General features: G+C 39.3%; 2 protein-coding genes across 2 annotated transcripts; one reads left to right on the forward strand and one right to left on the reverse strand.

The window, feature by feature from the left end:
• The first annotated feature begins 16,118 nt into the window (after positions 1-16,118).
• mc2r (melanocortin 2 receptor) lies at positions 16,119-18,823 on the forward strand. Its single transcript, XM_084943353.1, has 2 exons — positions 16,119-16,836; positions 18,100-18,823. Exons 1-2 carry the CDS (start codon positions 16,484-16,486, stop codon positions 18,653-18,655), a joined length of 909 nt encoding a protein of 302 aa, XP_084799479.1. The 5' UTR covers positions 16,119-16,483; the 3' UTR covers positions 18,656-18,823.
• A 276-nt stretch (positions 18,824-19,099) lies between these two features.
• LOC146377138 (melanocortin receptor 5-like) lies at positions 19,100-45,397 on the reverse strand. Its single transcript, XM_084943352.1, has 5 exons — positions 45,136-45,397; positions 32,689-32,915; positions 32,466-32,572; positions 27,781-27,969; positions 19,100-25,753 (listed from the first exon to the last, which is right to left on the reverse strand). Exons 2-5 carry the CDS (start codon positions 32,878-32,880, stop codon positions 25,183-25,185), a joined length of 1,059 nt encoding a protein of 352 aa, XP_084799478.1. The 5' UTR covers positions 32,881-32,915; positions 45,136-45,397; the 3' UTR covers positions 19,100-25,182.
• Positions 45,398-72,089: the final 26,692 nt, after the last annotated feature.

Genomic DNA, 72,089 nt, shown 5'->3' on the forward strand with positions numbered 1-72,089 from the left:
AAAGGCAGCCTGGTTGTGTGCACCTTGATTTATTTCAGATTTCCATAACTATGGTAGCTTAGTAGTGGTGTCCACTGATACTAGACCACTGATTTCACTAACATCTGCAGAGGTCTGGCTAAACACAGACTTAAACCAGTTTGTTCCAGTTAGCAGGCAAGCTAAGCTAAGGCAAGCCAGTTTTATCTGTAGACAGTATTTAAAACATGGAAATAGCAACTGTAACGTCACCCACTGGTCAGTTTTAAAGCCCTGAGCTAAACATTGGCACCATCACCATTTTGGTGAGTTAAGGTGGAAAATCGTGGAAAATCAAGGAATACAACACTCTCATTAGATAACAACTTCTAATGAATTGTCTCTTCAAATAAGAATTTTTGGTGTCATATGAAGCTTGGGCATTTCAAATCAAATTCAAATTTTATTTGTCACATACACAGTCATACACAGTATGATATGCAGTGAAATGCTTACACAACTGCTCGTGACCCAAAGAAAAAAAGAAAAGGCTATGAATAAGATAGGAAATAAATATGAAAATTAAAAAGGGTAAATTTAACTAGGAAGGAATAAATAAAATATATAAGTTAAAGTTGAAAATAAAATAACTGTACAACAAAATACACAATACACAGTATAGAAATATATAAGAATGTATGAAGAAATATAAATATATATATACAATAACAGTAGCAAAAAGTTTTTTGTACAAGTATTAAATGGAAATGAAGAAATATAATGTCCAGTGTTGTGCAATCCACATTTGTAAGTGTCTTGTGCAGTGCAAATATGCTTAAAGTGATTTAAGTGATGAAGTGAAAACAATGTCCAGAATGTTCAGTGTGTGTGTAAGAACCATATGTGTGAGTAGGTCAGTATAGGTAGTATAGGTCAGTACTGTGTGGTGGTGTGATTGAGAGACCATATCGCCTGCGGGAAGAAGCTCCTCCTCAGTCTCTCTGTGTTGGTCTTCAGGGAGCGGAATCGCTTTCCTGACCTCAACAGAGAGAACAGTCTGTTGTTGGGATGGCTGAGGTCCTTCACGATCTTCCTGGCCTTGGTCCAGCACCGCCTGCTGTAGATTGAGTGCAGGTCAGGGAGCTCGGAGCGGATGGTGCGCTCAGGTGATCGCACAACCCTCTGTAGAGCTCGTCTGTCCTGCATGGTGCTGTTCCCGAACCAGGTTAAGATGTTTCCCGTCAGGATGCTCTCTATGGTGCATGAGTAAAAGTTCCTGAGCACCTTGGAGGGCATTTCATTTATGGAGAGGTTTGTTCGATTACTGAATTTTTTTTTCCTCTGGCTTTTTCTTCTTCTTTTGGCGATTGCCACAGCAGATCATCTGCCTCCAACTCATCCTACCCCTGGTATCCTCCTCTGTCACATCAATCCTCCTTCACTTCATCCATGAACCTCCTCTGAGGCCTTGCTTTTCATCCTGCCTGGCAGCTTTTGTCCAGTATATCAGCTATCCTTTCTCTGTGCATGTCCATATGATTTCAGCCCTGCCTTTCTCAATTTGTTTCCAGGCTCAGTCAACCTGAGCTGTCCCTCTCATGTTATGACTAATTGACTCCTATTCTGGCGACTTTCAATTAAATTTATTTTAATGTTATATTTTAACCTCTTCCTCCTGTCTTCTTCTTCTTTTTTTTTTTTCAAAAACACTGAACTCAAATACATCACAATAGATCTCACTACCATCATGCAAATATTTCCTTTCACTCTTGCTACTATCCTTCATCGCAAATGATCCCTGACACTCATTTACACCAGTGTTGAGTTTAATGCATTCTAAGGTAATCTGTAATCACTGTAATCACATTACATTTTTCTGTTACGTGTTAATGTAACCTGTTAATGTAACCTGTTACTGTAACGTGTTACTGTACTAAATACAGCAATTGCATTACAGTTACATTTATGTTATTACTTTAGTTACAAAAGTTTTTCAGTTATCAGTGCAACAGGTGGATAGAAAGGCTGAAAAAAACCCGCACACTTTTTTCTTCCTTCACACTTGCTTCAATCAGCTGAGTTAAGTTTTTATGCAGGAAGATGAAAATGATGGAGCAGTCATAGCTTTAGGAGTGAAGATGTTGACATTAGTTTTATTTTTATTGCTCAAAAGCATGATGGTGAACGGCAAACTGCAACCAGAACAGAAACTATGTTCTGTTGCTAACACAACACCGGGTCTTTGGTAAATGGACTGGTTCTTATATAGCACTTTTCTACGTGCTATACAGCGCTTTATACAACTAATTCATTCACCCAATCACACCAGCACTTCCTCTAAGCTCTTAGTGCTCTAACTGACATTCATACACATTCACACTCCGACATATGCATCGGAGAGCAACATGGGGTTAGTATCTTGCCCATCTTGGATCTTGGATATTTGGCATGCAGACTGGAACAACCTAGGATTAAACCACCGACCTTCTGGTTAGTGAAATCCATGTCACAGCATTTTATGAGTGAAGTACACCATTCATCTTTGTTATTGAAATAAAATCAAAAGATTAAAACTGAGGCTATTTTTGTTTTGTCCCACGTTGAGAACAAAATGAACTGCCACTCAATTTCAGATTAACCTGCCCATCTGTGGTCTCCCACATAGTCCACTCAGACATGCAGTGAGCTGAGATATTCATGTAACAGCCTTTTCTCTTTTTTGCATTTAACATTGATATATCATACATACACTCAATTCTGTAGGTTATAATGAAAACTGTAGACTGTGCACATGCAGGAATTCAAGGTGAGGGAAGCGATGGAGCACCCTAACCAGGCCTCACGAATGAAGATCCTGAGGGTGACTCACCAAAGCCCACACTATGTCACCTTCTGATCCTGTCTGCCTCAGAGCTCACACTTTATGAGTGTCACTTTATATCTGGCATTATCTCTCTCTGTCTGGCTCCACTTTTTTCCCCGTTGCTCTATCTTTCAGCCTTTCTATAGAATCACCCAAATTCAATTCAATTTTATTTATATAGCGCCAAATCACAACAAAAGTCACCTCAAGGCGCTTCATAGATACAGAGAAAAACCCAACAATCATATGACCCCCTATGAGCAAGCACTTTGGCGACAGTGGGAAGGAAAAACTCCCTTTTAACAGGAAGAAACCTCCAGGAGAACCAGGCTCAGGGAGGGGCGGCTGTCTGCTGCGACCGGTTGGGGTGAGAGAAGAAAAACAGGATAAAGACATGCTGTGGAAGAGAGACAGAGGTTAATAACAGATATGATTCAATGCAGAGAGGTCTATTAATACATAGTGAGTGAGAAAGGTGACTGGAAAGGAAAAACTCAATGCATCATGGGAATCCCCGGCAGCCTACATCTATTGCATCATAACTAAGGGAGGATTCAGGGTCACCTGGTCCAGCCCTAACTATATGCTTTAGCAAAAAGGAAAGTTTTAAGCCTAATCTTAAAAGTAGAGATAGTGTCTGTCTCCCGAATCCAAACTGGAAGCTGGTTCCACAGAAGAGGGGCCTTAAAACTGAAGGCTCTCCCTCCCATTCTACTTTTAAATACTCTAGGAACAACAAGTAGGCCTGCAGTGCGAGAGCAAAGTGCTCTAATAGGGTGATACGGTACTACAAGGTCATTAAGATAAGATGGGGCCTGATTATTTAAGACCTTGTATGTGAGGAGCAGGATTTTCAATTCAATTCTGGATTTAACAGGAAGCCAATGAAGGGGACGGATTCTGGACTTGAGGTTTTGCTAGCACTGATGTACTGTAATGGTTTTCTCTAATTGTCAGAAGGTCAGCAATTTGTTATTAAAAAGACTCTGATAGGGGGCAAAGGCTTGGGTTTGATTACTTTTCAGAAGAAGAAATCCTTGCACTCCGTTCGATGACCCAATATGTCATGACTCATTGGCATTCATTATGGGAATTCTTAAAGCTTAAATGTTAGTCTTCCATCCAATATCAACACTTTTGCTTTATTGCAGATGCAAAACATTTTAATTATAGAGCAAAAATCACAGTATTACATAGAAGAGAAGGCCATTTCTCTGCTTGATAGTAGTAGTAATAGTCTTTAATTATAGCAGGCAAAGGCAGAGTGGAAAGTGTTTCTGGATTTGGATTCGGGAGACAGTTTCTGAAAAAAAGGTCATCCCCAAGGAAGGAGAATTCACAAGAGAAAACAAAAAAACACTGACTTCGGTTCTCTCACAGACAGTCATTGACTTGTCTGACACACTGATCTTATAAGGTTCTTAATTTGTAGGTGTCTGCACCCTCTATATACACTCAGTGGATGCTTTATCGAGTAGACTCGCTTTTGCCTTCTCAACTGCCTTAATTCTTTGCTGTACAGATTCAACAGGGTGCTGGAAATATTCCCCAGAGATTTTGGACCACATTGCATAAAGCATCATGCATCTATGCTGCACGTACATTATGTGAATCCCCCACTGGTGCGCTATCCTGGAAGCAAGAAATGACTACACTATGGTCATAAAGGGATACTTATTGTCGACAAGAAGTTACCCCTTAGAGGTTTATCAATGCTCAGTTGGCTCAAAGTGTGCCAAGAAAATATCTCTCATAGCAGCACACCACCAGAAGCCTGAACCACTGATACACGGCAGGATAAATCCATGCTTTCATGCTGTTTATTCCCAATTCTGATCCTACCATCTGATCGTTACAGCAGAAATCAAGACTCATCCTAAAATGCAAATTTTGTCAAACCTTTATTGTCCAACTTTGAATTAAGAATGAATAAAGAGCAGTACTTGCTGTGGTCTTCTGCTTTCCCCATCTACTTCAAGATTTAGCATGTTGTGCTCTTCTGCATACATTAGTTGTAATGAGTGATTATTTGAGTTATTGCTGCCTTATGTACATTGCATGTAGTTGGATGAGTGTACCTAACAAAGTGGGAAAGTGATTAACTGACCGAATTACAAGAAATTACAAAATAAACTGGAAAAATCTTGAAATAAACAAAATCTAGCAGTGTGATGATTTTGCATTTATCAGAACATAAACATTAGGTTAGAGTAGAATTACTTGAATTTTGATTCTGCTAACATTACTGCTACTACTGTTATTATAGTTTAGGTAGATTTATTACATTTGCCAGACTAATTTTGCTGCATAAAAAGTCGCCATCCTCACTAGATCCCTTTTAGTCATCTTAGTGACAACTGACGGTGGTGTGCTTGTTGTCTAGGCATGCAAATGATTGCAGCTGCAATGATAGTTTAAAAGTGTTGCCATTCTAACTGTTACGTCTAGGAAAGGAATGAACAAAAACTGAAATTTCAGTGAAACACTGATGCCATTTCTAATATATACTCTTCAACCTCAGATTGTTTGAATCCCACTTTTAGGCTACCAATAGAAAAATAAAGTATTTTTTTCCTGAGAGACAAAGAGAGAAGCGGAGGAGAGCGAGGGCAGTATACCAGCTGCCCTTATACTGCTCTCACAAATAGAGATGCTGACGCAAAAGAAAAACAAAATAACATGCAGCACAAGCAGAACAGCCTTGGTGAGGAAGCCTTTCAAGGGTGCAATAACAGTGGCCACTATCTATTGCACAACGTCCTCTTGAACACGGGTTCATTTGGTGGCTTTTATAAAGATGCTCTACAAAGGCGATGACAAAAAAAAAGATCATCTAAAAGGCTGGCAGTGGACTGAGAAACAAGTAAGGCTTTTATTTGATATTTCGCTTGATTGAAAGTTCTACATTTTACACTCTGACCAAGGACTCAGCAAGACTACTCAAGTTAAATCTTCATCTATGTCTTGTCTTCAGATGAAGAATAAAGAAGTGCATTACCTTAAGTGCATGCTCACTCAGCTGTAAGTAGCAGAAATAACTTTTTTCTGAGTTATTGGAACCTGCAAAATTCTTTGTTCAGGTTAATATATCTAAAGTGGCAGCAGACCTGAAAGAAGAAAACAAGCCTATCACAAATATATTTAGGTGAAAGACATTTTAGCCTAAAGTATAAGCAAAAAACCCCAGCTAATATCTGGACAACTGTGAAATGAAAGCACAGCAGGCAGAGGTGGATAGGGCTGGCATTATGTGGAGATATAACTAAAGCTCTACCCATTATCATTGTTGCTCCCACTTTGTGCCCTTCTGGCTGATTCATAGGGCTTTGATCATCTTTCAATGGAAAGCCTCTTTTGACGGTCGAATTTTCCATCATCACAACACACTTGAGCAACTGTTCTGATAGGAATTGTGATCATTTTTAGGGAAAAAAGCAGAAAATTCAACAAACCCCTTTTATACTTCAGCTCACTTATGAAAACTTTACAAAATCTGCAAAAAAACCGAACATCGCTATCCTGTCTGTGGCGTCACTGGTCTTTGTGCCATGCAAAGTATGCGCACGCCTTTTCCAGCTAATGACGCTAAATGATCCAATCAAACCAGCTGCAGTACCCTAAAGATGTCATTAAAGTCTTGCTGCTTTAGCTGTGGGGGTTTTGTGTAGCTTGATATGCAGAGTGGGAGGATAAATCATATAGTCAGGCCCTGTAAAGCTAACTGTTTGATCTTTGGCACAGGAAAAAAGATCCTGTGCAGAAACTAGGGATGTAGTGCATTGGAATAAATCCACAAATGTGTAAGACAGAAGAATGCTTGTGCAGATCTGTCTGTCACAAGCAAGAGGTCTGGGGCATTAGGAAGGGATGGAGACAAAAGATAATGAGTACCTTTGTTTTGATTGAGAGTTTTATGTCATGCTTGTGCCTAAACAGCAGCTTAATGCATTATAAAGCACGAAAACACAGATACCAGTCTTGAAGCCCAGCCTGGTAGGATCATAGTAGACTTGAGTTGATTCAATTGACTAAAATATAAAGTGTGAAAGTTTATTGTGTTTCTCCGGCAAGAGTTGCTCCACACGGTATATAAAGTATCTTATTTTCCTTGACGTCAAATGTGAAAAGTGTCCATATGTCTGCTCTTCTCTTCGTCCCAGGCATTTTCATGAAACATGGAACATAGGAGTGAGCTGTACCGTTTCCTGGGGGCAGATGAAATGTGCATTTTTAACCTTAATGCAAAAAGAGATCACTTCTAAACTTGTCCCACTTTTCTACACAATCATCTTGTTTTTATCCGTTGACAAAAGTGACAATGCATTTCATCGTAGTTTTTGTCCTTGTGCATTAGTTTTGTTTTTGTCAGAAAAAAGAAGGTTATTGATGAAGTATCGGTCACTGAAATTAATGCTGCTCTGTGCTGCTGGTGTACAAGACATATCCTGAAGGAAACCTGTCACAATGTGGTAACTGCTTTTTGTTTAAACAAATTAATAAGCAATATTTTACCCAATTTCTTTTCATATTTAACCAAACACAGTTTCTATATTCATAAAGTCTAATGATTTATATTGTAGGTCATAAAAATATAAACTCCATTATCTCAATTGTTTTTAGAATACTTGTCTGTATTTTGGGGTTGGATGTCTTCCATCCTCCTCCTCCTCATAATCAGGACAGGAGAATTGTCTGACCAATCAAGCACAAAAATAACATAGTTAGCAAACCATCTGATAGTGGTTGGTGCTGTGGGCGGGTGCTAAGTTCTGCTGGAAAAGTGAGCAGACGGAAACATGAAGTGGTCTAATTTGGTCTTGATTTTGGACTTAATAAAGGACAGTGGACCAGTCACCAGCAAATGATACAGCACCCCAAATCATCACAGACTGTAGAAATTTCACAGTGGACTTAAAACACATTGGGTTGTGCGCCTCTCCTCTTTTCCTCAAAACTCAAGGTCTTTACTTTCCAGATGAAATGCAAAGTTTACTTTCATCTGAAAAGAGGACTTTAAATCTCTGAGATACAATTATTTAGTCCATTTAGGAGACTGACGACAAGTTTGGTTTAGGAGTTGTTTGCTATAAGAAATACCAAATTGTATTCCCAATTCCTGAAGATATCTGTGCATGGTGCCTCTTAATGCATTCACACCAGCTCTTGAGTTAACTTTTGCTGCCAGTGGTCTCAGGATTGTGGTCACCCTTGCTTCTTGTCCATCTTTTCCTATCACACTTTTCCCTTCTAATTAACTTTCCATTAATGGACTTGGATACAGCACTCTGTGAAGAGCCAGCTTTTTCAGCAGTGACCTTCTGTGGCTTACACTCTTTGTGGCAGGTAAACTGTCAAAGTTACCAGTTACTGTGATTGCGTTTGCTGAACTTGCGTTTGTCAAACAAGAGATTATACAAACAAAATTGTACTTAGTTCACCCCAATGCATATCTCAAATAACACTAATGTTGCTGAATCAACCATGTATATTTTCCCTTGCCATTTTGAATAAGATGTCTCAGTACACAAAATCATTAAAGAAAGTATTTTCTAGTTTTGCACAGAAGACACCTATAGCTCAAACTTTACACCCATTAAAAACAACAAGTCCTTTGAATTAATCCACCATGTATAGCAGTGGCCTGACTTTAACCAACATCAAACACCTTTTATCAGACTCTGCTTAAACTCACAAAAGTTAACAGTATGATTTGTAATATTTGGATTTAGGATTTTTTGGGGGAACTATCCATCCAAACTCCCTGTTGCATCGACTTTATCACTGTCTTTAGACAGAAAAGGCTCATCTGAGGTAACGTGATGACATATTATTTAAAGCCCTAAATACTATATTCCACTGCTGCTAATAGATTCTCCTTTAACATCACTGTCAAGATGCACAAAGCCAGGTACATGTGTGAATTAATTGGTTTGCTGGTGAATCGGAGTGATCTGCACATAAATATGAACTCAGCATCACCCACTATCTCTAAGGTGATCAGGAAAGTCAAATGTTTATAATCTAAATCTAATTATTGCTGAACATTTCTTAAGCTCTCCTGTTATAACAGCACATAAATGCCAATGTTTTTAGAATGAGAAACTCAACAAAGGCATGGTGAATCCATGCTTACCAGTGATATTAATTTATGCTGAATCTATGAGAATCTGTGAGTATGTTAATGTTCCAAAGTTTTTCTTTAGCTGGTCCTCCTATCATACTGGGGATTTTATTTAGTCAAATCCATCCATCCACTCAGTCATTCTCATTTGCTTATACTTGTCAGGGTCGCGGGGGGGCTGAAGCCTATCCGAGCTACCATTGGGCAAGGGGCAGGGTAAACCCTGGAAGAGGTCACCAGTCTGTAGCAGGGCTTACACATAGAAACAGACAACCATTTACACTCACATTCACACCTATACGCAATTCAGAATTACCAATTAACCCCACTGAACAAGTAACTCTTGATTTTTCAGGTCAGAATACAGAGATAATATTTTTACATCAAGGCCATACTTCTGTACAAAGCTATTTGCCAATGTCAAGTGCCTTATACCAGAGGAATCATGAGCACCCTTTATTAATGCTTAACCCTCTCAAGGCAGGCGTTGCAGATTTGCAACAAGTAAAAGCTAACAACCTGATTACCCCACATACATATTTTATGAGGTTTTTTTTACTCAGAAGTACCACTGCAGGTATTCTTTTGTGCATTAGCAACAAACACATAATTTGAGCCTGAGAGGGTTAACTCCAGGCATGGCATAAATGACACAGGAAATCAGCAGGGAGATCTCTTCAGAGTGTTAAATCAATTTCATGTTGCCATTTAATCAATAACTGCCCCCTGCACATTGCCCTCCAAGGCTTGTCTGACCTTAAGTTTAATGGCATCTGAATATTGACCATGTGCCAAAGATACACATAGTTGTGCATCTGTGTCTTCTGAGCACATTTCATTGATTTAGACTTATTTCAGTGAGACTCACTTTAACCTTAACCATAACCATTACTTGCAATAACATTAGGATAACCTTCAAACAGATCTTTACCTTTAAATTTAATAATTAACCTTTTGTCCCACATGACTCTGTAACTCTGTAACCATTGACTCCTGTAACACTAATTCATAGTTCCAATTAACAGTTAGTAATAACTGGACATCACACTCAGACACACATACAAATATAAAACACTATGATATCATTCCTTAAACTATTTAGAGCAGCAGCTAAAGTAACATTAACTACTTTAAACAAATGCAAAATAAAACTGAGGTAACATCCTGTCTGAAGCATACAGGACACACTTTGACAAGTTGGCAGTTAAACATTGTTTTTTTTTTTTTCCGTTGTTGTTGTTTTTTTTTTTTTAAATTAAGATCCACTTAAGAACGCTTAACAAATAATCCATCGATGACAATTTGGCAACATGGCAGTCGGCCACATCTGCTGGCAGTTGACATAACAAGCATGGAGCTATGCCCACAGCGCGTCTCCAAAACCATTTTAAACTTATTTTAGCCACCTAACCTAAACTGTGAAATTCTAATAATAACAGGAGAAAAACAGAGTGCCTTTTTTAAATGGCGAGAACTAATCGGGAATGGGTGAGTCACCACTTTGGTCAAGGCTGAAACAGCTTGGACAAATATCTCTGTGCATCAGCCAGCTAAAGCTCAAACCAGTGACTCAGCCAATATGTGGAGCCCACAGTAATAATACTAAAGTGTTTTCTCATGAGAGTGAGAAAGCTCATACACTGATGAAGTGTAATACTAGGACTGTATATAACCGTGATTACTTTGATCAACCGGGAGACCGTGACTACCTGCCATGAATCATTTAAGTGACAAAAATGTTTTGTTGCACTGTCATGTAAACAGAACACGGCTTTCACATCCTTACATCTGTAGAAATCTTAGCTTGAAAATATTCACCTAGCTTCCTTATTCACCTAAATTCAGCATCTCTCTTAGAAGGAAAACAAAAGAATATTTAAAAAAATGCATCAAAGTTTAACACAAGATTCAATAATCGCTATAGATTCTTCTTTTCACTGCAATTATTGTGCCTGCATTTGAATAAAACGTGTAGCAAAGTACTGGACAGCTGTAAGATAACTTTGTTTTCCCTCTGTGGGATTTTGTACACAGCATGGATAGTATCATTGTTGCAAAATATGAAATAATCTTTCACCCAGTAGGACGATCATTTTCCTGGAGCCTTTGTTACTCACTGAGTCCAGTGAACAGATTTTGTTGACCAAATGGAATTTGCTTGTGTTCAGTGTGAGCTGGTTGGCTGTGGAGACTGTTCAGACTCACTTTTGTTGATGTTACAGACTCAACTCGCTTGTTACATTTCTTCTCGGTTAACATCACGTGTGGCAAATCTGATGATCTGCAAGGGACAAGAGCTTCATCTTCTGCTGTGCCAAGATGTTAGAATTTTGTTGTATATCTGTCTTTAAATATCGTGTTACTCATTAAAACAACAGTTTTGATGAGTAACACGAACAGTTGTGACTGGGGCATGCAGGCCTGTGATCAGGCACTGATTTAGGGAGCACTGGCAAAGCACACATTTTATGTATTGTGATCACGTTCACTGGAAGCCAAAATCATGACTGAGGCTGAATTTAATGAATTGTGCAGCCCTACTTAATAACATGTGGACTGTTCTGAAACTTTACTCAAAGACTGCTACAGACAGCAGGATTGCCTCTAGTAGGTTTTGTGGGCTTTTAGCATGTCCATCAAATACATTAAGTGTAAAAATCGATTGTCAAATGAAGCTTATGACACTGAATAAATATAAAGTAATGACAAAGTACTAATTTGCAATTATTAGAATCCTTATGCACGAAACAAAGACTATGAGCATGACAATTATCAGTGTTGCCATTGTGTTATTAGCTCTGATGCAGTCTCTAAGTAGACTTTTTAAGCAATGCAAGGGTTAGTTTTGAAGTTTGCTCAAGAGTGGAGCATAGAATGGGATGTTGATAGATGAATTGGTGTGCAGATGCTGTACTGGTCTGTTGTGGTGAACAGAGAGCTGCCTGTAAAAGCAAACCTCTCAATTTACCAGACCATCTATATTACGGGATTGTGACCGAAAGATTGAGGCATGCCTTGGTGTCCACACAGATGAGCTGGAGGAGGTGTTTAGGAAGAGGGTGGTCTGGGCTTCTCTCTTTACCCTGGTGCCACCACAAGCTAGAGCCAAACAAGTGGCAGAAAAATGCATGAATAGATGGAATTCACTAGTGGTGCAACGGATCAAAAATCTCACGGTTCGGATCGGATCACGGTTTTAAGTCACGGATCGGATCAATTTTCAGATCAGCAAAAAAAGAAAAAAGACAAAAATTGAACATTTACTTATTTACTTATTGAAGTATTTTTTGCCTGTTAAAAACATTCAACTCAAGACTCATTCCACGCAATTATTTTAAAAAAAGTTATGATACAATATAGGGCAGTGTAGGGCTTTGTATCTACCACTCAATTCAATTCAGTTCAATTTTATTTATAAAGCGCCAAATCACAACAACAGTCGCCTCAAGGCGCTTTATATTGTAAGGTAGACCCTACAATAATACATACCGCTCATTATATTGCACTCCGCTGTGATATAATGAGCTGTCACAGTCACGTAGCTTTCCGTTGCCCTGGAGGTCCACCCATTTGTAGTAGTTAGGGCAACAGAAGATGCCTGGGACAGTTCAGCCATAACTTAAATCTTTTCCTGCTCATACATGCTTGGAACGATCTTGCCACTAAAGTGGACGCGTGACGGGATATGTGGCTCAAGCACGTTCATCATAGTTTAAACCCCTTGTTTTGCACAACGGAATACGGCCTCCCGTCTGCAGCTAAACTCCCCAGAAGCTTCTGTAATAGCTTTAGCCCGGTCGGATTAGGCAGCAAAGGGCTGCTTAAATACCGCAAACTCCTCTGCTCCTCCACTTGGGCCGCTACCGCTGGCCATAACTATAGCTTGACAGACTGACCACGCGCACCATACACATACTTTTTTTTCTTCTTTTTCGAATCTTCGGATCACGCGCGTACCGAACCGTGGAGTGGGATCGGTTCGGATTACCGATTAACCGTGATCCGTTGCACCACTAGAATTCACCCAAATGAATGTCAGCAAATGCTCATTAACATTTACTAAAATGCTCCAAGCCAACTCTTGACACCATTTCAAAGCTTAGTTGGCTGGATGTTGTAAAAAAGAGTGTTAACCTAAAGCAGAAGTTTGCATACAGGTCAACAGCCAAGATGAAATAGTTTTGCATGGAAACATATGAGAACTTACATTTAGAATTTCAGTAGTATAATGGCTGAAGCAAGCAGTGAGAGCTTGTTATTTTTTCATTTACTTGGGGAAGTTTTCCAAGTGACTTCTCGCTTCTGGCATCAACTGCTGGCAGGACTGACTCACCGAGAAAATGGGTTTCCCTGGAGCAGGATTTAACTGGGAAGTACACCTAAGGCAAGTTTGGGGAGGACAAAAAGCTCCCGCTGAACATTCACTGCTCAGTATGAATACAGACCATGAAAGCATGACTTTACAATACTTTTCATAACACGTCCTACAGGGATACCTGCCTTGTGGCGTCCAAATGTTTGTAGTGACATTTGTTAGCCTGCACTTCCTAAAAAATTGGAAATGACTTGTAAGACAGGTCTGCTTTACCCAGCTGATCATGTGTTGCTGCAGCAGTAACAAATGACAGGTTCAGGCATTGAAGAATTGTGCAAAGCCACAGTCGATATTTCAGTGCCATGGACCCTTGGTTGGTCTCAGATAGATAGCTTTAGCTGATGTAGCTGATATTATAATAATAATTTGTGACTGACTATAAATCATATTAGCTTCATGACGGCACTGATTTGTGTTCATGGACATTCATTTTATTTTGTTTGCTACCAGACAGCCTGGGGGCAGTTGTAAAGTACTCATGAAAGTACATTCATCCTATCTTTATTGATACAAATTGTTTGTTTGTAGTGGGATTAACACTTGGCCAGTTTGGCCCCGATTGCTCAGTAGGAAGCAGCTCGACCTAGAACAAGCTAGGTGTTAAAGTCAAAGTTAAAAATGATGTCACAATGAGAATTCTGTCACCATTCCTCAGTATCTCCGATGCGCTGCATTACAACTTGAATTCTTTCTATTATAGAAAATCTTTCATTTAAGAATAAAATACATTGCTTAAAATGAGCTAAAAGTGACATGTTATTTATTATTACATTAGGACACATTGACCTGCAGCAAATGTTAGGCTTTTCCTCAATCAGTTGTTAATTTGAGAACGGGCTGTAATTTAAGAGTAGATATAATTTCTTTTCTTGGCTTGGCAGCAGGCCTAGTTAGCATGTTGACATGTAGCTCAAACAGTCAGCTGATTATGATACTGCTAGAAGCAGCTGGCATGTATTTAGAAAAATATAGTCATCTTCAAATGTGTGCACTAACAAAAACACTTGCTTCACTAGTATACACAGCACAGTTTACCATGTCAGACATTGACATATAAGGCAGGCTTATCCTTATATTATCAGAATATATACCATATAATTTGTTTTTCAAAGTTAAGCAAGTGTTTGTTACCTAAGCTTAATAAAATGATAACTGAAAGATAAAAATTAAAAGAAAGCGAATAGTGGCAAATGTGGCAATTTGGAAACATGACATGAGTTTGCCGTGGAAATGCCAATAGTCTCATTGAAAGGCTATTTAAAAACTATTATGCTTATATGGTAAAATAAACTAGAAAACATAAACAATCAAAGTTGCTTTAACTGGATTTAATGCGGCATCTTTGCGAGGACTGAAGCTGCTCTGAGAATGTCATAATAAAAAGGGATCAGAGGCTTTTGGATATAATTATTATAATAATCTTCAGACTGCAGCCTGACAGGAATTCTGAGTCACAGCCAAGATCACAGAGTGCTTTCTTTATATAAAAGGACAGTGTTCAATTACAAAGGTGGGACTAAATGCATTCAAATGCAATGGCAGAATACACAGACATCGGGCGAGCTGTGAGACTTTAAATTAAAGGTCACACAACTCGTCACAGACAAAGCACAAGATAAATGTTGTACGCTATATGATTCACACAGAATTGAACAGTCAAACAATGCATGTAGAATCTCTAACAGAAGAAGAATTTTAATAACATGCTTGTTTTTTACAGGTGAAAGCATCACGTAAACATCTGCACCAGACTCAAAGACAAGAAGACCACCAAACACAGCACTGCAATCCAACGTAAACCAGTTTGGCAATAATATCTGTAAGCTCTGAACAAACAGAATGAAAAAATCAATTGGCTGCCCCTCATGTGAACAGCAGAGAGGCTGATGTGGCCACAGCTGACTGAGGTGTACCGGAGCCAGCACTCCTCGATTTAAACCTGGACATATATGAGAAAGACACTTTGTTCCACGGGAGCTGCAGCGAGCTGCCTGTTTTCAGCGGCCCTGTGCGTGTTTTCTTAAACGTGACCTTTGCTCTTGCGATTACCCAGTGGAGGACAGCTGAAAACAACCCACGGCCTCCACCTGAGGTCAGACTAAACTCTTGCTGTAACACGTGGAGCAATTTTTGTTTCTTGGTCTTTTATATTTTTATTTTTTTGTTTCACTCAACAAAAATCAATTATATTTTAAGGTAACAATAGATGAACTTTTGTAATTATTTCCAAACTCAGAACCACTTTGCTTCTATCGTTTCTCATCTAGCATTAATGTTTCTTTACTGCAAACAAGCTGCATACTACTATTTTACTTTCTCACTAAAACATGATATATTGTCTAAGCTTAGCTTAAAAGGAAAACCTCAAATCTGACCTAACATGGTCATATTTCTTTAGTGAAAACTACTGCAACTAGTTATTATTCCAATTTTTAAAATGTATTTTTAATCTTTATAGCACTTCTACAAACCCAGTTACAAAGTCTTTCACCTCTTGGATAAATAGGTTATAGGTCAAAGGTTGTGACAGTCCTGATCCAATTAACCATAAACTAATGTTCATTCTTTGTAATAGTAACACAAAAGAAAGCCAGTTAAAAGCAACATTAATATTATGTCATTATGTAGCATGTGACATTATTATTTTATTTTTTATATATGTAAACCTGCTGCCTGTATTTTTGAAGCTTAGCTCCATTGTTTTGTTTGGCAGCTGTCCATAAATTTAGTCAGTAAGTCTCATACCATTAATTTGCGTTTTAAATTCAAATTTGTATCTATAAAAGACAATTGTTACTTTTTGTTGACTTTTTTTTTAGGTTTTCAGCAAATATTTTTGTCATGATTTCATGAAATTATTGATGACAAGAAAGTTGAAGGATATTGCAAAGTGTGTAAATCTAAATTTTGAGACCTTTATAGGACTCATTAAGTCACAGGTATCAGTTTAAACTTGATCTCTATGTTAAAAACAGGTCAGCAGGTAAAATGTTTTTGTAAATGTAAGAATGAAGGCAGTTTAAAATGTACTGCAAATATTCATATTTAAACCAATTCTTGAAACAATATTATTAAACTTAATAAACTTTCAATGCAAAATAGCCCCAAAGTAAACATCTGCCTTTAATCAGCATTTAATCCTGGACGACCACTGTCTTGACCAACAATGAACAGCTCTATATTGAACCAATCGCACTGTCCTGAGGTGGTGGTTCCCAACCCCGTCTTCTTCACCATCGGAGCAGTGAGCTTTGCTGAGAACTTCCTTGTTGTGGTAGCTGTCATACGGAACAGAAACCTCCACTCGCCAATGTACTGCTTCATCTGCAGCCTGGCAGCCTTCCACGCCATCGCCAGCCTGACCAAAACCTTGGAAAACCTCATGATTGTGTTTGCTGATGTGGGACACTTGAATAAGAAAGGCTCTTCTGAGACCACGCTGGACGATGTAATCGACTCCCTGCTGTGCATGTCTTTCTTGGGGTCCTTTTTCAGTATCCTGGCCATTGCCGTGGACCGGTATGTATGGAGCTCTTGGATATGGAAACATAAATATCTTATCTTAAAATGGTTTATTTTATAGTGTGGAGAACGGTTTTCATGGTGAGATGAAAATCTTCCACTCTAGGCTACTCATCCCCCAAAATCTCATTTTCTAAGGCATAACAATGCTTAGGGCTATTTGAAAACCCTTTTAAAGAAAGAACTGACTGTTACTTACAGGAACCCACAACCATGTTATATTTGCTATACAACGAATGATTTATTCTATTTGCTGCTAATCTAGATGTTCTAAATTGTTTCTGTATGGATCTGTGGCCCCGTAATGATTTATCCTCTGCTGATATTTACATAAGGAGAATTTAAAAAGCTTTCCACTGGGCTCTGACTCTTTGATGTACAGTTAAAGGCTTACTGCAGTGGCTTCCATCATGTCTACCCAAAAATCATGAATACTTTATTACTGCAATGATACCATTTCTCCACCTTTTAGGCAGCTATCCAAATTTTAAAATCAGTCATAGAAAAAGAGAATGCAACATATGCACATTTATTTATAGTTCTTTTATTTAAAAAAAGGGAACTCTGCTTACTTTCACTTATTTTTCAGTTATATCTACAGTCGAAATACTAAATGCTCATATGGAACACAGCCGTCTTCAGTAGTTTTCCAAGTAATCCTGTGAGCCAAAAGAAAGACTTGAATTTTTAAAATGCTTTTGGCTCTCTAAAAGAGAGCTGATATCCTTCATATATTCATCTCAGGATTTCACCTCTGGTTGTGAGAATAGAAGCGTCACTTGCCCCCCCCATTAAAACATTTTATTTATAAGAGGCAGCCAGTCACAAAAAGCTTAACTAGCAGTGGATTTAGGAGAGTATAATGAGCAAAATAAAATAATTTTGTCCACTTCTGGGCTGAACAACAAGCTAATGATAATGTTCATGACCATGTCCCTCATTTTTCGCACAATTGGTCACCCAATTAATGCTTATGCATTCAAATCTTAACTCTGTTTTGGGTTTCACCATCTCCTGAGAAAACAAAAAAACTTTTGACTCTTTACAAAGTGTGGATTAAATGCATTTAGGATTATTTTGTGGCACAAAGCTCCCTGCTAATGGTAATGCACAGCAGTATCATGTTAAGGCTCAGTTAATGTCTTAAATTTAGGCGACCGAGCTGAGTGAGGAAGCTGCAGTGAAGTTAAACGTAGTCACTCAATCCTTGACAGCCTGTGATAAGTTATGAGATAATGAAATGACTTGTTTCTCTTCCAGTTACATCACCATCTTCCATGCACTCCGATACCACAACATCATGACAATGCAGCGCACTGGGGCCATCTTGGGCATCATCTGGACTGTATGCGGGGGCTTGGGCGTGCTGATGATATTGTTCTTTGACTTCAAGCTCATCATGATCTGCTTCGTCATACTGTTTTTCATCTCCTTGGTGATTATCTGCTCCCTGTATGTCTACATGTTCATGCTGGCGCGCATCCATGCCAGAAAGATTGCAGCGTTACCGGTTGGTGGCAGGAACAATCATCACCAGCAGCGGTGGGGGAGCAACATGAGAGGGGCCCAGACCGTCACCATTCTGTTTGGGACGCTGGTGGTTTGCTGGTCGCCATTTTTTTTCCACCTCGTCATCATCATGGTGTGCCCCATGAACCCCTACTGCGAGTGTTACCGATCGCTGTTCCAGCTGCATGTGGCGCTGCTGACGAGCCACGCCCTCTTCGATCCGGCCATATACGCCTTCCGCATCGCCGAGCTCAGGCACACCTTGAGGAAGATGCTGCTTTGTTCTGATTGGAAGCTCTGCTCGTAGAGACACCTGATTGCTTATTTTATTTTAGTCTGTTTATCCAGTCAAATGTTAGCTTTTCATCAAAGTGTCCTTCGCTCAGTTGAATATTCAAATTTTAGAGTGAACTGTGAACTTTGTTGCCGCTAAGCAGCTGTTTCTCCAAAGGACATTCTTTAGAGACATTCTAACATCCTGTGTATTTGAATAGGCACTGTGGCACTGACTACTGTCCGTCGATCTCCTCTCTGTTTTGCTTGAATCCACTGTCTCCTCCTTTCTCCCAACACTTGGATGTTACCTACTTTCACACCAAGTGTCAATGCATTCCTGTTTGAAATGAACCTCCTGTGCTAACATCCCAACGCATCCATTTTAGAGAGCCTGTTACCAATGAACATGCATTTTTTTCTCAAACCTGAGTGACACGATGTCCACACAAATGTGAAAAATAAATTGACAACGCTCTCATTCTCATCTGCTTTTATTCAGACACAATAAAAATAAGTCATCTTAAGCCAACAAAACATCACTTATTTGAACTGAAGCTCACGTTTACATTTCTTCATGCCATCACCGAACATGAAACATGATCCCACAGCTGTTTGCATTGTGTCACTGCACATATACACAGAACTTAGCATGCAACTAGCAATCAAAACACAAGCTAAACCTTGATCCAGGAACATATAATGTTCAGTGTTGTTGCTGCTGCTTTTTGTGGGAACGAAAACAGAGCACTTCACAATAATCAGCAACAATGAATCATTCTGCAAAACTGCACAAATGCTACACTGGAAGTGGATGTACACTTAGCAAAATATTTGTTTTCTTTACTAATTAAACTTATGATGGAGAAAAAACAATGTACAGTTTTACATCAATATTCAAAGCACTTTTCATTGTGTTATACTTTTTTGATCTTACATTTTCAAAGTACTTGCAATAAACATTAAAGGAAATAACAGTAAGGCAATTACAAGACTGAACGAAGAAAAACATCCTTTTAGCGCTGTTGTTTTCTCTTAAAACAACTCTTATATTACTTTCCATCCACAAACCAAAATGCATCAGCCTGAAAACATCAACAATATAAACAACTTTCTGTTTTTGCAATAAATACTAATACGTAACAGCAAATAACTCATTTCTTTTAGTATCTACCGCACAGCAACATTCTGTATGAAAGAGCAGTTTCAGCAGATGGCTGCATTTCCGGTAAAAATCTGTCAAGCTTCTCAGTTTGGAGGTAGACACCACCAACACACGCTTACAGAAGGTATAGTGAAGCTATTTGTACATTCATTTTTACATTTCAAGCAGCTTTACATAGCTTTATACATACCCAGTAGGGTGGCATTGAGAAGTGATCACTGGGGGTCACAGTGACTCAACAGAGCAGTGACTTTACATTCAGATCATAGCAGAAACTGCTGTGCTACCGGGCGGATTTGAGACGTTTGCTTGTTAAGTGGCACTAATGCGGCACAGGGCGAACAGCAGCAGGCAGAAAACTGGCTGATAACAAGTGATGTCATTCAAAAGTTCAGCTTAGCAGGGCAGACAACTTCTCCCGTGTACAGATAACAAGCAAGGTGTTTGCAGTGAGGCCATTTACAAATAATGTGCAACTGGTGGGTCTGGGTGTAAACACATAATCCTCCAAATGAACACTGAGTCCATTAGGTGTATGAGAAGAAAAAGAATCAGATCAATATGCAATTCCTGTTTGTCGAAGAGTGCTCATATACCTCCTTTAGAACATGTGCATGCAATCTGAGCGGCATTAGTTCAAAATATGTTTTCCTCCTAAAATGACAAACTATTATAAAAAAACCTGAAGATGTGCTAAAACCTATAAGAATCAGAATTGGTCAGATAGTCACCGCTCTGTAACCACCTGAATTTTGGAGGTAGATAACCTCTCAAATCTGTCAGTATTCTTGCATTAGAGCAGTGCACTGGCCTTTTTGGGGCTTTCATGGTGTATTAGGCAACATTTTACCTCCATCACATTGCCATCATCGCACACTAGTATTATGAAATCACTTTTACAGCTGCAGGTGGTGCTTCTGTTGAGCCGTATGTGCCTTCTGCATCACTAGACGGAAGGTGCCCATTTGTTTTAAAAATGTCTTTATAAATCGACTATATTTATGTAGCTTTTATTTATTCTAAATATGAAAACAGTTGTTTTCTAATGGCACTGCTTTACATTCATTCGGTGGCACTTTTTAAGTCAACCCAAATGTTAGACCTGTACTACCACCAGAGATGGGCAGTAACGCGTTACTGTAATCCGATTACTTTTTTTCAAGTAACGAGTAAAGTAAGGGATTACTATTGCAAAAACGGTCATTAGATTACCGTTACTTTCCCGTAGGAACGCCGCGTTACTGCGTTACTAAAACCGTGATTTTTTTGAGAATGTCTCATGACAGTGACGTAAGCAAGTGCGACGTTCGTGAAAACAGCTGTGTACAGAGCAACAATGGATCATATATCGAGTGCGGGAGAGAGTATGAGCATGCAGCGTTTAAAGCGTGGAAGTACTAACCTTCCTTTAAGTTTGATTCCATAAAAAGTGACAAAAACATTAGTGTCCGTTGTGCGTGGGAAGAAAACTTCTTTTTACAGCGAAAAAAACCCCTAAACGTCCAAGCAAACACCGAGTGCGCTACGATGTAATGGGAAATTCACAGAGAAACTCGCGGATTCTTCTACTGACCGCTGCGGCACACCTGCACCAGGGTAAACCTCCGCCTACCCTACTCCTGCTTTACAGGTGAAAATAGAGCAAAAGGACCGCTGAGTCTTTGACTTTATTTATTTTCTGCTGTGTTTTACTTGCATCTATTTGAAAGAGTGAGTGTAAACACACAAAAAAAAATTATTTTATGTGCTGGAATGTGCAGAAAATAGGTTTAAATATTAAACAAATTTCTTCCAGTCAGAGAATGTTGCATATAATTAAATTTTTGCTTGATGCATAAAGTTAAAAGATTAAAACTAATAAAACAAGTTTTAAAAAGGGACTTTTCCATTTGATTACATTTTGTATGATGGATTATGTAGAAAAAGAATTGGGCTGAAAGATCTATCGCTTTATCACCTATTCAGGTTGTAAATTGTGTTTTTAAAAAGTCACTAAGTAACTAAGTAATTAATTACTTTTGAAAATAAGTAATCAGTAAAGTAACGGGATTACTTTTGGGGGGGAAGTAATTAGTTACTGATTACTTTTTTCAAGTAACTTGACCAACACTGACTACCACTGATCAGGGTTTTTACTATGAAATGAGTTAGGCATACTCAAGATATCTTATTGTTATCTGGTTTCACAAAGCCTCCCATCAGCAGTCATGTTAAGTGGCTATGCCAGTGGTCATCAGCTCAGTAAGTCAACCCAGAATCCCCCAATTCTAGATGTAAGAATTCCATATAAAAGGCGTGATGATATAGATCATTCTAGAGCTGCCTGTTTGTCTTCTATTACAACCTGTTTTCTTAAGAATGAAGAAATTAAAAACACAATACAGGCTAAAAGGACTAAATGATTAATACATTAATAAAGTAAATTACTTGTATTCTTACTAGTAAATGATTTGTGAGCAAGTAAAGAACAAAGTCAACAATTGAAAGGATTTACTGCTTTAATCAGTTTCTTTTGAAGATTTTGCCATGACACAAAAGGCTATAGATAAATTAAATTGCTTTGCAGTCACCAGGAAAAAAAGTTAGAAAGTTTTCCTCTCAAACCACATCCCGCTTTGTAGTTAAGGGCCTAAGCTATCTCTTGAATCTTAAAAGCAAATGATTCCCTTTCTTCCTTCAGTTTTTCCAGCTTGGCGTCAGAGGCAGACTAAAGATTTCTCAAGACAAAATTTCTAATCGACAAAATGACACTATTTGTCATTAAAGCCGTTCCATATAATGGTAGCTGGCTCATTTGACCATTATCCTCTCCAGCAACAGGTTCATTCAGGCAGAAAAATCCAGGAGTAAAAGAAGAATTACAGACATGCTAGTAAGAAAACCAATAAACTGGATGGTAGTCTTCCATGCTAAAGTCAGTTGTTTCTGTTAAATCAATACATAGGGCTACTTTGATGGCTGCATGGTCCTACAGGATCTAGTGAAAAAACATTTAGTTTTTGTTCATAAAGTCACAAAGTAAAAAAGAACTGCTAAGCTTTGAAAAATAGAAATTTACTTTCTGTGGTAAAAAGTAATCTATGTGATCTATGACGTATTTGTTTGACCTTGTCATTACTTACCTACAGTGCAACGTATTCAATATGTTTACGTTAAGGCTTGTTTTCTTCTTGTTCGACTATTTTCAATATAAATATATGGCTGCATCACCATTTTTCAAGCCTATAATCCTTAAAACCATGTGATGTTGATGGAAAAGCCCTTGATCACCTAAGCAGCCATCCAGGCTGTGCAGATCCATAAAAAGTTCATAAGACCATAAGAGGGTCTGATTTTAACCATAAGAGATCTTACATTTATCAATTATGCTGAAACTGGTGGGAAATGAGAGGATTTGACTTCCTTGAAATATAAAATAAGCTGCCAGTTTTCCGCTTCATTTCATAACCTTTGACCAATTTTCTGCAAACCTCCACTTTCCTCTGTTTAATACACCTAAATTATTTCTGCCTGTCTTTTATGTTTTTACATATGCTGACAGCCTTGTGCATCTTGCTATACTTTACTGTACTCTGGCATTACAATTCAATTTTATTTATAGAGCACCAATTCATAACAAAGGCCATCTCATGGCACTCAATATTGTAAGCTAAAGATCCTACAATGTTTGAAAGATACGCCAACAATCACACGGCCCTCTATGAGCAAGCAATTAATGACAATGGAAGAAAAAACTCCCATTTGACAGGAAGAACCCTCCAGCAGAACCAGGCTCATCTACCATGATTGATTGGGGGTGAGGAGAATGAGAAGCAAACAGAGCGAGACAGGACAAAAGCAAAACTATAGCAGAGAAAGCCAGAGTTTAATAATGGTTAATGATTAAATTCAGTAGTGGTGCACAAGAAGCGCTCTGTGCATCATAGGAACTTTGTAGTGTGGCTGCCTGTGAGGATCATTAATCTCCATTAAATACTCAACATTGATTTCTTGCAAGGGGTGAAACTATCCAGACTATCCAGGTGGCACCAAGGGGAACTGCCGTTTTTGCCATCTTAAAATTGTCTTTGTTTTTGCTCTAAGTTTGCCAAGGTCCAGTCTTTGTTAACAGGACATGTACACACCAAAGAAAATAAGTGAAACTGTAGATTCCAGTACCTAATAGACAAACAGAGTATAGGCAACTGCAGCTACAAATAAGAGCATTTTACAGGGTTAGTTCAGCCAACATGAAATCCTTTATCACATGAATGATGTCTGAGAGATCACTTTCACTTTAGTAATGTTTTAATTGATGTCTGTTTTTAGATTTAACTGGACAACCATTGCTGGCCCTGATGGAACACCCAGTGAATGACAGAGAGTCTTCTATGCAGAGGACGTGCTACTCTTTTTCTCTGACCCTCCTGAAATTCAAAATAATTATTTAGCATCTCAAACAGATTTGGTAGAGGACTCTGTGAAAGATGTGGAAAAGATTTTTGATTATTATATTCAAAATCTGAATAAATATAAGTGTTGTTTCACTTGTGCTTGTTTTATGTGTGACTCTGCATTCAATATTGGAAAATATTCAGTTCATAACTGACAGTGAACTAAAACATAATTCACTGCCCTGATATGCACATGCTGTTCTAGGTAGACTGTTACATTTTCACAATTTAAAGCTTAAGGGTCTTTAAAAAAACTAGATACTACTTACTAACCGAAGCACTACTCTCCATAACTGGGAAACAGACTTTGAACTAAACAAAACTCACTAACATATGGATGTGGATAATTCTTACCACACCTTCCCCAACTTTTGCTGACTTCATTGCCTTTGTTAATTTATGCATGTGAGGTTAATGTTCAAGGAAGTACATCCAGCCGTCTAAATTAACAAAGGGTACATTCGGGTACATTTGGCAGCAGTTCTGTAATTTAAAGCCAGTATATGAGCACTCTTGCAGCACTGAAAGAAAAATATCCTGTCTATCCATTTGGCACTGCATCAGACATATTCTGGGAACAGAGAATAAAAATCTTGCCTATTAAAAAACAAAGGCCAAAGAAAAAAAGATAAAAGAAATGTCAGGGAGAATGAAAAGCAGGCCACAAACAGTTTTGTGTGACGCACGTTACTATGAATCATGGGCTTGGACTTTAGATGATCCTAACTAAGCCTTAAAATAATACATCTAGTAAACTTTTTGTGTACATGGTGGACGCATTAGGAGATAACTCAATGTTCCAGTCTCCTTTCCAGCTTATACTTTTCAATAGTTGCTTGTGTGGCGGTACACTGTACTGTCTGAAAAGTGCAGTGAACCAGTCCTCGGGTAGTAGTATTTCTATTCCAGCGTCATATTCGGTCAGTTCATTTTACCCATCCTTTCACTGGTCTTTTCTATTTCTCAGTACTTACCAGTCAAAGCACAGATGTTCGTGCAGACGTTTCTCAGACTGTAACAGCAGATGATCTCCTTAAACGTCTTCCTCATCTCCTGACTCCTGAAGGCATAGATCAGCGGGTCAATCACTGAGTTACACATGATGAGGATGAGGTACATGTTGAAGTGGGACATGAAGCACACGCAGTAGAGATTCCGTGGGCAAGAGATCATCAGGATGAGGTGGAGAAAGAAGGGAGCCCAGCAGACGATAAAGATCCCCAGAAGGATCGTCAGTGTGATAGCCCCCTTCATGCTGGTGCGCTGATGGATGGAGTTGTAGCCGGGCAGGGCAGCAATGCGCTTCACGTGCGAGCGAGCGAGCATGAACATGTGACTATAGAGGGAGGCCATGATGAGCAGCATGGCAAAAAACATAGAGATCAGGCAGATGATCACAGGAGTGGAGTCTGAGTAGATAATGAAGACAATTCCGCAACCAGTGCAGAAGGTCCAGATTCCCCCGATGATACAGCCAGCTCTCCTCACCGTCATGATGTTGTGGTACCTCAGTGCATAGAAGATGGTGACGTACCTGTGGATAATAACATAGTATCCACCTCAGTAACCTCTAATTTTATATCAACATTTATTGCTCACTGATGAATTACAAAATCGTTTCAAGTCAGAAAACTTGACATTTAAACATAACGGGGACTGTGTGTGTGCTGAATACAATAACTCACAGAGAGGGAACCAGACTACAGGTCACATGAAGTGAGACATTTATTCTTGAGACATTCAATATTCAATAAGGATAATGTTAGGCAACCTTGGGTTGTTGATCACGCATAACGTACATTTATACATAAAAGGTGCAATTTTGTTATTTGGTGGCTCTGTTGTAACCTCTGGTATGAATGTAATTTATATGTCTTTGAGACAATCTCGTAAATATTAAATGTCACTGAGAAACCAAATGAATATCATATTGTCAAGTTTCCTGATTCTCGTACACCATGTATTTATACCTGATTCATATACTGAATCAGAGTCAGCCTAATATGGACCCGAGTCCACCTCTTTCAAACAGCCTCTGGGGATGGTACAGTATCATCCAGTATGATGATCTATGCAATGTTTGCAGTTTTATACATGCTCCAGTACATGAAGGAATAGCAAGCATGGAAAAGGGAACAAAAGGAATGCCAATATGTTAGAAAGAGTAAGATTTAACTCAGTTAAATGTATATGGATCAAATATCAACATGTCTGACAAACATTTAAAAAAGAACAGTTTTTCCAGTTATTCTACATTCATTATTAAGCAGACAATTGATTAAATGGTAATCAATGGTAACAAAGACACACTTTTAAAATAGTGATCACATGCTAAATGTAGCTGTGAATGGTTGTGTGCAATCAGGACGAACTAATAAAGAACAGGCACTGAATAGTTTGAAGGCCTTATTGCAATTCTTCCAATTATTGTCATTTGTTAGGTTCTAGAACTAAGAAGTTATAAAATTACTGTGTCAGAGAAAATTTTAGAGCGGCATACTGGTGCTCCGTAAACCTGCGTGGGTTCTTTGGCTTCCACCCATAGTCCAAAGACTTGCATGGTAGGTTAACCCACCGAATTAGGAGATTTGAGACAGACCTTTTTGAAATAGAATGGTCAAAATGAAAGCACAAGATCAAGAAATTACCAGTGTGCCATCGGTGCCTATGAAATATTCAACTCTTAATAATACAGCTTTGCTGTTAAATATTCAGGCTCCAAGTTGAGCTCAAGCTCAGATGAAATTAAAAGATCAATTTTTTTCAATGTGAAAAGACCATAAAAAGACACGAATGGTGAAGATGAAAAAAACCTGCACATTTCAAGGATTTAAAATCTACTTCACAAGCATACAAAAATGGAAAAGAATGAAAAGGGAAATCAGAGAAAGATGGACATTTTCTGAGTTTTCTATCTTATAGATAAGACAGATAATTTATTGCAAAGTAAAAAGTAAAAAAACTAAAATGTTCTGTCTGTCTTAACATTTGCACAGATGCAATAGAGGAAGCAGCGATCCCCATGATGAATAAACCAAATTTGTTATGTGTATCAGAGAAAGAAGGTGGAAATTAAGAAATAAAATGTCAATTTAAAACAAAAAATTAAACTGCATCAATGCTGGTTTACTCATCTGCTTAAAATTTAATTCATTCACACAGTGAGACAACAAAAACACTTTGATCTGTTCAGCACTGACAACTAAGATTTAGTGCAAGCAGTATTTTTCATTCATTGGAATTGTCAGAGGAACACATGACAGGAATTAACTGAAGGAGTGCCAAATAAGCACTGCCTCAATTTTCCTTAAAATTAATCATAAAATTACAGGGTCCTTTTTTGTTGTTATAAATTGTAACACGTCAGTTATGTTCAAGAACATTATTAGGAAACTGGGGGCAGTGGTGTTGGGCTGATGGATGAGGATTAATTGTGACTAGAGCCTTCAATTAAAACTTCAGTTCCCTTAAAAACATTTCAAAAGGAAACTATTAAGAAACAATAGCAAAAAAAAAAGACAAAAAAGATATATTTGTGCTTATACTCCCTTCCATCATTACCTGTCCACAGCAATGGCCAGCAGGCTACACATGGATGCAACGACAGAGATGCAGATCATGGAGTCCACCATGTTGTCCATCTGCCTGATAAAGTGATCCTCTACCACCAGCTGTCTGTTGTTGAGAAGATAAATGATGATGGTCTCCCAGGCGTTGGACACACTCACCAGCATGTCTGCTACTGCCAAACTGCAAAAAACCAAAATACTTTATATAACCTTTATTCCGCAAACAGATGTTCAAATAAATGTTTCTATATGCACTTCCTTCTGTGTATTCAGGAGCTGACAGAATAGCTGCATTCACCCTCCTGTTGTGTAAACACTTTCTTCTCACAGTCATACTGGGAAAACCAATTAATTGATTTAATGCCTGAGTACAGTCTTTCACATTCTCCGGAGGTGCAGTTGAGGCAATGCTTTGACAGTCACATGCACTCACAGCCTTTGCACAAGCAACAAAGCCAACAAAGATGGTGGAAAAATGGATCCTATCTCCCCAGTTAAAAGTGGTCACGAAAAAAAAACTGCACTGCAGGCAGACAGACAGATGCTTGATGCTGTTTCCAAACACTGTTACTAAATAATACTAATATTTTAAGAGCTTCTTAAAAATAAACAACACATCTATGCTATTTATGTATATTTATATGTAAAATTTGATGTTTTTCCACAGCAAAAATGGTTAAAACAGTGATATAACTGCTGGTGGCTGATGGTCAGAGTATATACATAGTGTACATAGTGTGAACAGAGGCAGGGGCGGATCTAGGCAAATTTTCTTTGGGTGGCATGGAAATCAAATGGGGTGGCAAAATCAAAGCAATTTATTTTTTACACATATGCATGTGTTACATTCTGTAATATGTATTATATACAGTTAAAATACATCAAAAGCAGTAAGCATACAGATGTTTCATATAAACGTAGTCTATAATTTTCTTTTCTTTAGCTCACAATAATTAAACATTTCAGTTACATAAAACATGTGAATTTTGATTTTATGTACTAGCCTGTATGATGAATAAGTATGTAGCCCAATAAGCATAAAATCAATAAAGCTACACAACATGAGGTGATTCATTTACAAACACAAGTCTAACTAAAGTTTCACAATCTTTTTTAATTAGAAATAATCAAATTGCTTAAATTTACACAAAATGCCACAAATGAACACATTTTTTCATAAATTTTTCATGTTTTATTTGGTTAACGCTCTGGAGTCCAGGGTATAATTGGCCATTTTGGACAATTTTTTATTTTATTGTTGTGTTTCAATTTATTTATTTATTTTTGCCTTGCCTTGTTCTTTTCAGCACAATCTCATCTGTCTGAATTTACAGTTATTTTTTCATTCACTGTACTAACACAATTGAACTGAAATCACACACAAACATATGAGCCAAGTAAGGAAAAGGTTCTTTCACTGTAAAAACCACAAACATGTTTACAGCTCTCTAGATACACCACTCAGAACCTGATTAGTCCCAATTTTAACTCTGAATTGTTTGCCCTGGACTAAATTTAGAGTCAGGAAAAGTCTAGTTTTAGTTGACACATTATTTGAGAGGTGTCGCAGAGCAAGGTTAACAATCTGGCTGTTGTTAGTTTTCTAGATTTTCCACAGCTTTCCACGTTTGGACTCCATGCCTTGACTTGACAAATGATTCGTATAATGAGTAAAAGCTTCTTGGCCAGAAGAGGTGATATTTAAAACATGCAGCTTAAGATGTTTTTCTATGCTTTGGTGCCATTTTGGTGTTCAAATGAGAATTTATGAAACTACAATAATATGTTCTCCAGGACATCTAGTTGAACCTTGTTGGCAAAGCAATTTGTTCAAGTGCCAAAGAAAATGACAGCTGAGTCTCACAGAAATATGCTAAATGAGCACAAGCTCTTAACACCACGTTGAGTGGAGGTGGCATGTTAAAATTACAGCCCACAGGAAGCAACAGGCTTCTCCTCTATTGTCTTGGTTACCAAGGCAGCATATTATATCACGATCAACATCGTGGACTGACTCACCAAATACTCACAACTTACCTATACAGAGAAGGAAAACAACACATTAAGTAGGAATGTATTTCTTTTTCCCCCCATGAATCAAATGGATTTTCAAATAAAAGATAACAATAGTGTTATCGTGCAGTAACTCGCTGTACCTCAGTGTTACGCCGTGGCAGTCATTCAGAACCACATGAATAGAAGCGCTATACAGCTCGCCAGAAATTCAAAGACTTAGTTGAATGTCTGCTGTGTCTCTGCACAGCTGAAACACATTTGCTTTTGTCTTAGTAAGAGGATTAAGTCTTTCAAATCAGAAGACAGACCCAAACAAAGTCACAAGAAATTGGTGCTGATGTGAAAACAGATATCCAAGTATTTTTCTGATTTATACAGTAGGGTCATTAAAAGTGTGACTTGATTTTGATGTGGCAGCTGCCCCAAATATGTCATGATTTTTGAGTCCACAGATCTCTATTGGTTGGAGACAAATTTAAAGAAAGAAGGTTAATCATAAGTTGTTTAAATCATCTGCTGTTACCTAATGATTAGTCTAAGCAGGGCACAAGATTATAAGATCAAAAAGCCTCTTTTGTAACTCCCTGCTACAAATGGTTTTATTTAACCATTTATAATCAGGATAAAAGATTTATGTCATTTTCAAGAGTTCACATGTTTCCTCTGGCAACACATACTGCATGACATTTTTCTAAATGGAAAGAATAATTAGATTTCACATTGGATTATATTGGAAATCTGCTTCTGCCAAGCTCAGGATGAGCAATTATCTTCAACTGTTCTTCACCTTTTATAAATAAACCAACTTTTCCACTTCAGGCAAAAGAAAAATATTTTTTGCGCGACTGAGCTTTTTAATCAGTTACATGAAGGAGAAGGTTTGGAAATTGAAACTCATTATTTCTTTGAATTCTGGCAAAAAATCCTGTTGTGTAATCACATAGAAGCATACTCTAGACTGTCACCTTGAAGTCACACTTCTACAAAACAAAAGTTAGCTCTACCTGAGCCTGTAAGCCATCTAAATTGCTTTTTATGGTTACTTGTTTTATTTTTCTTTCTTACTTGCTTGCTTGTTTGCTTGCTTGCTGGCATGCTTCCTTGTGTTCTCCTTGCTTTCCATTTAAAAGAGACCATTAGGATAGTTCGCTTGGCATCTCCTGCCAGGCAGTTCCACAGCTGAGGGGCCTAGTAGGCAAAGGCCCGGTAACCTTTCATGACCTTTCCAGAACCTTTATTCATGAACCTTTAACAGAGCACTGCCAGAGGACCTCAGGAGCCAGACTATTCTCAATAAAAACTACTGTTAGCCAGTGAAGGGCAACAGGGAGGGATTGGTATGTTGTGGTTGCTTCTCTTTCTGTGGTTTTAAAGCTAGGCAACATCAGCTGTAGCCTCTGGAGCAGAGTAAAGAGCATTACAATATTAAATTCTATAGGCAATAAAAGCATTGATGACCTTTTTAGAACAGAAACGAAGGAAACAATCTAATCCTGGATAGCTGTCTCGGTTGTACAAAGCAGGACTGAACTACTTTAATCATTTGCGTAACAAAAGATAAATCGGGACCTTTCTGAGCATAATTTCTGAACATAATTGATAACGGTTCATGTCTATTAATTACATCAACATAGGCTACTCCGAAAGTTATTGGTTCAGTGTCTGGCAGATACCTAAAATCCATCCACATAGGGGGTTATTCACATTGCATTGAAGCTGACAGTTGTTTGCTAGGGAATATTCCAGGATCGTTGTTGTGATTTCATTATTAGTCATTATTAATAGTACTGTTATTATTTTTCCACAGTATGTCTTTAGACCTATCTTCCTCAACCCCCAACTGGTGGCAACGGATGGCTGCCCCTGCATGGTTCTGTCAGAGATATACTGTATTCCTTCTCATCTGAGGTTTTCTGGGTGTTATTGTAGGGTCTTTACCTTATAAGTTGAAGTAACTTGTTATGATTTTACACTACATAAATAAAACTGAACTGAATTGAATTGACTGAACTGCTGAATTGCTTTCCTAAGTCATCCTCAAATGTATTTGCTATCAGGTCATAGGTCAGTCAGGATGGTCTAATGAAGCGTATCCTGCACTCTCACTGATAGTTGCTTCAATCACTTGCATCTAAGTTGAGAAATGTTTATCTCATTGTTTTGTTTGTTTGTTTGTTTTTGTTTGTTTTTGCTTTTTTGAAGTTGTTACATTTTATTGTCTTTCTGTGGTCTCTGGTCGCCGCATTCCTCCAAAATGCTTCCTGTGTGGATGCAGCGTTGTTATGGTCATTTGAGAAGGGCTTGAAAATAACAATGTGAACTCAAATGATATGGGCCTTGAGGGGAGGCATGCATTGTTATCCAATTATAATGGTTACATTAGGGTGTATTCTAATCCTAAATTTATCCATTTATACTAATATGTTGACAAGAGTGAACAAGGTTTCACTTGGGAGCTATATTGCATTTTGCCCCTGGGAATGGCTGTATTACACCAAAACAGAGAGTAAGCACTGAAGGATAGAAGCATATTTTAATAAACTGCTGCTTAACAAAATCTTTTACATCTGGTAAGCTCACTTTATTAAAACGGTTTTGGGTGGTCCTCGTACATTATTATGTTATTTTCCCCTTTATGTCTTAAGCCACTGAGGAGTTTACCTGCAGACAAAGAAGTACATGGGGGAATGTAGGTTCTTGTTCTTCACTATGGCTGTGATGACTAAAATGTTCTCCAGCAGTGAGATGATACCCAGGATCAGAAAGACCTTAGGAGAGGAGATCAAAATACAGACCAGTGAAGAGACAGTCGGGGTAGTGGTAGCCAAGAAGAAATCACAAGATAAATAAATGAATCCAAAGTGCTACACGCAGCCATACAGACCTCGATAGCGATGTGGACCTGCTCGCATGCTGCAGGTTTGGAGGTGCTAGCCTTCTCTGATAGTGGAGGGATCAGGGTGTAGTTTTGATGATAATAGGAGTAGCCCCAGGTAGAGTTACCCAGCAGCACCTCCTCTTGGTAGGAGGATTCATCAGACACATTCATCTCTGCTGTGGGTCGGGTCTGGATCATCGCAACTCTTACCTGGAGGCCATTTTTCAAGCAGGCTGAAAGAAGAAACAAGAAGAAGAACGTGAGACTGTGTCATGCTTCATGTAAGCTTTGTAATATTGAGATCATGCTTAATATTATGCCAGCTTCAATTACACATGCTGCACACAAACATGATTCACCCCAAGCACCTTGTTTATTTAACAACATACAAATAGTATTCGGTTCCTTGCAAATGTAACTCCTGTGTGTGGTCCTAGTTTGGCCTCCATTAACATCCTTTTCTAATGCTTGGTGCTGATCAGATAATAAAAAGTGGTTTTAGTACTGCCTGCTTCAGCAAAAAAAATGGTGCTAGGAAAGTTCCATAAAACCAACACAGCAACCACTCTGAGTAAGTGTTTACATTTTGTATTGCACTGCAAATAGAAGTACATTAAACACAAACTAAAACCAGATGACTGCTTTAGGCTTGACTTAGTTTTGATTTGGAGAACAGGAAGCAGCCTCACTTGTATAAAAAAAAAAGAAAGAAGAAACCCTCACTTAATTTGTGTAATCTGACATGTCGTTGCTTTACAGGTTATGTGGTGGACTGATTCTTGGCTGGGTCTTGTGTGTTAAACTGGTAAACTCACAAGATACAGCGAGTGCACAATAATGAGCTACTTTGCTAGCTACTGGTTTGCAGATTTTCCTGTCTTTGGGTAAAACTGGGCAAGCTAGTGGTTTCACTGTGTTCCTATCCTTTATGCTAAGGTAACCCATCCCTGCTAATAACGTCATACTTTATTTAATTTACAAACATTTTCACAAGACAAAATGAACACATTTAACACAGAGACAAGCAATGTGTAAAATATTGCAATCCTTTTCAAGCCAGTTTACAATAATGCCACGCTGAAAGCAGCAGATACATGTGAGTGTAGGTGAACGTAGTCATTGGCTGCTCTGAATTAAGTTGGATGTGTTATATGATAAGCTGGCTGCTGACATTTTGAAATCACCTAATTACAATGACGTAAAACAGCCACAATCACCAAAAGATGGCTTTTAAATTAGTTCCTGACTTTCATCAGTGAGCTAAAATTTAGTTACAACAAATTTCATTGGCATTTGTTTCGAACATTTCTCTTTCCTAATAAATTAAACTGGTGCAGTGACCTGACATCACACCTTCAAGTTAGAGGGCACATAAGAAAGCTTCACTGTTAAGAGTCACTAATATGACGAATCAGACGAAAAAAACCCAAAAACAAACTCTTAAATCCTTCATGCAGCTAAGTGATTCCTCTGTTTCTTAACACATGACCTCATAACTGGACCCTGCGGTTATGTCAAATGACGTGCTTTTGGTTACATAAATTTGCACACATTGTTAGTACGTCTAGATACCGAATGGGAACTGAGGAAAGCACCGATATCAAAATAAAACTGTTCAAGTGAAGTGAAGCGATAAACTAAATTCAGCATTACGTCCACTCTGTCTCATTTCAGCAGAATGCCATTATCTAAATCCTTTTCCAAAGTGGCGCAATGAGCTTAGCAGGTACAGCAATTAACCACTACTGCAGCGCTAAATGAAAAAGCTACACTGAGAATCATTGAGACATTTTAATTATATCCATGTACTTTATCTGCAGGAAAAAAAAAATTAATTATGTCAGCACAATTCAGTTTTTCCAGCACCAATTAACACAACAGTTATCTTAAGCAATTCAAATATAAGACACAGCCATTTAAAATCTAAAGTATAATTTATGCTCACACATTACATTTAACCTTTTGAAGTGCTTACATCACTTAAATCCACAACAACTAGAGCAACTTTAGATATATTGGCAGGTGAAGTCATTACCATCGATCATCTTGTTGTAATGCACTTCTTAGCTGGGTTCTCATGTGGATGTCACATTGACACACACTGGCCACGTGTCTGTAAAATTGTTACAGATAGAGCACCCTTCACCCAGAAGGCAGCAGACCTACCCAGCAGGAATATGGTGCTGTGCAGAAGTCCTGAGCCACCTCTCATTTCACATGCAAACGTATGTGGCGTTATATAAGGCAAAAACAGAGTTTGCACAATTGTGACAAGCATCAAAGTCAATATTTGGCATGACTTCCTCAATTCCCCAACATAAGGTGAACTCTTAGGCAAGCTTTCATGTTGTTTCTAGGATTTTTAGGATCCCCAACACCACTGGCTGAAACCCCAAACCATCACAGAGCCTCCACCATGTTTTAAAGATGTCTATAGACACTCACGCCTCTCTCTTGAAGTCCTCTCCTTCCTTACAGACAAAATTCCACTGAGACCCTTTCTGATGAGTCTTAGACAAACAGATCCTGTGTCAGATACAGTTTATCTACTGCAGATAGTCACTTTGTCCTTTTTCCTCCACATTTACAGTTTTCTCTGCTTTTGTTAAGTACACACTGTTGTTTTCCGATTTTTGGGAATCATATTGTTGGTGCAAAACTACTCTGGACTTGACTGGACTAAAAATAAGTGAAAAAGAAGCCAATGCTCAAAGAAAGACCTTCATAAAACCTGGAGAGCAATTGCTCAAATCCGCTTTAGAGAATTATGAGAAAGTCTATTCAGGGACAGAGGACCACAGAAAGATCAAGCTGTTGACCCTGGCCTGCAGTCTAATTGGGCTGCCAAAAGATGTGCTGGAATAATACTGATCCATGGACCTCCAATCTCCCTGTCATATGGATATGCTGCCAACAAGTGCTGCCAGAAACCACAAAGGTCCTGTGACCTGTACCCTTGTGGCTCAAAGCTGTTTGGCAACATAAAATGGATCTAAAAAATATGAGGCCGGTGGCTATATATTTGAATATTTTCTATGATGTGTATCTTCTCACACCAGTTTAATGATTTGGCACATATAAATACTTTTAAATATCTCTCACAACATTTACCAGATATATGGAAACTGATGACTCTTTAACCAGCTTTGACTATTTCTGTTTCTAATGCTCAAAGAAGGAAGATTAATTATTTCAGCTAGCAAAGGGGATGAAAGTGTTTTCTGAAAACTAGAAACTGATGCTTTGTAAAAAAAATAAATAAAAAAATCCTTAGCAAGCTCGTGAAAGAACCATTGTCTATTTGCTGGCTCTTATGAAAAACTGAAATTTTATTTCAAATATTTTTCTGTTTGAGACAGAGCTAGACATGAACACAGAGCACAGCAGAGAATTCAATCACATTTGTGCATGGATTACTAAACAGGCCTCAGGTACAGCCCCTGGGCACAGTGCCAGGCCTCAAAGGAGTCAGAGGGCTGCTTAAATACAGTGTCTTTAAAGACACTTTTTTAGGTACACCTTGCTTGTACCGGTTTGGAAGCCTTTTGCATATCAGAACTGTGTTAATTATGCATAAATTGAACAAGGATTATGCAGTTGCTGCACATCCTTGAAGAAAATCTCCCAATTCACAACATCCCAAAGGTGCTCTGTTGCATCTGGTGACTGTGGAGTTTGAGTAATGTGAACTCACTGTCATCTTCAAGAAAACAGTTTGAGGTGATTTAAGCTCTATGACATGCATTATCCTGCTGGAAACAGCCTTCAGAAGATGGGTACAACAGTCAGGTGGGCTGTGGCATTTAAACGATGCTTAGTGCGTACTGAGGGGCCCAAAGTATGCCAACAATCCCCCACGCAATTAACCCACCAGCAGCAGCCTGAACCACTGATATGAGACAGAATGGATCCATTCTTCAAGTTGTTTATGCCAGATTCTGATTCTAGCATCTAAATGTCACAGTAGAAATCGAGATTCATCAAACCAGGCAACATTTTTCCAATCTTCCGTTCCAATTTTGGTGGGCCCATATGAATTGTACCCTCAGTTTCCTGTTCTTAGCTAATAGGAGTGCTAACAGTCAGCTACGGGCACCAATATGCTTCCTGGTTTGGCATGTTGTCCGTTATGTGATGCTCTTCTTCATACCATGGTTGTAAGAAGTGCGTATTTGAGTTACTGTTTCTTTCCTGTCAGCTCAGTTTGTAAATTCCTTTTGAGAATTGCCATTCACTGTGAACCCTAGAGATGGATGTCCAGGAAAATCTCAGCAGGTACCTGCAACCATGGCACATTTAATTTCACAGTAAATCTTTATTCTGATGCTCATTTTGAACTTCAGCAGTTCATCTTGAAGATATATACAGTTGCTCCGATGTGGTTTTGGTTTTATGTTTGAATTAACAAACAGTTCAATACGTGTACCTAACAAAATAGCTGGTGAATCTTTTAATGGTAACCTGAAAAATAAGGCAAAGACAGAAGTGTCAAAATCTGCAGTTCCTTGATTGGCCATTGGAGGCGGGCTCTAAATCCAAATGTCTAAAAAGGATCACAGTGTTCCAGGTTTTATTTAAAAACACATTCATTCAAGGCTTAAAATTAGGCATGCTGCTGCTTTGACTCATGTTGGGAAAACGTGACCTGCTGGGCCTTACTTAGACTAACTCAAATCACTGAAATGAAGCGCTGCATCGTAATTGTGGTGCAGTGCTGATGACTTTTGTAGAATCTTAATGAATTATCTGATAAATGATATGGCTTGCTCTCAGTTATTTCATTAGTCTGTAACTTGCACCAGTTAGCAGTAATATATGAACTTTAACCAAACAGCTTAACAAGAAAGACACTGCAGACAAAGTCATGTACTCTGTACTTTCAGAATCCACATATAAACATGCTCCAGATAGAGGCAAGTTTTAGATCATTGTGCATAATTTCCTTCAGGATTATTAAAGCATTCTCATTCTGATTTTAGTTTGGACTCGCTATAGGACGAGGCATCACCTCCATCATACAGAAATGCAGGTGCAGGTGTTATGACTACGTGCAAGGCCTCAGTACAGTTTCATCACTCCCCTGCAGTGATATTTTTAGATCACTTCATTTTCACATGGCTTCAGTGAGGTTGCTTTTTTAAATTCTCTTTCATAAAAGCAGAAAACAAAACAAACAATCCTGTTTCCTGAATGTCTTCTCCTAGAAGTCACATCACATTAGCAGAGGCACAGGAGAGGCCTCTCAGTATTTCATGAAAACCACAAACTACTTGAAAGTCTAAGAGCGAACATTTTGGGGTTTGCTGATGAGTCAGTGGCACAGGCGAGAGTGACTCATTAATAAGAGAAGAAAAAAAGAGAGAAAAACAAAAAGCCCAGAGGAGCTTTCATTTAACACCCACAAAAAAATTATCTTATGAAAATGTGTGCAGGTTGCTGGCACCTGTGCAGCCTGCATTAGAGTGTTTAGATATTATGTTTCCTGCTTATCTGAAGTGGCTTGTATTGCAGTTTGAGGATGCAATGTTTGAGGCAGACAGCAACATGCAGATGTAAAGATGTAAGCCATTGTGCTGTGTAAACCACACTTTCAGCTATCATCAGTGCCCAATTCTGTACCTAAACACCCCGTGCTCTACTACAAGTTGATCCCCCACTGGCTCTCATTCATAATTTCTGGTGTTGACTCAAAATGTAGCTGTCATTTCTGTGAGCGTGTGTTCACACACTTACAATACCCACATTCGCCTTCAGCTCCTCCGATCGTGGGCTCTCTGTCTTTATCTCTGCCTCTTTGTTCTCCTCATTCGGGTTCTGTATTTCTCTCCTGGCCTATTTTGGTCCCAAACCAACACTCTGTGGTAATAGTGCCAGGGGGAGGTCGGTTATTGATTGATTGACAAAGAGTCCTTGGTGCCTTGATTGTGGCATCAAGAGAGACATCATGAAACGCCTTCGCTGACAGCTAATGATTGTCTGACTTCACAGCCTCACCAAGAATGCACACTATCATCAGTGTTTTGAGTTTTCAGTAATCAACTGATTGGGCAAAAAATTGCTTAATCATCTTTTCCAATGTAAAAGGATCATATAATCATGGAAAAACATACAAATTTCCCCATATACATGATAACCAGAGCAAAAATCCATAAATAACCGCAAATTAATGAATATTACAGCTAACAGATTTATTATTATTGTGAACTGAATGCCAAAAATGAAATACAAGAACAGCTACTAAATTATTTCAGTATTCATCTGGGAGATAACATCAAAATACAAAACAACCGCCTTCAAGTGGCAGCTTATGTACTTTCAGGTACCTAACGTTATCCTTTCAAAGAGCAAGACAACAACAATTATACGCACTGGCACAAATGTAATTAAATCTAATTGCATGCATGCGGTAATGACAGATGCACAAACACCTGCGAATCTCCACCGTTTGCAGAGGTTGCTGGCATTTCATCTTCCCCCAAGACACACGGAGAGGAAAGGCGTGAAAAATATGGTTGAAGCAAAATAAATAAATAAATGTTACCCTGACGTATATGAAGAAATGACCAGAAAGATTATAGCAGTTTGTGCAGCAAACAAAGTCATAAAAATCGGTGAGATCGACGAGTGCCATATGCACCTTAGCAACCAAGAGGATGGGGACACCATTTTCATCATTTGGCATATTCGTCAAAATGACTCCTCCATGCATGTAACCTTTAAAGATCCACCCATGCTGACTTTTAGAATAGAAAAAATTTAAGTGTCTGAGCATTCAAGGCAGCTAGATTCTTGTGAGCTTACCGTCACATCCATTTTTCCATATTTCAGTCACATTGGACCAATCAGTGTCCTCAAAGGAATGAATCAACAAGGTCACAGCCTGTTGGTTCATTCCTGTAGGTGTGATTTAGGTGACATAAGAAAGATGGTTGCACCTAAATCATTCACTTGGCTGTCAGTGTGTGTGTGTATTTATGTACATCTTGATATTTCCAGTTTTTCTAACAATTTTTTCAAAAGTCCTTTAAAATAAAAATAATTATTAGTTTCTTTTTATCGGCCAAGTATATTTGGCTGTGAGTACCTTTAGTACACACATTTTAGTGTGTGTACTAAATAACACAATAGTGCCACAATAGCTGCAGACTGTTCACAAAGCTCAGGGATCTGGGACTTAACAGCCATCTGTGTGCATGGGTGTTGGACTTCCTCACTGGCAGAACTCAGGTGGTGAGGGTGGGTAGATGCGTCTCTAACAGCATCACCGTCAACACAGGAGCACCTCAGGGATGTGTCCTCTCACCACTGCTCTACTCCCTCTACACTTCAGACTGTGTGGCCACCCATGGCTCCAACACCATTGTGAAGTTTGCTGACGACACAGTGGTGTTGGGTGCCATCTCCAACAACGATGAGGCGGCCTACATGGATGAAGTGAAGAATCTGGCATCATGGTGCCAGGACAACCACCTCCAGCTGAACGTCGACAAGACCAAGGAGCTGGTGGTGGACTTCAGAAGGGGTCAGCACAGAGACTACAAGCCCATTATCATCAATGGAGTTCCAGTGGAGAGGGTGCAGTCCTTCAAGTATCTTGGTGTCCACATCTCCTCAGACCTGACATGGTCTGCCCACATTCAGGTCCAGACCAAAAAGGCTAGGCAGCGCCTGTATCACCTACGACAACTGAGGAAGTTCAGGGTCTCTCCAAAGATCCTCAGGATTTTCTATACAGGCGCTGTGGAGAGCATCCTCACACAGAACATGACATCGTGGTTTGGGAACAGCTGTGTGAAGGACCAAAAAGCTCTCCAGAGAGTGATCCGTACAGCAGAACGCTGCTGCAGGATTGCTCTCCCCCCGCTTCAGGACACCTACACCAGGAGATGCCGGACTAGAGCAGCGCAGATACTGAAGGACCCGTCCCATCCTGGCAACAAACTGTTCCAACTTCTGCAATCTGGTAGAAGGTTCCGCATCATCCGGGCAAGGACAGAGAGACTCAAGAGGAGCTTCTATCCCCAAGCCATCCGGGCCCTAAACACACACACACCCGCCCTCTCACATCATCTATAATTGACTGAGACAGGACTCTCTTCCAGACACTCTATAAACCAAGGCACAATGTACATTCCAAATTCCTTTAATTTTAAATATGTTTATATTGTCTATTCTGTAAAATAGTCAGATGTCTATTCATATTAATGTACAGAATTCACCTGCTTGCTGCTACTACTGCACATTCACCCAATGTATATACTATATATATATATATATATATATATATATATATATAATGTTCTTCCTCTACCCCCCCCCCCATTTTTGCACATGTCGAGGAGCGTGTCAGGCTACATTTCACTGTGTGTTATACTTGTATAACTATGCATGTGACAAATAAAGAACCTTGAACCTTGAACCTAATGACAAAAGCACAAGGATTCAGCTTTCAGAGCTCCTCATCCTGTAACTGTTTTTCTGTTAGGCGCTCTGTATGTTCGTCTCAGCATCTGCGACGTAGTTCTTGTTTTTCCCTTTTCCAATTTCCAACAATTTGCCAGTTTTTCCTTTTAGAGGGAGTGTTTTGAAAGCTTTTGATTGATGATATTGTGTCAGAATTTTTGAGGTTAGTCTTGTCCAAGGTAAATGGTCAATCAGGTTCGGCTAATTGGGAGTCTCACTCGATACACTTCTGCTTAATGGAGAATTGCTTTTCATTGTTTTACTTTTTTTTATTCTGATTAATTCTGATAATAAGTAAACACCTAAACAAACTCCAGGCCAGCAAATTCATTTCGCACATCAGTATCTAAGCAGCAGTATTCCTATTATATTTCAGTGCTTGGCCTTACATGACACATCCCTGTTTGCTTGGTTTTTGTCCCCACTGTCAATGCTTTAAAAATGTACTTTATGATCAAGAAAGCAAATGTTTAAAGTGGCTTATTAGCTTGATAGCTCTAACATGACACAGGACAAGCAAAAGCTCAGTGATTTGATCTTGGGAGGAGACACAAATTCCTTTGAGGTTGTGTCAGGAAGGGCATCTGGCATAAAAATGTGCCTGTTCAAATATGTGGAGCTACCTGCTGTGGTGGCCCTGTGTGAATAAGGGAGCAGTCTGAAGAAAGATCATAAGTATGACTCATATGCCATAAAGCAGGAAACCACTGTCCATACCACACAAGCACAATTACAACATCACATAATGTTTTTTATAGATTTAGTTAATGAGCGTTTGGTGCACTTAAAGCTGTACAATGTGGATTTCATTTCATATGCATATATGCGCCGTGCAGGCTGAATTTTAACACACGCCTTGTTTTGTATTTGTCAGTGTTAATATAGAAACAATCAGTAGAGGCGCATGTTTTTCCTCCACACTGTTATTGCTGCTTTTGCTCAATGCCTGTCTGGCCTTGCTCAAAAACACAATTATGAGCATGTGAGTAATACAAATGAAGCTTCATGTTTCCTTTAAGTAAAAATATCAAGAATATGCAGCGTGTGCTTTTATTTTCTGTACCTTAATCATTATAAGGTACAGAGTCTTTTCCCTTATGGTATATACAACATGTATATGAACGTGTCAAATTTCAGGCTGTCTGATTGCTATGTTGACTGAAAGGACCGTCAGGCAGAACACGGGGCTCAGACAGCTCACGGTGAAACAGAGACCGAGATGCCGCCGGCGGAGCTCCTCTCGCTCTGATCCCCGACTGACCGAGCAAAACACTGACAATCTCAATCTGCATCTGATCTCATGATGTGACCGTGTCCAATCGCAGCGGGGTGGATGATAGCAAATTCACTATGGTCAGGAGCCTCTTCAAAGGTTTCCATGGCTACATTATCACAAACATACTGTTAGTTTCTTTTTCTTTTTTCCCTCTCAGACAAATCCCCCAAAATAACAGCACCATCACCATTCAAGTCATAACCTAGCCCTGCCTGCCTTGTAACTGCTTCAAGTCTTTTGCTAATTAACTACTTGTGAGCAGAAAAAGAAACACTTAAAAGATTATTTAAATTATGTGTCAAGATAGCTGACGAGAATATCTGTTATACCACATATTAATACTGTTATGACTTTGCATTGTGTCCTTGATACTACACTGTAGACTTTAGCAAAGACTCAACGTACATGAAACCTTTTTATCATGACTGATAGGATCACGCTCAGTCTTTTTGACAGGGGTGCGGCACGGTGAAATACAGAGACAGGCTGCTGAGGAAATTGCTGGGTTACCTCTTCCTCCAGCCTCCTTTTCTGGGCTCATTTCTGCCTTATTTTACATTTTCTTTTCCCAGTGCTTAAAAACCTGTCAGCATCGTGTAAACACTACTAATGGCCACGGCTGAAAAGGACAGTCACAGCATTAAATGAAAGGCATAAAATAATTATTTAATTCCATAAAGTACAGATGTTTCTGATCTTTAGAGAAATGTTTTTGAAAAATCCTTCAAGCACATGAAACTCTGGAAAATAAAAATTTATATTTACCTTTACATATTTACAGCCAATAATAATGGCCTATAAATTCTGTTCATTTGTATAATACAGTCCTCAGTTCTACTGAAAGAGGAACTTATCAGTAACATAATAGCTATATTTGTTGCTATATATTTAAATGAATATAGCAACAGAAGAAATCTGGCAGTGACTAAAAAAATAATTTCTACAGGTGACTGAAGCTGCACAGTAACTATATAGAGATATAGACTTTTATACCATTGGACTATCTTTGCTTACAGCTGGGAAATGTTTTACAGACTATTTGGTTATGGCTAATAATTCCTAACAAACTAACGCACTTTATCACATTAATGCATGAATCCCCTCTATTGGCAGACAGCAGACCTGAGACTTCTAACGAAACCTTGACGTGAACAGCCCATCACAATCTTTGATGGATAAGTAATTTAAATTAATTAAATTCTGTAAATCATCAAACTGAATCACTCAGCCCTGCCTGAAAACCGATTTCTATCTGTGTCTTCGTACAAGTGATAACCACGCGGCTATTTGCCAGCGTGTTCTGTCAAAGCCAGCGGAGGCTTTTGAGTCTCTAGTTACATGAGCTTCAATGCAGTTACTCGTCATAGACTCACAGATGCCAAAGAAACCCATGTAGAAGAGATGAACGGGGCATAATGCAAACCAAATAATAGTTGTGCACGGAGGCGTGTTTTTGTTCCCCCAGCAGGAGATGTATTTATCAGAAGCTGCAGCTGGGTCTGTCAATGAAAAGGCAGCTCGTCGTCTCACACAGAGAGACGCTCGCTGCTGCTTTGCCCCTGTGGTGACTAAGCTCAGTGAGAAAATCATATTTCTTCCAGACAGTTATTACAGTGACAATTAGACCAAAGAAATCAGGACATCTCTTTCAAAATGAAGGTGGAAATCTGTCATGTTTTCTTAATTTTAATGAATGAGTGTTGCTTTTTTCTGCTCTAATTAAGTGACACACGAGGCTGACATAACACACACATAAACTGCCAGCAGCTGGGCAGCAGCATGCTGAAATGAAACTTCCTTACAGCTTTTCCTGGCAGCGAGTTATGTGACACTGTGATCAATGCATGGATGCAGGAACTTAAGCGTTGCAGCAATTGAACATCTGGCAGTGTGCCATTGGACTAAGCAGCATCTGGCTTTGTGTTTCCATAGGAAGTAGCTCCAGCAGCGTAAAGAGAGACCTTATCTGACTCAGGCTCTAAACACTGGTGTAAAATCAATGCTGCACATTTCATTTCCTGCACAAATCATAACAAAAGCAAAAGAAATCGATGCATATTACCACCCAGCTTCAGTTCCCACAGACAAAGTTAATGCAGGATAAAATTCCTGCCAGCTTCTTTCATGACTGAGTGCAGGTGTCGCTGCACAGCTTTGAGGCAGAAGCTTATGTGACAACTTTGCTGTACAGTGTGTTTACTGGGCTGCAGAGTTTAAAATCAGCAAAGTGTGTACTAGGGGGCTGCAGACTTGCTGATGACGTACAAGTTTAGAATATAATGCAGTGCGATTTATGGATTTGGATGAAGCTGCTGGTAGTTGAATCAAGTCTGACAATAAAGAAATAAACAAATAAATCTTGTCCAAATATGACATTTATCATGCTGCTGCAACATCTACACTGATTTTCAGTAGATTCACTTCACTTTGTAACACAGATTTCACACAAATATCATACAGATATCTGAGAGGATAATAATAATAATAATAATAATAATAATAATAATAATAATAATAATAATAATAATAATAATAATAATAATAATAAAGTAGTGACAGTGATAAAATCATAGGTTCTGGTCATCCCGTAATATCATCTAATTATGTATCTGCGTTGGCTTTGATAAAAGAGATAATTAAAACACAGGATGCCTTTTGAGCTGTGCTGGAAATACATAAAGAGTGGGGCAGACAGAGATTCAAAAATGACTCACCTCTAGCGGTATCTGTGATTCAAATCTTTTCCACAAGTGCCTCAGATGGACTGGATGGTGCCTCTGTGGAGCATCAGATCGGTGGGTTTACGCAACGTGAGAGTGGAGATGCTGAGCTGTGAGAGAGAGAGAGAGGGAGCGGGCGAGAGAGAAAGAGAGAAGGAGAAGAAGAGAGAGAGAGGGGAAGGAAGAGAGAGCGAGGGAGAGAGAGGAGGGATAAGGAACTCCCTCTTTAGCTCTGACAGTGTTGACACGACACGCAGCCACTTTCAGCGATTTCCAGCCTGCTCTCGCTCACAGCGGGCTGGTGGCAGCAGCAGCCAGCAGCACTGAGCTTCCCACATGCTGATGAAGATTGTGTATGTGAGAAGCTCCATCTTTCAGCGCTTACTGTAGATGTGACTTGATGTAGACCAGCAGTGCTGTGATAATGAAATGAAGTTGATATTTCAATGCAACTTCTGAATGATTTTTAGTGCTGTTGTTGGGTTACACTTCAAGTCAATGCAAGTGCATACTGTATCCTTCTGGGAGGGGGTTTAGAGTCCAAATCAGTGCACATACACCTCCTCTCTCCTGTAGGAACAGACCTGCACTGCAGCTATGTTACTGAAGCAAAAGAAGCAAACAAAATACTAAATGCATGTTGCTGTGGGCTTTTATTTTTGGACGTTTGATCAGTGTTATTCTGCGATTTGTCTAACTTGAGGTTCAATCTCTTAATCTACTACACATATTGTACAGCTTGTTTTATACTTTAGGATTTTCCATTTTCTGTTATTTTACTGCGTTTCCACTTTAGATTGCAAAAATAGCTGAGAGAAGTGTTGCTACCCATGGAAATGCTTCAAGACATGAAGGCAGCGATAATTACATGGGTTTATATAGAGACGTGATTTGATTGGTACCTCCTACAGAAGCTTTCTTGTTTGAAAACAAAGAAACTGATCTTCTTTTGAAACAGTACCTACAGATGGAAGCAAGCAGACCATATTTATTCATATGGGACTTTTCAAAAACAAGATCAACAAACTTTTTCAAAAGCCAGTACACAATGTACAAAACTAAAAACCAATACAGAATGTACACATTAAGAAAAGTAACAAAAGAAATAACATGGAGGAATTTTTTTTTGCAGTAAAAATATGCATTAAAGGACCTGAGATGGTCAGTCCAGTGGGGTACCTTTAGGACCACTGAGCTCGCCTGCAGCCCTAACCACAACTCTGATATGGATAAGTGGTTAAGGAATTGGATGTCTGTGGAATGTATTCAAACTTCTCATGTGATGCCATGCACACATTGCTTGAAACTGCGGTCATGCCGTTTTAGGCACAGTGACTGGGGGTTGTCATCCATCCTGACACAAAATACAGATAAGCATCCAAAGTTTAGTAGACTTTCAGATCTTGTTCTTGTTTTTAATTTGAAGGGTTGTTGATAACAAAATGAAAGAGATCATGTGGCAAGAATTCAGGGTTCATAGTTCTGAGTATCAGGCCTTGACAGGCTTGGGACTGCATTTCATCCGGTGGCGTTGTAGATCCTGTTAAAAATCGATGGAATTATGAACACAGAAAAGTACCATCAGACTTTGATCCACCATGTACATCTGCAAATCTTCTGATCCAATGTCAATAATTAATGGCTGTGTTTTCTCCTTTATTGATATGCTGTTAGTGATTACAATGAAATGGTTAGAGCTTAACTGATATTGAAGTTCAATCAAGAAATTAAATGTTGTGCTTTAAGTCATGACGATCAATATTTAGAACACAGCTATTAATACAGTGAGGAATCCCTCCAACAGAAAAAGGTTTTACTCTTCATTTCTAATTTCTAATCCAGAATAAATATGAAAACAAACTATGAGTTTATACTATGACTAAATCTGTACTGGTACACTTTATCGTCCTTAATCATCCTTCTCACACACACACACACACACACACACACACACACACACACACACACACACACACACACACACACACACACACACACACACACCTCATTCACCCAATCACAAACACATTCATACAGCCTTTTTATCCATGCCTAAAATGGCTTTTTGCTTGCAATCATAAGGAAATGTTGCCGATGTGCTGGTTTTCAGTCAGGCTTGATAACATAGTTTAAGTGTACAGGATTCTCTAGAGTCGTGTTCTGAATGTGCAAAAGGTTTCAGAGACAGGCAGAAGTCTTGTTTGTAGTCAATTATTTTGTTTTATGGCCATTATTTGTACAGTGTTCTCAAATAAATATTAAAAATTACTGTAGAGAAAAATCAATATCATTATCAACAAACACATTCTTTGTGTAAGTTCAAGGTGTATATAAATTAAAATAAGTGAAAGAACAGGTGAAACATGCACATTTAAAGAATTTATTTCCCCCAAAAAAGACACAGAATAGATTGATATTAGACAGAACTGTCAACTCATTTCCTTTCAAACCTGGCCTCAGGCAAATGCAAAACAGAACAGTAAATCAAGCCAATACGTGCAGCAGGGATTACAGCAGGGAATAGCAAGAGTAGCTACTCAAGAGCAATACAGATTACCTGAGAGCCTGGCTGCATTAAAGTGCAGTACTGCATTAAAGTGCAGTACTTATTAACCCCAAATAGTGCAGTACCCCAAAAACCCATCTCCATAGAGACTGTGTCAGCTTCCAAAAAGACAAAAAACAAACTAAAAACCAGCAACAAACAACTTAAACATAAACAATTACAAAGAAAGAACAATACAGTATCCACATCTGAACCAAAGAGTAAAACAGTGAAATGTGGATTATTAAATATTAGGTCTCTCTCCTCCAAGTCTCTGTTAGTACATGACTTAATAATTGATCAACAAATTGATTTACTCTGCCTTACAGAAACCTGGTTGCAGCAGGATGATTATGTTAGTTTAAATGAATCAACACCCCCGAGTCATTCTAACTACCAGAAACCTCGAAGCACAGGCCGAGGGGGCGGTGTGGCAGCAATTTTTCACACCAGCCTATTAATTAATGAAAGACCAAGACAGACTTTTAATTCATTTGAAAGCCTGATGCTTAACATTGTCCACCCCAGCTGTGAAACTCAGAAACCAGTCTTACTTGTTACCATCTATCGTCCACCTGGGCCTTACACAGAGTTTCTGTCTGATTTCTCAGACTTTATATCTAATTTAGTTCTGAGCTCAAATAAAATAATTATTGTGGGTGATTTTAACATCCATGTAGATGCTAAAAATGACAGCCTCAACATGGCATTTAGTCTGTTATTAGACTCAATTGGCTTCTCTCAAAATGTAAAAGAACCCACCCACCACTTTAATCACACTCTAGATCTTGTTTTAACATATGGCATAGAAACTGAACATTTAACAGTGTTTCCTGAAAACCCTCTCCTGTCTGATCATTTCCTGATAACATTTACATTTACAATAATTGATTACACAGCGGTGGAGAGTAGATTTTATCAAAGTAGATGTCTTTCTGAAAGCGCTGTAACTAAGTTTAAGAATATAATCCACCCACTGTTATCATCTTCAATGCCCTGTACCAACACAGAGCAGAGCAGCTATCTGAACGCTACCCCAACAGAGGTTGATTATCTTGTTAATAATTTCACCTCCTCACTACGTACGACTCTGGATACTGTAGCTCCAGTGAAAACTAAGGTCTCTAATCAGAAGTACCTGACTCCGTGGTATAATTCTCAAACACGTACCCTAAAGCAGATGACTCGTAATCTGGAAATGGCGTGTCACAAATTTAGAGGATCATCATTTAGCCTGGAGAAATAGTTTGCTGCTTTATAAGAAAGCCCTCCGCAAAGCCAGAACATCTTACTATTCATCACTGATTGAAGAAAATAAGAACAACCCCAGGTTTCTCTTCAGCACTGTAGCCAGGCTGACAAAGAGTCAGAGCTCTGTTGAGCCAACCATCCCTTTAACGTTAACTAGTAATGACTTTGTGAACTTCTTCACAAATAAAATTTTTATCATTAGAGAAAAAAATTACCAGTAATCATCCCACAGATGTAATATTATCTAGAGCTACTCTTAGTACCATTGATGTTAAGTTAGACTCTTTTTCTCCAATTGATCTTTCTGAGTTAACTTCAATAATTACTTCCTCCAAACCATCAACGTGTCTTTTAGACCCCATTCCTACAAAACTGCTCAAAGAAGTCCTGCCATTAATTAATTCTTCGATCTTAAATATGATCAACCTATCTCTAATAATCGGCTATGTACCACAGGCCTTCAAGCTGGCTGTGGTTAAACCTTTACTCAAAAAGCCATCTCTAGACCCAGCAGTCTTAGTTAATTATAGGCCAATCTCCAACCTTCCTTTCATATCCAAAATCCTTGAAAGAGTAGTTGTCAAACAGCTAACAGATCATCTGCAGAGGAATGGTTTATTTGAAGAGTTTCAGTCAGGTTTCAGAGCTCATCACAGCACAGAAACAGCTTTAGTGAAGGTTACAAATGATCTTCTTATGGCCTCTGACAGTGGACTCATCTCTGTGCTTGTCCTGCTAGACCTCAGTGCAGCGTTCGATACTGTTGACCATAATATCCTATTAGAGCGATTAGAACATGCTGCAGGTATTACAGGTACTGCACTGCAGTGGTTTGTATCATATCTATCTAATAGACTCCAATTTGTGCATGTAAATGGAGAGTCCTCTTCACACACTGAGGTTAATTATGGAGTTCCACAGGGTTCAGTGCTAGGACCAATTCTGTTTACATTATACATGCTTCCCTTAGGCAGCATCATTAGAAGACATAGCATACATTTTCACTGCTATGCAGATGACACCCAGCTCTATCTGTCCATGAAGCCAGATAACACACACCAATTAGTTAAACTGCAGGAATGTCTTAAAGACATAAAGACCTGGATGGCCGCTAACTTTCTGCTTCTTAATTCAGATAAAACTGAGGTTATTGTACTCGGCCCTGAAAATCTTAGAAATATGGTATCTAACCAGATTCTTCCTCTGGATGGCATTACCTTGGCCTCCAGTAACGCTGTGAGGAACCTTGGAGTCATTTTTGACCAGGACATGTCCTTCAAAGCACATATTAAACAAATATGTAAGACTGCTTTCTTCCATTTGCGCAACATCTCTAAAATTAGAAATATCCTGTCTCAGAGTGACGCTGAAAAACTAGTTCATGCATTTATTACTTCCAGGCTGGACTACTGTAATTCATTATTATCAGGATGTCCAAAAAACTCACTGAAAAGCCTTCAGCTAATCCAAAATGCTGCAGCAAGAGTACTGACAGGGACTAGAAGGAGAGAGCATATTTCTCCTGTTTTGGCTTCCCTTCATTGGCTTCCTGTTAAGTCCAGAATTGAATTCAAAATCCTGCTCCTCACATACAAGGTCTTAAATAATCAGGCCCCATCTTATCTTAATGACCTTGTAGTACCATATCACCCTATTAGAGCACTTCGCTCTCGCTCTGCAGGCCTACTTGTTGTTCCTAGAGTATTTAAAAGTAGAATGGGAGGCAGAGCCTTCAGTTTTCAGGCCCCTCTTCTGTGGAACCAGCTTCCAGTTTGGATTCGGGAGACAGAAACTATCTCTACTTTTAAGATTAGGCTTAAAACTTTCCTTTTTGCTAAAGCATATAGTTAGGGCTGGACCAGGTGACCCTGAATCCTCCCTTAGTTATGCTGCAATAGACGTAGGCTGCCGGGGGATTCCCATGATGCATTGAGTTTTTCCTTTCCAGTCACCTTTCTCACTCACTATGTATTAATAGACCTCTCTGCATTGAATCATATCTGTTATTAACCTCTGTCTCTCTTCCACAGCATGTCTTTTATCCTGTCTTCCTTCTCTCACCCCAACCGGTCGCAGCAGATGGCCGCCCCTCCCTGAGCCTGGTTCTGCCGGAGGTTTCTTCCTGTTAAAAGGGAGTTTTTCCTTCCCACTGTCGCCAAAGTGCTTGCTCATAGGGGGTCATATGATTGTTGGGTTTTTCTCTGTATCTATGAAGCGCCTTGAGGCGACTTTTGTTGTGATTTGGCGCTATATAAATAGAATTGAATTGAATTGAATTGAATTGAATTGAATTGAATTGAATTAATTAGTTATTTTATTTTTGTGTTAGAAAACAAGTTCACCATGAACTGATGTAGATCAGATACAAAAAGCAACAAAAATATCACAGAATACAGGATAATTGAAATGTCAATGAAGCGGCTTTTTACTGGGAAAATACACCAAAATACGAAACCTCATCCCGTGGTTTAGTTTTTTGTACATGGTAATCAGGAAGAGGAAACAGACTGTCCTTGGCAATACCAATGTGGAGAAATAAAAGTGTAATGCAATAAATAAAATCTCTGTTCTTTTTTGTCCCTTTGATGGTGAAACAATAACAGTCCTTTACACACTGTACTGCATAAAAAATAAACAGCAGCCCGCTGAGTCATTCGACATCCCAATTAAAGTATATGGTTTTGTAGAACAGACATCACCTTTATCGGCTTGCATTGGTGACTAAATCTAAAATTCTGCCAATTTAAATAATGATTGATTGTATTTGTTTTTTGGGTTATTTTTTCCCTCCTTGCACATGTCCCAGCATGCATGCAGGTAAATATGAGTACAAAGAAGCAAGCATGTCGATTCGAGGTCTATTCCAGGAAGTTCACATTTTTTTCTGTACATGATTATTTAACTTTGTTCACTTGTATTTACATTTCTATTTATTTTATTTTGCTTTTTTGCATGTTGTTTTTATCCGATTGTTCCTTATCAGATCCATTCCTGCATGTGATGGGGACATTAGCATTGCCTTATGAATGACCTGCATGACACTGCTCAAATATTATAGAGCTAAAAATATGCTTTATCATGTGGCTGAATGCAGTTTCTTTGAACGCTGTATTCTGTAAATCAAGAAATATATTACAGACGTTTACAAAGCAGTGCAAACAGCCTCAGGTCTTCTGCCAGAGTATGGGGCTTTTTTTCCCTTCAACAAAAAGTCCCTTGAAGATGTATAACTCTGACCAAAAATACCAAGAAAAAGTCTCACTGAAGGATTATATGATGCAGAGACACATTTAGTGTTGTAAAAGCATGTGCTACATGATTTCTTTGACTGACTGAGCTTTTTCTTTGAAAACTATTTTAGTAAGTGCAGCAGATTGGCTGCTCTTACTGATTAGACATTGTGCTTTCTGGTAATTAATGTTATTGAACTCCAGTCAAATTTTGTTTAACTTGTTCGAACGCCACAAGTTACAACTCTAATGCACCTATAGCAATAATGGATGACTGATCCGTCTTCTTCCCCCAATGTGTTGGCACTGAATCCTCTCCACTTCAACCAAATTCTATTCAATTTGGATTAGCAGCTAATAGAAAACACCCTGACTGCAGTAATTATGGCATTTTCCATAAGACATTCTATAATTGATACATGTATATTTGTGCATACATGTACCACTCTGCTAAATCCATTAAATTGAAGATGTATTCGAGGGGGTTTCTAAGGTGGCTTCATTAACCATGTTTTAGCATTTCAATACTAATTTGGTCAAGGAGATATGCATGCAAAGCCTACCACTGAGCTGTTTACTTTTTAAACTATTAAGCTCCAAAGAAGCACTATAGGGCAATTTAATTATCTAACAGTGCAGAAGAGAGATGTTAATTTTTTCACTCTGTCTTTTCAAGTGGTGAGTCATCAAACTTTTTCTTCTCTTTGGATTTTGTTTCACAGCAACAAAGCAAATGTCAGCACTTCTACCTTTTTCAGCATGAAAAACATCAAAACTGTGTTAATACTTGAAACGTGCTGGTGGACGGTCTTTAACACTGGCATGTCAGAAGCATCCTTTATGTAAACAACTTCCTCATCATCCACAATTAACCAGAGCTCCTTAAACATGACGGCTTTCATCAAACCATTCAGCATGTTGGGTTTAATCCATGAATACTTAGATACAAAAGCCTTTACCTTATGAAATACTGTGGATTCTACACTATTTAAGTACAACTTTTTATTTAAATAAAAGAAGGTCACAAGCAAGCCAGAGAACCCCAGAGATTTACTCACTATCTCACCGAGCCTTTCCTGTGTGATCCTTCTAATCTACTTGCACTTCAACGTTTGAAATGGTAAAATTATTATTTTGATTTTTTTCTGACTTTTTTTTGCTTCTTACAAAGTGGACTCCATACTACTTGAAGGATACAGGAAACGCTGGTCAAACTGTTCAACTCCACCACCCGGGGTCGTTCTGAGTGGAGTTTGCATGTTCTCCCCATGTGTGCACGGGTTCTCTTCAGGTACTGCAGCTCCCCAATCTGAAGACATGCAGTTAGTGGGGTTAGGTTAATTGGTGACTAAATTGCCCATAGGAGTGAATGCGAGTGAAAATGATTGTGTCTCTTTGTGTTAGTCCTGCAACCCTGGCGACCTGTCCTGGGTGTCTTGCCCTATGATAGCTGGGATAGACTCCAGCCATCCTGCGACCCCGATAAGCACGAGTGGAAGAGAATAGATGTATGGATTTCTTATTGCTTTGTCTGAAATGCTAATGTAACACATAGGGGGCTAAAGCAGTCGCACCAGAATGTCCTGCTAAACAGAAAGATTCTTTAAAATACAAGGGGGAGCAAGCGAGTCAGATGAGCAGAGATGAAGCAGGTCTGATCATAAACAGTTTATTACTAGGCCAGGGAGCACAAATAAAAAAACCCTTAAAATGTACGTAATAAAATGTTGTCAATCTACTAAAACTAAATAAAAAAAATTCTAAAACCCGTAAAACTACCATTTTCTACATTCACTAAAAAACCCCTGCTATAATTATGCCACATGTTCATTATGGGTCCATCAGCAAGCCAGGAATTCCTTCCTTAGAGCAGAGTCCAGGCCAGCCTCGTCTTCAGCAGACAAGGAAGAGCCTCCCATCTTCTTGTCCTTCCACTGGCACATCACATCCCAGCCCAGCTTGCGTTCTGCACCCGAACCCATCATGCGACCACCGCCACAGCTCCCCTTGCGTCGGTGTCCTGTAAAATAACAAATAGGGGCCAGAACAATGGTCCCAGAAGCGGCCCTGGCTCATGGCCATGGCGACCCTCTCCCAACCCAGCTGCACCCAGTAAACAACAGTAGAGAGGTAAACCGCTGCCCTGCTGCCAATCACACGCGTTGTCTCTTACTGTTGCCGTTCCATGAGGTCAGGACTGGGTCGCCGTGTCACGCTGGCCATCTAGCATTAACTTTCCAGTCTGGGGCTTCTCTCCTTCAGTGCGCAGCTAGCCTGCTTTTAAAAGGTCTTTACGCAGCTGATAGGCCACCTCTGGACACACCCATGCCTCAGCAGGTGGTCCCTATCAGCTAATTTGTCCCATGTGTAGCCAGTCCACAGTGGATTAAAAACTATGTCACATAAAACACTAAAAACCATGCAATAGAAACAGAATAAAACCATGCAAATAAAACGACACTCATAAATAAACACTAAAAATCAGAATAAAAACAATATACAAGATAAATACAAATTTCCACTGTGTGACACTAAGACAGTTTGAAATCTTGATCGTGTTTTGGATTTGGGTCCAGGTTTTGAAAATCACATCACTGCAGGAACTTATCACCTTAAAAACGTATTGAAAATTGAAACATCCCTATATTAAACCGGAGCTGAGGAACTAGTTAATCCTTTCATCTTAATCTTTATCAACTTAGACTACAGCAACGTCCTATTAGCAGTACTGTCAAAATATGGTGCTGGAGTCAGAGTCTATGTCCAAGAAATCTAACATTTCACACCACTACTCAGGTTACTTCATAGGCCCATTTTTAGTATGTTATAAATCACTTAATGGTTTGGGCCCAGAGTACATCTCCCTCTCACTGGTTTATTGATTTTGTGATGTGCATTGATTTTATGTTTGCCCATGTTTTTATCTTTATATCTGTTTCTTCTTTTAATTTAGCAACACTGAGTTTATGTTGAGCAGTGTTGAGTGACACTGAACGTTAAAATAAGAAATGTTCCATTTACTTTACTTCCTTTTTTCTGGGCTGTGTTCCACTTTAGTTCACTTTATTCTGGTGGTAAAAGCGTCTATGGCGAAAACAAAGACAAATGCCTGGAATCAATCCTCTGCCACATTCTCACTGTGCTTTAGCTGATTTACTGGGCTTTGTAGTGCCGCTGCCTTTCTTCAGCTCCAGTACTCAGATGAAAGCATTGCATTTGTTGAAACAATGGCTGTTCGGAGCATGCTGAGCACAGAATTAACAGCAGATTACGAGTTATCTTTTCAAGACTAATTTGACATGTCCCTTCTTTTCCACATTTTTCTTCAGAACCTCTCTGAGAAGCAAAAGTTGTATGTAAGTTGAAGGAGGATTTTTCGATGTTTAAACAATATGTTTAGCAAATCGATTTTACTGACATTTCCTTTTTTGTACCAATGATCTGAAGAGACTGACATTACTGTTATGTGTACAAGGTAAGCTGAGTTTGGAAACATGACAACAACCCATAAATTAACAGCCTGCAACCTGATCCCAGGTGCCAGTAGGAGAAATATTTGGAAACTTTGCACATAAAACATATAAGTCAAAGAATTCAGGGGAAATAGAGAAGTACAAAGAATATTGATGTATAGGCTTGGGCTTGAAGAAGAATAAATTAAAGTAATGAATAATTAATTTTCTTCACAATGCTTGTTTCCTGAAAGCTTCCTCTGTAAAGGCATCAATTAGGAGCTAAAGCTTCATTTGTCAGACTACAGTGGAACGTAATAAAAAGAAAGCTGCTTTCATTAACTCCACAGCTCATCACATTCTCCACTCCCAGCTCGCCGCTCCTGTGGCCATGAACATTTTAAAAGTGAGCACCACGACTGGTTGGAGTGAGGGAAGGAAGACAGGATAAAAGACATGTAATGATTCAATGCAGAGAGGTTTATGAACACATAGAAATACTCAGTGCATCATGGGAATCCCCCGGCATCCCACACCTATTGCAGTGTAACTACGGGAGGATTCAGGGTCCCCTAATCCAGCCCTAACTATATGCTTTAGCAAGAAGGAAGGTTTGAAGCCTAATCTTAAAAGTAGAGATAGTGTCTGTCTCCTGAATCCAAAGCGGGGCCTGAAAACTGAAGGCTCTCCCTCCCATTCTACTTTTAAATACTCTAGGAACAACAAGTAGGCCTGCAGTGTGAGTGCAAAGTTCTCTAATAGGGTGATATGGTACTACAAGGTCATTAAGATAAGATGGGGCCTGATTATTTAAGACCTTGTATGTGAGGAGCAGGATTTTGAATTCAATTCTGGACTTAACAGGAAGCCAATGAAGGGAAGCCAAAAAAGGAGAAATATGCTCTCTCTTTCTAGTCCCTGTCAGGACTCTTGCTGCAGCATTTTGGATTAATTGATGGCTTTTCAGGGTTGTTTTAGGACTTCCTGATAATAATGAATTACAGTAGTCCAGCCTGGAAGTAATAAATGCATGAACTAGTTTTTCAGCGTCACTCTGAGACCGGATATTTCTAATTTTAGAGATGTTGCGCAAATGGAAGAAAGCAGTCTTACATATTTGTTTAATATGTGCGTTGAAGGACATATCCTGGTCAAAAATGACTCCAAGGTTCCTCACAGCGTTACTGGAGGCCAAGGTAATGCCATCCAGAGTAAGAATCTGGTTAGATACCATATTTCTAAGATTTTCAGGGCCAAGTACAATAACCTCAGTTTTATCTGAATTAAGAAGCAGAAAGTTAGCGGCCATCCAGGTCTTTATGTCTTTAAGACATTCCTGCAGTTTAACTAATTGGTGTGTGTTACCTGGCTTCATGGATAGATAGAGCTGGGTGTCATCTGCATAGCAGTGAAAATGTATGCTATGCCTTCTGATGATACTGCCAAAGGAAAGCAAGTATGATGTAAACATTACTGGTCCTAGCACTGAACTCTGTGGAACTCCATAATTAACCTTAGTGTGTGAAGAGGACTCTCCACCCATATGGAAAAGATGTATATAAATCTTATAAAGTTTGTATCTGTCTTGTGTGAAACTTGTATGAAAAGCATACAAGAGTGAAAACAGATATAAGATCCCTAGAAAAATTATATAAATGAAACTTGTATGTTTTGGATACTTACTAAAACAATATATGAAAGTGGCCACTTTCATGAGTAAATCATATAAGCCTTATATGATTCACTATATGAAGTAGGCCACATCTGATGCAAGTCTTTTATAAGTTTTTTCTATTTCTTTTCCATATGGGCATTTACATGAACAAACTGGCGTCTATTAGATAGATATGATCCAATCACTGCAGTGCAGTACCTGTAATACCTACAGCATGTTCTAATCGCTCTAATAGGATATTATGGTCAACAGTATCAAATGCTGCACTAAGGTCTAGCAGGACAAGCACAGAGATGAGTCCACTGTCAGAGGCCATAAGAAGATCATTTGTAACCTTCACTAAAGCAGTTTCTGTGCTGTGATGAGCTCTGAAACCTGACTGAAACTCTTCAAATAAGCCATTCCTCTGCAGATGATCTGTTAGCTGTTTGACAACTACTCTTTCAAGGATTTTGGAAATGAAAGGAAGGTTGGAGATTGGCCTATAATTAGCTAAGACTGCTGGGTCTAAGATGTTTTTTGAGTAAAGGTTTAACTACAGCCAGCTTGAAGGCCTGTGGTACATAGCCGATTATTAGAGATAGGTTGATCATATTTAAGATCGAAGAATTAATTAATGGCAGGACTTCTTTGAGCAGTTTTGTAGGAATGGGGTCTAAAAGACACGTTGATGGTTTGGAGGAAGTAATTATTGAAGTTAACTCAGAAAGATCAATTGGAGAAAAAGAGTCTAAATTAATATCAATGGTACTAAAGGTAGCTGTAGATAATGTTACATCTGTGAGATGATTATGAGTGAATTTCTTTCAAATTGCTAAAGGCATTGAAGATGACAACAGTGGGTGAATTATATTCTTAAGGTTATTTACAGCACTTCCAGGAAGACATCTACTGTGATAAAGTCTACTCCCCAAAACTGTGTAATCCATTATTGTAAATGTAAATGTTATCAGGAAATGATCAGACAGGAGAGGGTTTTCAGGAAACATTGTTAAATGTTCAGTTTCTATGCCATATGTTAAAACAAGATCTAGAGTGTGATTAAAGTGGTGGGTGGGTTCTTTTACATTTTGAATGAAGCCAATTGAGTCTAATAACAGATTAAATGCAGTGCTGAGGCTGTCATTTTAACATCCATTTACGTGGATGTTAAAATCACCCACAATAATTATGAGAACTAAATCAGATAAAAAGTCTGAGAAATCAGAGAGAAACTCTGTGTAAGGCCCAGGTGGACGATAGATGATAGCAAATAGGACTGGTTTTCGAGTTTTACAGCTGGGGTGGACAAGGCTAAGCATCAGGCTTTCAGATGAATTAAAAGTCTGTCTTGGTCTTTCATTAATTAACAGGCTGGTGTGAAAAATGTCTGCCACCCCCCCCCCTTGGCCTGTGCTTTGAGGTTATTATCGAAGATAAGAATTAAAGTGCTCTTTGATATTTGGGAACTTTTTCTAAATGGAAAAAAACAGTTTCAGACCTGGTACAGCAGGTACAGGTCAGCATCGGCGTAACTTTGTGCTGAACATTGGTGGGGTCAAGATCTCTGTCTAAATAAATAAATTGGGTAAATTCCCAGATGATTAAACATGCAACTATTTTGCTGGTAATACCTGAAATGAGTAAAAAAAAAAAAATCAACGGCTTATTTATCATGATCATTCATAATTTTATGGGGGGGGTTATATTGGTTGGGTCTGATTATTGGGGGGTCATAACCCCCCTAACTCCCCTGGAAACTACACCCCTGCAACTCAGTGACTGATATTTGTCAAGTTTTTCTTTTTGTGGTAGCATGAGACAGTCCCCTAAACCCAGGTTGTACAGGTTGTACTCCAGGATGGCGTATTCATATGTACAAGAAGGTTTTTTTGTGTGTTGCACCACAATTACAAGAATGTGGTAGAGGTACCAAGAGCAGTGCTGTTGCACGAGGGGAGCAGGACAGGGATGTAGAAGGGCATCAACTCAGCCACAAGATCAGTATCTTTTGTGTGAGTAGAAAAGGATCATACACTGCAAGAGTCCCTCCAGCAGGCAACTCGTGTGCATATTTCTGACCAAACTGTCAGAAACAGACTCTGTGAGGGTTGCATAAGTTCGCAGCACCCCTCAGTGGGACCTGAGGTCACACTGTGCAAATCGATTGGCATTCTCCAGAAAACATGAGAACTAACAGCTCCACCACTGGTGCCCCATTCTTGTCACAGACGAAAGCAAGTTGGGACAAATTTTTGTAATCAGGGGAAGTCTGACAGCAAGGCACTTCTCCCCTTTTGAACCTTTGCAGGGATTTATCTTGAAATGGCATCTGCTGAATCAGATATATTTTTAAAAAATTAAGTAAAAAAATTGGGGAAGTGAGACTTGCAAGCTGCTGTCCAATATGTACACTGGTAATACGCCTTATTTTTGTGTAGCCCTTGATGATGGGCTACTTTTTGGGTAACTTTTTAGGATTTTCATTCTCATTGAAAACAGCTATGACAGTAATCATTTTTGAACATCCTCAACATGTTTATGGTGCAAACTCTTGGCACTAAAAAGTCATAAAATCAATATTATTTGCAGGCAGCTAAAAAAAGTAACTGCATCACTTCTTTAGCTTCAGCCCAGTCTCTTCTTAAAATCATGAGTTTGAAGAGTATGTTTAATAGCTTATTAATGAGCTTTTATTCACCTACACGTCTGTTAAATATATACAGTCTGATTGCTCATAAAGATTTAGTGCGAAACTGGAGTAAAGTCAGTGTGGTATACTGGTACTGAGCTTGAGTTTGTAGTACTCGCCTTGCAGACACAGTGAGTACTGCTCACTGCTCTGACTCTGACTGGTCCTTTTTTCCTCCTTCAGAATTAGATATTATTGTTATAACTACAACAATTTTACAATCCTCCAGCATCCACGGTGCTTATCTCAACGTAAACATTTATACTGGTTGCTCTTGTAAGGTCCATTTGTTCTCCTTCACCTGGTTCAAACTATAAATGTCTAATTTTCCTCATCAAAAATGATTATTATAATTATTGCATAAATGATTCCCTTGTTACTTCCTATAGGATGAAAGTCTTCACATTCTTTCCAAAACTTCCACAATCTCTGTCCAAGAGTCATCAGTGGCCTCTCAAAGAAGAGATTTGACAGTTAGCTATTATGGACATTGCCCTTCCTACACTACTTGTCTCAGTATTAAATTGATATACAAAATCTGATTGGTTGCAGAAGAAATATGTGTGGTGAAGTTTGAATGTGAGGAGCTCAAAATTACTTCTGCTGCGGTTTTCAATAATTAGTTGTAAGGACAGAAACATGGCACTGAGCAAAACAAGCCTCTGTAAAAAAAAAACAAAAAAACAATAATGTTTGTGTGAAAAGGCTTGTTTAGTCCTCCTGAAATAATTGAAGCCAGACATAATGAGTATCACAGCTAATGTGTACTGCAGGTGTTATTCTTTCGGTGTCAGCCCGACTACGCTAAAGGTTAAGCTGTTACAATTTAGGAAGGGGGCTCATGCTGATGTTTCAGTGATTTATTGCAACAATAACAGGCAGTTTAATTTTGTAGTGTTTCTCTGCTAATGTGAAAACAGTCTAACTTCATCTGCGATCTCAGTAAGCACATTCTTAATCAATGTATGGCTTCCATCCCTAGTTTCCCCGTATTCAACTTAATATTGAATTCAATAAATTATGGCCCACATTGCAGGATGAGAGAGCAAGGTGCAGGGGATTTTGTAAAAGATGCCTTTCTGGTGATTGACAGGTATGCATTATATAAATGTGCAGTGTCCCTCGGTTTCTCAGTCTTATTTACCTCTTGCTCATGACATGTAGTTTCAAAACACCCAGATGGTGATGGCAAACGTCCCCAGCTAAAGCCTTTAAAACTAACTAATGGGTGATGTCACAGGAGCCACATCAGAAACTATCTTGGAATTCCTCCTCTTTTCCTCCTGCCTGACAGCTTCTTCTTCAGCCCCCTTTGTCCAAACCATCTCAGCCATGTCTCTTTAACTTTGTCTCCAAACTGCTGAAGCTGAGCTGTCCCTCTGATGAACTTCTTAATGATCCACAGCCGTCAAATCTTCACCTATGAATTCAGTATTTCTCTTTTAAATATTAAATATTAAAAACGTAAATTTAAAAAATTGCTCCAAAACCAAACACAGAGCACTACTCCCACTTTTGTATTGCACTACATTCCTGTTGCTTAAACTTCATAAATTAACTTTATTCATTGTGCCTGCATAATACATTGGATAAAAGCAAGTAGCCCACAGCTCTGAATTTTCTCTCTTTTTTCCCCTGTTATGTTTTGCATAACAGGGCATTTTGAAAAAAAAATATTTGCATCCAGTATCATCTGTGCAGTAGGTTGACTTTTGGTGACACCTTTGTTATTCACTGTGTTTTCTGGACACACATCTTTGACCAAACAGAATGCGATCGTGTTTGGTCAGATAGATGGATAAACAGACTTTACAGGCTCACTTTTCTGGATGTCTGAGTTAATGTTGGAGGATTCACACATCACAGTTTTTCTTAAACCTCGTGCTTTATTGATACTGAAGTTTGCTCTTGATTAACATCACTTACACTAAATCTGAAGCAAACAACAGATGATCTGCTTCAAGGGACAAGCTCTGCACCTTCTGTGTCAAAATTTTGAATTTAGTTGTGATCTGTCTTTTAATGTAGTATTTCTCATCCAGACTAATCCCGGAAACGTCAAGCTGTGATTCAGCTGTGATTGGCACTTGCGCGCCCGTGGCTGATTTGCGTTTTAAGTGATGGAGCATTCATTTGAAATATCATTCAATCATGCTCATTTAATTGGAGGACACAAGGATCGTGATCAAGATTACAATTTGATTAATTGTGCATTTCTGTGCCATTTCTTTCAATTTCTTTAGTTGAATTTGTGGAAAAATGCCAAGAATAACAAAGTTAAACAAGCATAAAAGTATATTTTCAACAACAAATCGATTCCCAAAGAGCAATTACCTGAAAACTTGGCATATTTTGGCATCGTGTGATGTGTCTTCAAAAATATTTTAGGAAACTGGACATGTGGTGGACAAAAGATGTCACATGTTTAAGCAGAACTGTAATAAAGATCAGTAGCAACCAGGTGTTATGCAAAAATTTCTGAATTATTGGTTAAATCATTGTCAGCATGCACAGAGGAGGACAGGAGAGATGTACAACAGTGAGCCATCTGTAAAACATGGTGGAGGCTTTGTCATGGTTTGGCACTGAATTTCACTCAGTGGTGTTGGGGATGTTGTTAAAATGAATGGAATTATAAACATATGAAAGTACTGTCAGATTTTCATCCACCATTCAATACCATTTGGAAAGCATTTGATTGGTAAACGGCTTCATTTTTCACCGTGACAATGATCTCAAACACATGTGAAAGCAGTGAAAGCATACCTACTGTCAGTCAATAATTGGCCTCCTAAGAGCCTGGACCTCAACTTTAGTGATACAATGGGATCATTTGATATTGAATTAAACAATATCAACATTCAAAGAAGAGCTTTGGATCTCCTTTAAGAATTAAATTCAAAATCTTGCTCCTAACATACAAGGTCTTGAATAATCAGGGCCCATCTTATCTTAATGACCTTGTAGTACCATATCACCCCATTAGAGCACTTTGCTCTCACACTGCAGGCCTACTTGTTGTTCCTAGAGTATTTAAAAGTAGAATGGGAGGCGGAGCCTTCAGTTTTCAGGCTCCTCTTCTAAAGAAACAGCTTCCAGTTTGGATTCAGGAGACAGACACTATCTCTACTTTTACAATTAGGCTTCAAACTTTCCGTTTTGCTGGGTTGGGCTGGATCAGGTGACCCTGAATCCTCCCTTAGTTACACTGCAATAGGTGTGAGCTGCTTGGGGATTCCCATGATGCATTGAGTATTTCTTCTTCAGTCACCTTTCTCACTCACTATGTGTCAATAGACTCTGCACTGAATCATATCTGTTATTAATCTCTGTCTCTCTTCCACAGCATGTCTTCTGTCCTTTCTTCCTTCTCTCTCCCCAACCGGTCGCAGCAGACGGCCACCCCTCCCTGAGCCTGGTTCTGCCAGAGGTTTCTTCCTGTTAAAAGGGAGTTTTTCCTTCCACTGTCGCCAAAGTGCTTGCTCATAGGGGATCATATGATTGTTGGGTTTTTCACTGTATGTATTATAGTAGGGTGTACCTTACAATATAAAGTGCCTTGAGGTGACTGTTGTTGTGATTTAGCACTGTATAAATAAAATTGAATTGAATGGCATAGCAGGCTGGAGAACTTCTCCTGAAGAGTATGTGAAGAAATGACAAGAGTGGTGCCTAAGAGAGTTCTCTTTGTGTCTCTCTCTGTGTTGAAGAATAAATGTGGTCATAGCAAATATTGCTTTGAAGCTTATATAAATTCATTTCTCTTTAAAATCCTTTCCCAATTTCCTAGCAAACTATAAACAGATAAAGGGTGATTGAAGACTTGTGCACATACTGTATATAGAGAGAAATGCAAACGACAGATAAATCAGAAAACGGGGCATGCAATGGGGGCAGCATGGGGTGTCAGTATGCCCCATCAAGACATTTTTCTAACCAAAGATGTTGGTGGTTCACTGAGAGTATTTTGGCTAAACGTGAATGACTTCATCATGGGTTACTGACTTTCAAGATTGTTAGAACTGTGCAAATTCTGTCTGTCTTTTTTTTTCATAATAAAACTTAATTTATTTTTACTAATTATGACTGAAGTCTTGGTCATTTACCCACAGTTTTAAAAAAATCACTTACTAAAAAGAAGAGATTAAATCAAATAACAAAGTATATATTGATTATTAATACATTCATTAATATCTGTCATTAAGGTTCATCAGGTTTGTAAAGTGCTCCTGCACATTTCTATTCCTTCTTCTGGTTAACTCCCAGCCCACTCCTCTACCCTCCTGTTGTGCAGTCTAATCACCTGATGTACAAAAGCCTTTCTGTGGAGAAGCCCTGAGACAGCAGTGAATGTACTGAATGTACTCCTCCTCTGTGTGTATGAAGGCAGAGTGCAGAGGATGGGTGGTATTGTCCATAATTGACCTAAATCTGGACAGTGTTGTCTGCACTGCCTCCACAGGGTCCAGCCTGTCTTTTGGGTTTTTTATTCAGCTGGTGTATGTTCCTCTTGTTAATACTGCTCCCCCAGCAGACAGAAAAATAAAGAAGCATGGTAGAAACCATCAACTGATAAAGCATTTGTAGCAGCTTTGTGTAGATGTTAAAAAATAACATCCTCCACTCAAAGTAAAGCCTGGGCTGTTTCCTTCCTGTAGACAAGGTTAGTCTTAAGAGTTAAGTCCTGTTTATTGTCAAACAGGAGTCCTAGCTACTTATAGGACGTGACTGTTTTAAAAGCCAGCAGCTACACGCTAGTGATGTGCGGATCGATCCTGAAATATTGATTCTTCCGATACCAATCATTTATGTTCTAGAATCGATTCTTACATTAAAATATCGATATTTTAGTAATTTAGAGTAAATTTGTAGTTTATCATTAACAGGAACACAGTGGAAAGAAACTATATCATTCGGATTGTCTACATTCAAAGGAACTACTTCCTCTTCCGCCTTTCATAGTCATGTGCGAAATACGGCTGTATAAATGTCTCGCAGCCGCTGGCGCGCGCACTCACAACAATGGCTGAGCTTAGTTGGAGTCATGTGCGGACTTATTTTACCTCCACAAACAGTTGAGACGTGGTTTGCGATACATGTGGCAAAAAAGTGCTCCAAGAGTGAGGTGTTGTGGCCATACTAGGGAGACATTCAAAAGGGCTGTTGGGGGGGGGTGATAAATAAATTTTACAGTGTTTATTTATCGGATAAAATACGTTAAATGTCACCATTATTATTGGCCGGCCCGGCCCAGCTGGGGTGTCCAAATTCAGAGGCTGCTTCCACCTGAGGCCTCGGCCTTCGCGGTCTAAAGAAAGCCAGGTAGTACGTCACGAGCTCCCTCGGTGGAGCAAGTCTGCTCCTTGCTATCTAAAATATAACCGGGCACTGACGTAAACACTCGACTGTCTCACACTTCTGTTTAATCAGTTTTCTGTTTGACGTTTATTCAGCTGTGTGAAAACCCCAGAGGAACCCTCCCGAGGGATTAATAAAGTTAAATTTAATTTAATCTAATCTAATAACTTTAATCTCAGCCAAACCGATTTACTCACGAACAAATAAAACACTGAAAAAGCCAAACAATAACATTTTTAAGTTATCAAAGTGACTTATATATCATAACCTGAATAGCGAAAGACCATGGGGGTTTGAAGACGATGTGTCGATCGGCTCAGATATTTGAAGTTTACACAGCTACATTCTCACCTGAAAATATGTTAAAAGTTTTTTTGCGACCCAGAAAGAGAAATAAGAGTAATATTAAAACTAAGTATCTGCCGCCATTGTTGAAAACTGGAATTGGCTGGGCCGCGCTATGAATTCTTCCATATGGGTTTTCAATTTTGTTGTCCGAGTGGAAAATCGGGAGAAATTCGGGAGAATGGTGGCTCTGGGAGATTTTCGGGAGGGGCACTGAAATTTCGGATTCTCCCAGAAAAATCGGGAGGGTTGGCATGTATGATTGTGGCAACATCACTAACCTTGTCAAACACCTCAGAGTAAATCATATCACAGAATATGACGAGCATATGTTGAGGCGAACTGAAGAGGAGGAGAGGGACAGGTGCTGCTAGGGCGAGACAGACGTCTCTCACAGAGTCCTTTAGTGCTGCAGGCAGGCAAGGTGTTCAAATAGCGCACAACTTCGGCATATCCTCAACCTCAAATGAATGACATTCTGGTTTATGCTGACACACAGGCCCAGCACAACAAGAGACTGGTCGCAGTCCTTGAATGGCTCACAAAAGCAGGGGTGACATTGAAAAGTAAGAAATGTGAGTTTGCAAAGACCTCAATCAAGTTCCTCAGACAGATCATTGGCACTACAGGAGTCAAAGCAGACCCAGAAAAAGTGAAAGCGGTCAGCAACATGGAGGCACCCACCGATGTGGGTGGAGTGAGACGATTCCTGGGAATGGTTAATCATCTAGGCAAGTACCTTCCCCACTTAGCAGAGAAAACACAGCCATTGAGAGAACTACTCAGTACCAAAAACATGTGGTGTTGGAGTGAGGCTCAACAGCGTTTGACAACATTAAGTCAGAACTGAGTAAACCACCAAACCTGGCACTCTACAGCCCCAAAGCACAAACAACAGTATCAGCTGATGCATCCTCCTATGGAGTGGGAGCGGTGCTACTTCAGAAACAAGAGGATGACACAACCAAGCCAGTGGCCTTCGCTTCAAGAGCATTAACCCCCACAGAACAAAGGTATGCTCAAATAGAGAAGGAAGCGTTAGCCATAACCTGGGCATGCGAGCGATTCTCTGATTTTCTTGAGGCATTGAGTTTCATGTTGAGACAGATCACAAGCAGTTAGTACCACTTTTAGGCTCCAAGAACTTAGAAGAACTGCCACCACGAGTACAAAGACTGAGAATGAGATTAATGCGGTACTCTTTCAACATCTCACATGTCCCAGGCAAACACATCACAACTGCAGACGTGCTGTCCAGAGCACCAGAAAGGATGGCTTGTGACGAGACATTAAGAGACGAAATAGACCTGTATGCACATCAGGTGATTTCAGGCCTTCCTGCAACAGAGGAAAGACTACAACAAATAAGAGAGCAGCAAGACAAAGACGAAACACTAAAACAAATCAAACTCTACTGCAAGAACGGCTGGCCGGACAAACTCAAAATACCAGATCCATGTTTCCCATACCACCAGCATGCAGGGGACCTGACTGTTGAAAATGAACTTCTCCTGAAAGATATGCGTATAGTTATTCCAAAGATATTACAAAAAGATGTTTTGACACGACTGCACACAGGTCACCAGGGCATTGTGAAGTCCAGGGAACGAGCCAAGCAGTCGGTATGGTGGCCAGGACTGAGCTCTCAACTACAACAGCTGGTAGCAGAATGTGAGACATGTGCAAAGGTGAGACAGCAACGCAGAGAAACACTCATGCCAACTGAGTTTCCTACACGGCCGTGGGAGTTAGTTGGTGCTGATCTTTTTGAGTGAAGTAACAGCCAGTATTTGGTTGCAGTGGACTATTTCGCACGATACATAGAAATAGCTAAGCTGTTCTGTACCACATCAGCAGCAGTGATTGACCATTTAAAGTCCATATTCGCACGCCATTGCATACCAACAGAGTTAAGGTCAGATAGTGGCCCACAATTCTCCTCAGAACACTTCCAAAAGTTTGCTTCAGAGTGGGGCTTTGCCCACACCACTTGCAGCCCGAGATTCCCTCAGAGCAATGGTGAGGCTGAAAGAGCAGTGAGAACAGTAAAGAGCTTTCTACAGAAAGAAGGAGACCCATATCTCCCTCTCATGGCATATCGCACCAATTCAATTCAATTCAATTCAATTTTATTTATATAGCGCCAAATCACAACAAAAGTCGCCTCAAGGCGCTTCATAGATACAGAGAAAAACCCAACAATCATATGACCCCCTATGAGCAAGCACTTTGGCGACAGTGGGAAGGAAAAACTCCCTTTTAACAGGAAGAAACCTCCGGCAGAACCAGGCTCAGGGAGGGGCGGCCATCTGCTGCGACCGGTTGGGGTGAGAGAAGGAAGACAGGATAAAAGACATGCTGTGGAAGAGAGACAGAGGTTAATAACAGATATGATTCAATGCAGAGAGGTCTATTAATACATAGTGAGTGAGAAAGGTGACTGGAAAGGAAAAACTCAATGCATCATGGGAATCCCCCGGCAGCCTACGTCTATTGCAGCATAACTAAGGGAGGATTCAGGGTCACCTGGTCCAGCCCTAACTATATGCTTTAGCAAAAAGGAAAGTTTTAAGCCTAATCTTAAAAGTAGAGATAGTTTCTGTCTCCCGAATCCAAACTGGAAGCTGGTTCCACAGAAGAGGGGCCTGAAAACTGAAGGCTCTGCCTCCCATTCTACTTTTAAATACTCTAGGAACAACAAGTAGGCCTGCAGAGCGAGAGCGAAGTGCTCTAATAGGGTGATATGGTACTACAAGGTCATTAAGATAAGATGGGGCCTGATTATTTAAGACCTCGTATGTGAGGAGCAGGATTTTGAATTCAATTCTGGATTTAACAGGAAGCCAATGAAGGGAAGCCAAAACAGGAGAAATATGCTCTCTCCTTCTAGTCCCTGTCAGTACTCTTGCTGCAGCATTTTGGATTAGCTGAAGGCTTTTCAGTGAGTTTTTTGGACATCCTGATAATAATGAATTACAGTAGTCCAGCCTGGAAGTAATAAATGCATGAACTAGTTTTTCAGCGTCATTCTGAGACAGGATATTTCTAATTTTAGAGATGTTGCGCAAATGGAAGAAAGCAGTCTTACATATTTGTTTAATATGTGCGTTGAAGGACATGTCCTGGTCAAAAATGACTCCAAGGTTCCTCACAGCGTTACTGGAGGCCAAGGTAATGCCATCCAGAGTATGAATCTGGTTAGATACCATATTTCTAAGATTTTCAGGGCCGAGTACAATAACCTCAGTTTTATCTGAATTAAGAAGCAGAAAGTTAGCGGCCATCCAGGTCTTTATGTCTTTAAGACATTCCTGCAGTTTAACTAATTGGTGTGTGTTATCTGGCTTCATGGACAGATAGAGCTGGGTGTCATCTGCATAGCAGTGAAAATGTATGCTATGTCTTCTAATGATGCTGCCTAAGGGAAGCATGTATAATGTAAACAGAATTGGTCCTAGCACTGAACCCTGTGGAACTCCATAATTAACCTCAGTGTGTGAAGAGGACTCTCCATTTACATGCACAAATTGGAGTCTATTAGATAGATATGATACAAACCACTGCAGCACAGTACCTGTAATACCTACAGCATGTTCTAATCGCTCTAATAGGATATTATGGTCAACAGTATCGAACGCTGCACTGAGGTCTAGCAGGACAAGCACAGAGATGAGTCCACTGTCAGAGGCCATAAGAAGATCATTTGTAACCTTCACTAAAGCTGTTTCTGTGCTGTGATGAGCTCTGAAACCTGACTGAAACTCTTCAAATAAACCATTCCTCTGCAGATGATCTGTTAGCTGTTTGACAACTACTCTTTCAAGGATTTTTGATATGAAAGGAAGGTTGGAGATTGGCCTATAATTAGCTAAGACTGCTGGGTCTAGAGATGGCTTTTTGAGTAAAGGTTTAACCACAGCCAGCTTGAAGGCCTGTGGTACATAGCCGATTATTAGAGATAGGTTGATCATATTTAAGATCGAAGAATTAATCAATGGCAGGACTTCTTTGAGCAGTTTTGTACTTGCCAATGGACATAGCCCTGCAGAGCTTCTGATGGGGAGGAAACTTCGTACCACAGTTCCCATACTTCCATCCTGCCTCAACCCAGGCTGGACAAACATCACTAAACTGAGAGAGAGAGAAGGGAAGGAGAGAGAAAAACAGTGGAAATGGTTTAACAACAGACACAGAGCACAAGACCTCACTGGACTACACCCAGGAGATCAAGTTTGGATCACAGACATGAAAACAAATGGGACTATATCAGGCAGAGCAGATACACCACGGTCTTACCTTGTTGAGACCTCGAGGGGGCTTCTACGTCGAAACAGGAGCCATCTCATCACACTTAAAGGGACCAAGACTGAACCAACTGAACAACAAATCCCTGTCCTGCCAGAGAACAGCAGCCGCCCTGTTTCAAACCAGGTTCAGCAGTCTCTTACACCACCAAGTAACCAGACTACTGAAAGAAATGGTAAATGGACTGATTCTTATATAGCGCTTTTCTACTCTCCCGGAGTACTCAAAGCGCTCTATACAACATGCCTCATTCACCCATTCACACAAGCACTTCTAAACACAAGTGCAACTAATAAACATTCACACACATTCACACTCTGATGAACGCATCGGAGGGCAATTTGGGGTTAATATCTTGCCCAAGGATATTTGGCATGCAGACTGGGGAAGCCAGGAATCGAACCACCAACCTTCCAATCAGTAGCTACCGTACCGTTTGCTGTCACATTTTATTTGTAGTGTGAACAAGCAGACAAAAACATCAGATTTGATCAAAAAATCGGAATTGAGCATTAAGACCTGCAGTGTGAACGTAGCCAAAGAGAGCCAGGGACAACAACGTCACATTAGAAAGGTATAGTAATCATCCACAACTATTTTCAGTTGCGGATGATAAAGGATTCAGAAACTTTATTCATGCAGGCCTATATGACAAAGAATGTGCATCTTCTTTTTGTTTTCATATTTTAATTTATATTTAATTGTGTTGTGGTTTGCAGTGTTTTGTGTTGTTACACTTTAAATATGTTTAAAAGGAAAAAGCTGAACATTTAAATAGCTAAAAGTAAAACTGTGAATAGTTGGTTTTTGTATTATATTATTGATTTATTACATTTTATGTGGAGTGAATAAATAAAAGTATATTTATATCTAGAGACAAAGCACGTAGAAACTCCAAAACACGTAAAAACTCCGAAGTACGTACAAAACACAACAGAAGTGCTCCAGGATGCTAGGGGCAGTGTTGAGCTTTTGTTACCTAGTGGCTACACAAGCCAGGAAGTACCAACGACCGGATTTGGTGCGTGGTAGTAACAGGTAAATTAACTTTTTTTTTTATTATCATTATTATTATTATTTGAATATATATGAGTGCTTGTGTATAAATACACAAACAATACACATATGCTTTCAGTTGTGTAATTTAAGCGATCCAGGTAGCTGTTTTGGAAGTTCAGTTGGCGCTAGAAATGTGTTTTGGAGTTTGTATGTGCTTTGTTTCTAGGGGCCACCATATATATTTATATATAAACATATATAAATAAAACCACATTTTTTTTACATTAGTAATTCCTTTTTCATATTGCTGTTAATAATAAATTAATTAAAGCAACAAAACAACCTGAACAGCCAGTTGGGAGCCGAAAGAGCCGGCTCTTTTTAGTGAGCCGAGCCGAAAGAGCCGGTTCTCTAAAAAGAGCTGGAAATCCCATCACTATAAAACAAAGGGGGGCCTAGCAAAAAAAAGTTTGGGAACCACTGGTCTCCTAGGAAGTTACTTTCACGGTCGATAGCAGGGACTCAAGCACAGAGCAGGTTGACGTTTCCAAACACAGTTTATTTACAACACCAGTGCAGAATATATACAGTGAGGGGGAACATCCAGGGTTCCACAGGTCCAAGGGGAAGCTCTCTCACACTCGTTCTCGTCTTCACGCCCAAACTCACACACGTCCGCACAGCAGGAAGGTCACAGGTCCGAGGAGGAAAACTATCACACAGGAGAGGGAATTACTCACAAGTCACAAAACACTTAAGCACAGATTCACGGGAGCTGAGAGGATCACTAACGTGTCTCGCACCAATAGTGGACAGGCAATGACAGCTCATTGCGAACAGGTGTGTGGGCCAATGGCGGGAGCCCACAGTGAGCTCCGCCCAGGCAGAGAGGAGAGAGAGGGAGAGAAAGAATACAAAACACATGTAGCCTTGCGGGGCCGGCTGGGCAGACACGGGGACCATGACAGTTACAGCTTTGGTTCCCATTTAATGTTCATCTTAAAGACGTACACTGAGGGAATTCTAATAGAGAGAGACAGAATATACAGAATAACCAAAAATTCAACAATAAAAAACACATTATATAAAAGTTATACATTTATTTGCATCTCAAGGA

The sequence above is a fragment of the Perissodus microlepis genome, chromosome 11 (genome assembly GCF_051167445.1).
Source record: "Perissodus microlepis isolate ML-2025 ecotype Zambia chromosome 11, ASM5116744v1, whole genome shotgun sequence".
Classification (NCBI taxonomy): domain Eukaryota; kingdom Metazoa; phylum Chordata; class Actinopteri; order Cichliformes; family Cichlidae; genus Perissodus; species Perissodus microlepis.

Coding starts and splice junctions, on each gene's coding strand:
- mc2r (XM_084943353.1), top strand. CDS start 16,484: ATGAACAGCTCTATATTGAACCAATCGCACTGTCCTGAGGTGGTGGTT. Junction 16,837..18,099: donor CTGGCCATTGCCGTGGACCG/GTATGTATGGAG, acceptor TTTCTCTTCCAG/TTACATCACCATCTTCCATG.
- LOC146377138 (XM_084943352.1), bottom strand. CDS start 32,880: ATGATCCAGACCCGACCCACAGCAGAGATGAATGTGTCTGATGAATCC. Junction 27,970..32,465: donor ATGTACTTCTTTGTCTGCAG/GTAAACTCCTCA, acceptor GGTTTTTTGCAG/TTTGGCAGTAGCAGACATGC. Junction 25,754..27,780: donor CTGGCCATTGCTGTGGACAG/GTAATGATGGAA, acceptor TATTATCCACAG/GTACGTCACCATCTTCTATG.